General features: G+C 39.2%; 2 protein-coding genes across 5 annotated transcripts in view; both read left to right on the top strand.

Annotated features, from left to right (window-relative positions):
- osgn1 (oxidative stress induced growth inhibitor 1) overlaps nucleotides 1-12,165 on the top strand; it is a 13,089-nt gene extending 924 nt beyond the window's left edge. For 2 of the 3 annotated variants that reach the window (XM_026917461.3, XM_026917446.3), the window contains exons 2-6: nucleotides 2,888-2,954; nucleotides 3,166-3,302; nucleotides 5,150-5,341; nucleotides 5,858-5,949; nucleotides 8,189-12,165. In XM_026917461.3, coding sequence (XP_026773262.1) covers nucleotides 2,903-2,954; nucleotides 3,166-3,302; nucleotides 5,150-5,341; nucleotides 5,858-5,949; nucleotides 8,189-9,191 — 1,476 coding nt within the window. In that variant the 5' untranslated portion in view covers nucleotides 2,888-2,902 and the 3' untranslated portion in view covers nucleotides 9,192-12,165. Of the gene's footprint in view, nucleotides 2,730-2,887; nucleotides 2,955-3,165; nucleotides 3,303-5,149; nucleotides 5,342-5,857; nucleotides 5,950-8,188 lie in introns of all 3 variants that reach the window. The other variant, XM_026917453.3, reaches the window with a different exon arrangement.
- A 6,736-nt stretch (nucleotides 12,166-18,901) lies between these two features.
- mtss1 (MTSS I-BAR domain containing 1) lies at nucleotides 18,902-58,322 on the top strand. 2 transcript variants are annotated; one of them, XM_026924211.3, is made up of 15 exons: nucleotides 18,902-19,713; nucleotides 28,718-28,779; nucleotides 32,120-32,193; nucleotides 34,510-34,594; nucleotides 36,239-36,330; nucleotides 38,241-38,315; nucleotides 42,838-42,995; nucleotides 43,357-43,464; nucleotides 43,607-43,704; nucleotides 43,845-43,935; nucleotides 52,004-52,114; nucleotides 52,296-52,452; nucleotides 52,773-52,799; nucleotides 53,352-53,632; nucleotides 53,855-58,322. In XM_026924211.3, the coding sequence occupies exons 1-15, from the start codon at nucleotides 19,642-19,644 to the stop codon at nucleotides 54,590-54,592; spliced, it is 2,229 nt and encodes a 742-aa protein (XP_026780012.1). In that variant the 5' UTR covers nucleotides 18,902-19,641; the 3' UTR covers nucleotides 54,593-58,322. The 2 variants fall into 2 exon arrangements, with proteins under 2 accessions (XP_026780012.1, XP_026780020.1); XM_026924219.3 differs by lacking the exon at nucleotides 52,773-52,799 and having other exon boundaries at nucleotides 18,904-19,713.
- The last annotated feature ends 13,767 nt before the right edge of the window (nucleotides 58,323-72,089 follow it).

Raw genomic sequence — 72,089 nt, 5'->3', positions numbered from 1 at the left:
GAGGAAACTCCCCGCTAGCGCACAGTGTCCGCACCGAGCGCGAGGCGCAGAGCAGCTGCCGGTGTCGCGCGGATGGGTGTGAGAGCTGCCGCGTGACTCACTGGTCACGTGCTCAACCGGGAACAGTAGCGTCCGCTGAGCTGCTGTATCCTGTACAATAACTCTATAAACTTATCCTCAAATAACTACATTTCCCAGTAGTTCCGTGGGGTGAATCACTTACCTGGTAGTTACTTCAAATATTTTCTGGACCGCTGGTGGAAAACCGCTGAGTCATTTTCTGACCATGTACAGAGAGCACCCTGACTGCTGGGGCTTCCGGGGTGCTATTATTTATGAGCAGCAGAGGGAAATCAGTCATACATGCAGTTCAGTGTAGACAGTGTAGCTTAAAGCTCAGTACCGGGATTTTATTTGTAATCCCCGATACACTAGTGTGCAGTGATGTAGCTGCAGTGGCAGCTCTCTCCTGAGGAAAGAAGCGAAGTCATGGGTGAGATCTGATAAGCGCATGATCATGGACAAGACAGCAGTATGCAAGTCAGGCTGTGACGTCATCCAGCTACCTGTTGAGTCGTGTGTGCTAATTTGCATATCGCTATCTTCACCATGATCATGCAGCACTGAAAAGGAAAATGTTTCCCTTAGAAGATAATAGAGTAGAGTTTTATCAGAATAGAAAATAAATAATAGATTAGAATTTATTTCTTACAGAAGGAAGTCATCTTTGGTCATGTTACCACAAACTAAACTTTTACACATTTAGAAAATAGAACACTATCAAGAACACAGACGAAAAGAAGCAGTGAGAGTGAGTAGTCGTGAAAAATGAGTCGTCCTCAGGAAGAGCGTTTAAAATGAAGAATGGATCAGTGTGCGGCTGGGACGAGCAGAGGTGATTATTGATCAGTGAGAAACGTTGTTAATCAGTGACTGGTCACAAGCCCAGCACAGGCAGGCGTTTCACACTGATGGTGAGCGGAGTGAACCTGCTCTCTCATCTCACATATCAGCAACTGTAATGTGAGCCGTAGAGCCGTATCGAGTTCACGACAGTTACTAACATCTGCTCAGAAAGTCACTAGATTTGCCACTTGGCTCTTTTTTAAATTATCGCTAATGGATCTAAAAATTCACCAAATCTAGTTGGCACCAGCTCGTCGCTAGACGTCACTAGGCAAAAAAGGCACAGAATAGAATAGATTTTTAGAAAATAACATTGAATTAGGTCAGCAATTATAGCAAATAATAGATTAACTTGTATCTTTTAGAAAGAAGTCATCTTTTGTCATGGCACCACAAACTCAACCTCTTTAGTATTTAGCTCTTTAAATATTACTATAATTACCTATAATTTCCATCAAGAACACAGACAGAAAGAAACTGTGGAGGTAAGTTGGGAAATGGACATGAAGGAAATGCTTATGGATGAATTATATTTACAGTTAATAAAAGAAAGTTATCACCAAGAAGAGAAGTTTGAAGAAATAGGGAAAGCCAAGACTCCAGTCTGTGAGTATTACAGGAAGGCATGCTGAGCAGACTGTCAGCTGCTCACAGACTCGCTGAAAACACTGATTAATTGTTCTTAACCACAAACTGATTTCAGTGTTAAAACAACAGCTTGTTTTCAATCCGTCTATTCTCAACCAAACCGGATAGAAATCTAACGCTGATTCAACAGAGTAATTGCAGAGATGACTGAAACTGACCATAAATGAATGTGGATTTAATGTGAACTTACTATCAGGGGCAGTACATGGTCAGTACATGGTCAGTAGATAGTCAGTAAATAGTGAATCTCTTTGGGTTCACTGTGAGAGCTCATTTTACTTCTTTGTTGGGAAGAGAGGGGCTTACCTCGTCGGCTGGATTTAGACGTATGATGTTGAGAAAATGCAGCTGTTTAAAAATTTTGAGGTTGAAGAACATGAGGAAGGAAGTGGTCTCTTGAAACCTTGTGACCAAAAATGTGTAGCTGTTATTATTGCATAAGTTTAGGACCTGGATGAATGGAGTAGACTTTTGTTGCTCAGCTAGCCATAGAATTCATTTCTGATATTGAATTGCTAATGAATCAGAAATCCAAACAGTTTTTAGGAAAAGAATGAGAGTGGCTTTACAATCAAATACCAATATTTATAGTTTTTAAAACTTATTCTTCCTTAGTCAGTAGTACCTGCTCACAATCTCCTGCAGTGGGGTTCCGTTACAGAGTGCAGAACAGTGTCAGATGGTGAAATTATAAAATGACCATTGGCTCACTGTTCCTATACACAAAAGAGTAAAAACTGCTGCTGCAATCTGGCACACAAACAGACAGGCACAATAAAACACACACCCTATTCTCTTTTACACAAACAAGTATGCAATTATAACATTACTAGTTATCAGTACAGCTGATTCCCACTGTTAAAGTTTAGTTTGGGTTCAGAAAGGCTTATTAATGGACCTGGGGATTTTTCTGCGAGCAAACAGATCTTTGTTAGTGGGTTTAAAAAAGGCTCTAGAGGATTGTTTAAGTGCAATGTAAGATCTGAAGCAGCATGTTGGATAGTAGTGCTGTCCCTTTAAACTTTCTGCAAAGTCACGCTTACTGTATAATCAGTTATGCAACACCCCTTTCATGTGGGAGGATATAGGCACCAGCAGAGTGCTCTGTTTCTTCACCTCAGCTAGACTCGCTTCTCATTTTGTTCTGTGTGCACATCCCAGTGATTCTGGACATTGTAAGATTTCTGTCTGATCACTATATTTACAGAAGAAAAGCTTTGCTTTTGCAGCACTCTTCTTTCTTAAATGCAAAGTGTGACTTGTAAATGGAATAAAAAGTAACTTTAAAAGATGTTGTCTGTGACTAACTTTGCATTTCTCTGGGCTTACGCAGCTGAGTGTTTCTGCCATGGATCTGTATAATAAAGACTCAGGCGATGTCCTACCTGTGGTCATTATCGGTAAGTGTGTAATGCCTTATTTTTAAAAAGCCGAATTGTAACTCTATGGTGTTATGAAGAGTAATGTAGGTTGTAGGAGAGGAATGAAGGGAGGATTTATTTGTGACTTTTTATTTTTTCAAATTTCTCTCTTTATTGTTTTACTTAAAAAAAAAAAATTAAAGCTTGATTAACATGAAGCAAGAATAAAGAAAGTGTGTTTTTTCGACAGGCAATGGCCCTTCAGGAATTTGCCTCTCATACTTGCTATCAGGATATACACCCTACTTCTTCCCTGAGGCCTTTCACCCTAATCCAATCCTGCACAGAAAACTTAAAGAGAACTCTCATCTGTCTTTGTTTGAACAGGTAATGGAAACCTATCTTTTGGTTTTGTTAATCGTGTTTATGATTTTATTTTTTGCTTCCTTTTGGCCACCTAATTATGGTTATTTAATTAAATTATATATATTAGCGTGTATTGCATGTTCTTAATTTTTAAGGACCATTTGGTTGCTGTTTGTCTAGGTGCTTGTGAGCTTTGTGTTCTGTTTGCTTGCTGTAACAAGGTGTGATCCTTACAGGATAATAATAAAACCATTTATATTATTTATATACACGCAGCTCAAGAATTATTGGTATGCTTGGTAAATGTGGGTAAAGATATTTTTGTGGTTAATTATTATTAGTATTTAATATTAATGAAATCTAACCTTTAATAGAAGTAAATCTATTCTTAAAAGCCTCATGGAAAAATATTTTTAACAAATCCATGTCACAGATGTTATCACTCCTGCATTTAGTGCTTTGAGTAACCTCCCGTTGCCAACATAGCATCATGGAGCCTTTTATAATGCTTGATGAGTTTTAAGAATACAGAGCAAGGAATCTGAGATGACTCTTTAACACAGACTCTCTCCAGATCCTCCAGGCTCTTTGGTCCTCTCTTGTGGACTCTGCTCTTCAGCTCGGGGTTAAGCACAGGGGACACTGGTCATTTAGCCATTTCTGTGTGGATTTGGATATGCGTTTTGGTGTAATATGATCAGATCTACATGCTGCCAAAAAAAGGGAGGTTGGCCAAGGGAGGTTACTCAAAGCACTAAATGCAGGAGTGATAACATCTGTGACATGGATTTGTTAAAAATATTTTTCCATGAGGCTTTTAAGAATAGATTTACTTCCATTAAAGGTTAGATTTCATTAATATTAAATTGGCAGGATCTCAGTGAGGGGAAAATTAAATCTGTTACCTTTATGTAAAGAGTTGGAATGTGATTTTGTACACTATATGGCCAAATGTTTGTGGACACCACGCCCAACATCACACCCATATGTGGGCTTTCCCCAAACTGCTGCTGTAAAGTTAGATGCACACAATTGTATGAAATGTCTTTGTATGTTGTATACAGTTTCCCTCCACTGAAACTAAAGGGGCGTAACCCAAACATGTTCCAGCATGACAATGTCCCTGTGTTCAAAACGAGCTGTATGTTTCGTCATTTACACTGTTAGCAGTGAGCCATCTCGTCCACAGACATACGCTAGGGTTTTTTTTGTTTTTTTGTTCAATATTTGTGAGGGCTGTCAGGAATATGTGATTATAATCGTGTCCCTTTACTTTGTTACAGCAAGTTTAATGCATGCAGGCATGTAGAGGATGGAAGATAACAAAGGATGAATAAAACAAAATGGAAATATGATTGTTTTAGATTAAATGATCATTTAAGCACTAATTATGTTTAGTTAACCAGCGTGATACTACTTCTATCTGACTAAAGTCTGAATCCGACACCCTGCTCTATGATAACACTACACGCTGTAGGCGTGTCACAGCAAGTAGAAGCTTTCACTCAGGAGTTACGGCTGATGATTTAATAAAGTTATTTTAAACTGAGATTAAGAATTTGCTATTTTTAATTTCTCATCCTCGGCTCCCTTACAGTAAGAAACAGTAACGCTAAAGATACAGATGTATTTTTGTTCAGGAAAGCCATGCATAATTAAAAAAAAAAATGTTAATTAATAAAAAAAATACAGTAATTGTTGAATTAATTTTTCATTAAAATTCAGAATTTTAGGATAAAACAAAGTATATTTATATAGCACTTATGTGGCCTTTATCTAGGGGGAAAAAAACAAATGTTAACGTTTGTCTGTACAAGTAGGTTTTAGGGCACCATATATCAACTACTCGATTAATCCAATGTGCTTAGGATCTGGAGTACCTGTGTGAAGGCCTGGAAGGCAGATCATCAAATCCTTTAGCTGTACTCTTTGATTCATTGCTCCTACCGGACAGTGACTTCGGATTGGACTGTGCCTCGCCGTTGGTATGGCGGTATGAGCCGGAGAGAGCCATGACCCATCTTGTGCTTGGAAAAGGACCACCTGGAGGAGCGTGGCATGTAAGTGACTACAGGAAAAGTGGAGGCTAGTTTAACTTCTTTGCATTGTTTAAGAGGGGAGACAGACTGCAGGTGTTGCTGGCATCTTACGGGTGGATGCACCTAGGAGCTGGAAACAATAGTTAGCCTGCATCACTTCAAACCAGAACGAACACAATGCAATAATGGTTAATATTTAATTTTAATTTTGTTTATATGGCAATCTTTTATTTCTAATTTCATTTTCTTCTTAAATTTTTCAAATTTAACATTAAATTGAATTTCACAGGGAGTTTTGGGTTTTCTCATGAAACTTCCCCCAGGATCTGAGCCAGTCATTTCAGGCATATGGAAATTGCCAGTTAAGGATTTAGAAGCTTCATTGAAAGATTTGGTTCTTTTGGATTCCTTCAGTCTTTAATCCCAACAAATCTCTGCCACACTTATTAAATTAAAACAACTGCACAAAAAAGCTGATCAAGGTTTTTATGGCCAGCAATTTCCACTCTTAAAGAAATGCTTCTCTTGTTCCTACAGGCCATGGAGGGATCCATGTTAACACTTAGCCTTGCCAATTGGATGGAGCTTCCTGGCCTCAAACTGAAGGACTGGATGAGAGAGAAACGCAGGTATGAAGGTGTTTTCGGGATCTGTACAAATAGGAAAGGATCTTTGATCAGTACTTGGAGAGAACTTTCAGCTTTCAGTACGTTGGTTCGTTTGTATAAAGTGAGGATTAGGAGTTATGCTGCCTTCAACTTAACTCAAAAATGGGAATTTGGAGCTTGGAATTACGTCATTTTCAACTTCCGTGCATTTGAGCTACAACGTGGGGAAAAACATGGACGTCTTTTGTTAGCAACAAGCTAGCGAGCCAAATGTGAGGAAATTGTATAGTCAAAATGTATAGTCAGTGTTAAAGATTTAACAAGCTAATATGTCTGTATCTAAAGTCAACTGATCTAAAGTCTGGCCCACGGCTTCTCTATTAGAATGTATGATAAGTGTAAGACAACACGTTGCAATTTTTCGTGAGCAGGAAACCAATAAGCTAGGAAAACCTTTCATAAATTCTTGAAAGAGTCCTTAACTAAAACAGTGTCCTTAACTACAACAATGTATTCAAAATGACAATTTAATTTATGATTGTTAGTTTGTCCGATTACTTATGGTCCCTGAAATGGGGGAATTTATTAGGAACACCTTTATTAATGCAATTATCTAATCTAATAATTATCTAATCTTGTGGCAGCAGTGCAATGCATAAAATCATGCAGTTACGGAATGGGGAAAAGAATGGGGAAAAAATGTGATCTCATGATTTTGACCATGACATGAATGTTGGTGCCAGATGGTCTGAGTATTTGTACAACTGCTGATCTGGGATTTTCATGCACAACAGATTCTAGAGTGTACTAGGTAGATTAAAGAAAAAACACCCAGCGAGCAGCAGTTCTGTGGGTGGAAATGGCTTGTTGATGAGAGAGCGCTCAGGAGAATGGCCAGTCTGGTTCGAGCTGACAGAAAGGCTACAGTAACTCAGATAACCAGTCTGTACAACTGTGGAAAAGCATCTCAGAATGCACAACATGTCAAACCTTCAGGCAGATGGGCTACAAAAGCAGAAGAACACTTGGGGTTCCACTTCTGTCAGCCAAGAACAGAAAGCTGAGGCTGCAGTGGACACAGGCTCAGCAAAACTGGACAGTTGAAGACTGGAAAAATGCAGCCTGGTCCGATGAATCTCGATTTCTGCTGAGCCACACAGGTGGTTGGTTCAGCCTTGTGTTAACAGTAGTGTGGGGAATGTTTTCCTGGCACACTTTGGGCCTGTTAATACCAATCAATCATCGCTTGAATGCCACAGCCTATTTGAGTATTGTTGCTGACCATGTGCATCCCTTCATGACCACAATTTACCCGTCTTGTTATAGCTACTTCCAACATGATAATGCACCATGTCACAAAGCAAAAGTCATCTTAAACTGGTTTCATGAACATGACAATGAGCTCAATGTTCTTCAGTGGCCTTCCCACTCAGCGGATCTGGGATGTGGTAGAATGGGAGATTCGCAGCATGAAAACACCTGAAAAAATGTCAACATGGACCACATGTTTCCAACATCTTGTGGAATCCATGCCACAGAGAATTGAGGCCCTACCCAGTATCAGTATAATGTTTCTGATAAAGTGCTCAGTGAGTGAGTCAATGACCTTGAGTATTTTGATGAGGTCTAATCTGGCCCCTTTTTTAAAAAAGCTTGGACACGCTTGATCTAAAGCAAATACTTGTATATACAAAATAGCTCATTTTAAAGATAAGAAGTGTTACTTTGTTTAATTGTTCATGCTCTGAGCAGACATGATCACTTGATGTCACTTGCTGAGCTCTGAGTTGAGGAGACCATCCCCAGTTTCTGCGTAGGAATTCCGAGTAGAGGGGGCATCTTTCTTTGGGTTTTCCTAGTTGGAGGTCAGAAATTACGAGTTACGAACTTTAGTCAAATGCAGCATTAATCCTAGGAGTAAATCTTAAGCATCAAGTACAACAGTTGCCTTGTCATAAATCGATTAACCACACCCCATTTTGATGATATGAGCCAAAGGAAGTGCACAAGAAATAGGGTAAGCACAATACCAGGATACACAAAGTAAACAGGTCTTAAAACTGGAGCTATTAGCCAGGATTTCAGGATTTAATTTGTTGTTGTACTTTTTTAAATATTGTTTTTTATTATATTGTTTATGAGCATGCTACATTTGATATGCTGAGACTAAATCATTTATCACCTCTTGTATTGTGTGTATGTGCGTGTGGGGGTATGGTTTTATTTATTTACTTATTTATTTATTTATTCATTTTGTTAGGAGTGTTCGCAATGACCGTGCCACACCAGCAGATATCGCCTCCTACTACCAGCACTATGTGAACAAAATGGGCCTGAGTAACAACTTTGCCCATGGTACCACAGTCACCTCAGTGCAGCGCGTCCCTCTGGGCCCAGGTCACTCTGTCTGGCACATCCAGGGCACACAGAGGTTAGACAGTGGAGATGAGATGCCCTTCTCGGTGCAGGCAGAGAATGTAGTGCTGGCCACAGGCACCAATGATGCCCCAGCCCGCCTTGGAGTTGAAGGAGAGTCACTACCCTTTGTGTGCCACAGCTTTGGTGAGTTTGAGATGGTCATCTCAAGTGGACGCCTGTGCAAATCATCAGAACCTGTGCTGGTGGTTGGAGCAGGCCTGACTGCAGCTGACGCCGTTCTATGCACCCACCACCTCAACGTGCCTGTATATCACGCATTCCGCCGAGGTGTCTTGGACCCAGCACTCATTTTCAACCAGCTGCCCCGTGTCCTCTACCCCGAGTACCACAAAGTGCACCAGATGATGAGCCAGCAGCAGTACCAGCCAAGCCATTCGGTACCCAGTTTACTTTCCCAGCAAGTGGCATCACCAGACAATGACTACACTCAGTCGTCCTGCTCCTACCCTGGGTATATGAGCTTCCCGAAACACCGTGTCGTGTCTTTTAAACCCAATGGCAAGTGCGTCCTGGAGGTAGAGGGCGGGCAGCATGTGGTGCTGCAGGTATCCTTGGCACTGGTTTTGATTGGCTCGCAACCAAGTCTTTCATTTTTGCCTGAGGAGGGACGGCAACTGGGGTTGGAGCCGGGACAACCAATCAGCTGTCGGCGAAACCCAATTAAGGTGGAGCCGTATACCTATGAAAGTGTGCAGGAAGCGGGACTGTATGCCCTGGGTCCTCTGGTAGGCGAGAACTTTGTGCGCTTCCTCAAGGGTGGTGCACTGGGCACTGCATGCCATCTAATGCAAAAAAGGAAGCAAGAGGAGGGCAAAAGGCAATGACTGTCCTATAATAGCCAAGATGTAGAGGAGAGGGAAAAAAATGAGAAAAGTTGGTATAGGTTGGATAGGTGGTTATCTTGTACCCACTCAGTTCTACAGACAGTCCAGCGGATATTTCAGTCTTTACCTGCTCACAAAAAGGAAGTGAATTAGTAAACACTGTTGAGGGGTCTTTTCTTGTTAATGAACAATGGGCCTCATTTACCAACCTTTTAGTAAAGTTGTGTGGAAATGTTTGCATAAGCCAAACCAAACAAATAATTTCCACCGGCTTTAAAAAATATTCAAAAACATGAGTTTACTTTGTACCTGCGTGTATGTTGATCAATACCAATCACTCATAAATTACCAGGCATGTACACAGCACAGTTGATTTGCATATAGTGACGCCCACAAATCTCCATAAAAGGCAAAGTGCGTAGTGCTAAAATTACGAGTGAGCACCAAAGTCACGTGTGTCACGTCTATGCACCGTAAAAGTCTGGAGCCACATTACAAAAAAGGTGAATTTGATGTGAATTAATTGAGGTGAAAAGAAAAGGATTTGGCATGAAATCAGAGAAATTGTATATTTAATGTAGCCAGGTGATCATGGACACCAAGCACACTACACAGGCAAACTGCAATAAATGATTATTATTATAATCATTTTTTTAATTAAAGCATCTTGTCTACTGTTAGCCAGAAATCCCTCACACCAGTGTGCTCTCCCAAATGCAGAGGAAGTCTGATGCTGGCATGCAGCATTCCAAGACATATCAGATCGCTCACTCCTCAGTCACTTAGTGCTGGTGGCAAACGGCCCTGAGCTGCGGGCTGAGCCACTACAGCCCACCCTCCTTTTACTCAGCAGCATCTCTTCTTCATTGAATGACTAGTCTAATTTGGTTTAATGGTCTAAATTTATAGGTATATCTTGGCTTGCTTTCAAAATTTCAGATTTTTTTATATTGTAATATTTATTTAATTACCCTGACTAATATTTATGATTTATTAATAAATCCATCTGTATACAGTATGATAAATGAGGCCCAATGAGCGGCTAGACCAAATGTCACTAAAATTGCTGAAAAATGTGGTTCATTTAAAGCAGAAAGGGTGCAGGAATGTAAAAAAGGAAGCAGGCAGCAGTTAATTTTGAGTTTCATTATGTGCACTTAACCCTGCAAACCTAGAGCCATCAGAAAACTAAAAAAAAAAAAAAAAATCGCCTTTAAGGAACTGGTCGTTATTAAGTAGCTCTCACACAAACTGTTTTCTGTCTCGGCCCCGCAGTCCTCGTTTCTGATTGTGCTCACACGAGAGTAGAAACTTCCCATGTGGGCAGCTTTTTATGTTTTTTATGTTTCGAGTTCGGCCAGTCCTGAGCTGGTCCTATCTAAACAGTTGAGGATGATCTGGAATGTATCTGATGATATTCTGATGATATCCTTTCTCTAACCAGCTTCACAGTCTACTCTGAGCATGACCCATAGCAAGAGAAAGCGCAAAAGAACTGGGAGAAGGAAAAGTATGAGAAATAAGAATGGAAGGCATGTTAAACATGTTGACAAGAAAGAATGAACTGCATTCATAAAGAAATGATGAGTGTCATGAAGAGGAATGGAAAGCATATTATGTATGTTTGGACTTGGAATGTGGAACATGTTTCGAAGTAAATGCAGCCCAAGATACAGCAGTTAGTTTCTTGATTGCTGTGTGAACTCACTGAGACAGATGTGCTAGATTGTGTGACACAGCATCTGTCAATGGTTTGAGCTGCTGTACTCCAAGAAATCAGGGATTTAATTTATTTTCTTTTAACAAATCTGCTAATGAAATTGTTTGGGAACATGTAATTTCCTATATATGTTTGTACTTATGATGGATTTTCCAAGGAAAATGTATATCCTTGCTATGGAACTGAAGTTATTTTAAAGACTCCATTTCTAAAGTAGTAATGATAGACAACAATAATTCTTCACATGAAGAAAATTGAAATTTGCCAAGCAAATTAGGTTTTGTATCAGTCTTGGTACTTTTTTCATTTATTGGTTAAAAGTATGAAATGTATTAAGTATGTCTAGAGAGAGTCTAGCCTGAAACACCATGCAGTCTCAAAAGTATGTTTGTCATATGCGTGACTAATGCTACATGGTTTTCTAATTAATGAGAAGTAAAATATCCAGTAAATAACCAGTATTTACAGTTGGCTAGAATTTGACCTGCAGTCTAGCCAATTATGTTTGCTACTGGAATCAGTGCTAGTCTAACTTGGCACTAGCAAAGAAAACAGACTAACTTCGTTAAATATAGCCAGTTAGAATTAGCAGATTAGCTAAAATAATCTCACCAAGCTTCTTCAAATGAAAAGGCGTTCATGCCTTCCTAGAAGGCTAGTCTTTTCTTACTTCAGCAAATTGAAACATTTTATTGTTTCAGTCTAAGCCCAGGGGTTTCAACGCTGCAGTGTGTGGTGTTTAATACGTCTTCAGACACACACTGCTAGTTGTAGCGTTCACTATATTGTGTAGCATGTAGAAGGTCACAGCAGATGACGAATGGGCACAAGAGTATTTTCTACTGAAGTTGTACTTGATTGGATGCTTTAAACTGAAATGTGAATAAAATCTGCAGGAACCCATTCTACTGGCAGTCTACTAGCAGTCATCGGCTGGATGAGAGAAGAGACCTTTGAGATTTGTACAAGTACTTTGAAGGTCTAAATAAAAATGTAAGGAGTAAAAAGTAATTTTTTTTCCTGTGAAAACATAAAAAGTAAGAATTTCAATAACATTCAAGTAAAGAATAAAGATCCCAAAATAATGCTTAAATATAGAAACAAAATACTCAAATATTTTTCCACTCCTGTTTGTTTTCTACTTTTCATGAAAGCTGTGAAGTGCCATTGATCAGGCTGTGTTTACAAGTAGAATATCTACTGTGTATCTATAGTCAGTAACGCATGTAAAATATAATGATGTATTTGTATTAATTTACACTAATTGCAGTGTATTACTTTATAGTACATGCCCTTTGAGAGTGTACATCTAGTAGGCTTCCAGATTACAAAAAATGCATTTGGGCCAATTTTGCTAATTTGATATTACACATTCTTTAGAAAACTCATTTTTGGACTTGATTGTGAAAATGATAGTGTCCAGTTTTAAGACAAACAAGATAAAGCACTACTTACCACTTGAGACACATAGTTAAGTAGTTACTTTACTAATAACACAAATATGAACATTAACATGAGCCTGTACTACTTCCTAAGCACAACTGGACCTGTTACGTTAATGTCGCCTGGTCTAACTACTGTGTACATCCAGTTTATGTAATATATTTCACCCAAAAAAGCACACATCAGTTGTGTGTGATTAAATAATACATTTAAGATTGGACAATTTTCAGCTTGCCATTGATATTGTGGACGCCTTATGCAATAAGCAAATGCAATATGTAAATGCCTTCTTCTGAATGAAGGGAGAGGATCAGGACATTCTTTATGTGGAAATTCATTTTCACTTTAAACAAAGTTGCATTCATAAATAAAACTCAACCTTTTAAAATCTTTGTTTAAAACAGTAATTTATAAAGGGCACAACATTTAATTAAAACATTCCAAATGAGATACACTTCTTGAGATTGTGCACTTACTGAGATACAGTGTCCTTATGTTTGGATAAATGACGATACAGTACTTATTGTTGGTCACAACATATTTCTGGCATTTCTTGGTTTAATGTTCATTATGTAAAGGGTGTGTAGGTGATGAAAAGTTGAGATGAACAACTTCTTATTATAAAATGCAAATTAATTTATATAAATGATAAATAGATGACTGCATGTTTTTACTCGAATATCATGGTTGGGTCTTCCATATACACATTTTATGTTTCAGTTGTTAAATATTGTAGCCTTAGAAGCAAACTTGCCAAACACTTTCATCACATTTATGTGCTTTGATCGTTTAACTTTGTAAAATATAAATTGAAAAAAGAAAGTCTCATGTGTCTATATTTTGTGTTTCAGTCTCCAAATATGTGATACTGTTTGTTAGAAGGTACCTTGAAGGGCTCTTTCATATTACAGTGTATGTCAAATGCATATAGTGACACTCAATAACATTTTATACTGTATACTGGAACCAGGTGATCACTGTAGACTGACTGTCTAGACAGATGATCCAAAACATTCTGTTATAATGAATATTTCAGTGAGTCACAAGTTTCTGTAGCTCACTGTAGCTTATGTTCTAATACAAGTTCAAGTTTCAAGTGGAGTTTATTGTCATTTTAGCCATATACAAGTACATAGTGAAACGAAACAACGTTTCTCCAGGACCAAGGTGCTACATAAACAACACAGAACTACAAGGGACTACATAATTTATACATACAAAACTATTTAGTCATATATAGTGCCTTTTTTTCCCCAAAAAACACTTGGCTTGTTATGCCCACACTTATTGGCCAGCTGACAGGGGTGCAAACAAAAGTACAATTAGCTTGAAGTGCATTTTCAGATCCATTGGTTATTAAACAGTACAAATACATACAGTCATGGGGGAAAAAGAAAGTACACCCTCCTTCAGTTCTGTGTTTTTATTTAGCAGGGCCTAAATAACATTTGTGTAGTCCTCACCAAATAAACAAATAACCTCAGATGAAGAAATAACTTCAAATAAACAAATAACCTCAGATGACAACAAAAAACACAAAAGGTTTCAACATATAGTCTTTTTTCCACAAAAAAATATTCCAATATTCAGAAACCAGGTGGGGAAAAAATAAGTACACCCGATAATTCAGTAACATGTAGAACCACCTTTAGCAACAATACCTTAAAGTAAACATTTTCTGTAGGAGTTTATCAGTCTCTCACGTTGTTTTGGAGAAATTTTGACACACTATTCTTTACAACATTGCTTCAGTTCATTGGTGTTTGAGGGCATTTTTTATACACAGCTCTCTTAAGATCATGCCACAGCATCTCAATGGGGTTGAGGTCTGGACTTTCAACTTGGCCATTCCAACACCTTCATTTATTTATTTATTTATTTTTTATTTTTAGCCATATAGATGTTGATTTGCTAGCATGCTTAGGATCATTGTCCTGTTGACCCAATTTCAGCCCAGCTTCATCAGCTGGACAGATGGCCTCACATTTGTCTCAAGAATATTCTGGTATAAAGTGGAGTTCATTGTTGTCTCAATGATTGCAAGTCTCCCAGGTCCTGTGGCTGCAAAACAAGCCCAAATGATCCCCCCTCCACCACCATGCTTCATGGTTGGTATGAGGTGTTTGTAGCTATACACTGTTTAATTTTCACCAAACATCTCCACCTTGGTCTCCAAAAGGATATTGTTCCAGACCTTTTGCGGTTTGTTCAGATGCAATTTTGCAACCCTAAGTCATGCTGCCATTTTCTGCCAGGGTGTTTTTCCTAGCCAACCTTCCATGAAAGCCATACTTGTTCAGCCTTTTTCTGATGTGAAAATGTGCTGTCATGAACATTAACAATTTACAAAGGCCTGTAGGTCACATGAGGTACATCTTAGGTTTTTCTTATATCTCTAAGCATTAAACTCTCTGACTTTGGACTGAATTTGCTGGGATACTGACTCCTGGGAAGTTTGGCAACTTTCTTGAAGGCTCTCCATTTGTAAACATTCATTCTTTCTGTAGAATGGTGAATTTCAAATTGGTTGGAGATGGCCTTATAACCCTTCCGAAATTAATGAGCAGCAACAACTCCTTCTCTGAGGTCATGGCTGTCACTTCTTTTTGGCATGATGTAGACACACCTGATTGCTCAAGAACACCAAATGCCAAACATATTTTTGCTATTTATAGAGGTAGACACACATCTTGATGAATAATTAACTAATCTTGTGCATTAGTAACACCTGGCTGCTAATTACTCTCTTAATGAATGTGGAAGTAGGAAGGGTGTACTTATTTTTTCCCACCTGGTTTCTGAATGTTGGTTTTCATTTTGGGGAAAAAATGACTGGATGTTGAAATCTGTTGTGTTCTTGTGGTTGTTGTTGTCATTTGTTTATAGAAGTTGGTGAGGACCACACAACTGTTGTTTAGGTCCTGATAAATAAAAACCTAGAATTGAAGGAGGCTGTACTTTCTTTTTCCCATAAATAGCATAACTTTTTCAAACTCACCTGAACATTTTTAGGTGTGTCTCTGCTGTGACTGCTAGACAGTGTAAAAAATGTTCAGTAGTAGTGTACTACTGTCTGTTTCAATATTATTATTTTTTTAAGTTGACACAGGCCAAATGAAACAAGGCAGTGCACGTATTTGGTATGGGGCATTGAGTTTGACACAGGTGCTTTAGAGCATCTTGCCATTAGATGCTCTTCTTCCTGGCCTTACAATTGATAATCCGTATCTCTAACCATGACATATTCCTGGGACATTCACTGTCCAACAGCAGATTGCAAGCAAAATTTTGGTTCACATTTTGGTTCACATGGTTCACTGTTTGTATTCCCACTTCGGCACACTATAATTTGGTTTATATTTGTCAATCATGAATCTGACACGAACGATAACCAACCAGGGGCCCCCTCCGAGCTTGGCCCTAGGGCTTCAGCCCCACCTAACACCATTATAATCCAGGTCTGTGCATGTCCTTTTCTTTTGCACCTGCTACTCGTGCCACACTGTGATACAATTACATAATAGCCCTAAACTTTTGTCAGGGGCATAGCTATTATCGGAGAAGTGAACATTCTGGAAGCATAACTTTCCAGAAGGTGGTGTTGTCCACCTTCCGTAAAGGAATGTACTTCTTGTACTTGTACCGTAAAGGAATGTAGTTTCCTGTAGGCTAAAACGTCTTCATTCCTACTGCATTAAATCCTTAAGCATCAGTCGTTTCAGAATTGCTAATAATAATACAGAGTATATAGCTCTAGCTGCATAAGAATTAGTAGCTACTAAAAACTTACTTACAGTTCACAGCAGGCCATAGGAGTATATACACCGATAAGTCATAACATTAAAACCCCCTTGTGCCTACACAAAACAGCTCTGACCCATCAAGGCATGGACTCCACAAGACCTCTGAAGGTGTGCTGATGTATTTGGCACCAAGATGTTAGCAGCAGATCTTTTAAGTCCTGTAAGTTACGAGGTGGGGCCTCTATGGATGGAACTTGTTTGTCCAGCACATCTCACAGATGCTCAATCGGACTGAGATCTGGGGAATTTGGAGGCCCAGTCAACACCTTGAACTCTTTGTCATGTTCCTTAAACCATTCCTGAACAATTTTTGCAGTGTGGCAGGGTGTATTATCCTGCTGAAAGAGGCCACTGCCATTAGGGAATACTGTTGCCATGAAGGGGTGTACCCTGCAACAATGTTTAGGAAGGTGGTACATGTCAAAGTAACATCCACATGAATGCCAGGACCCAAGGTTTCCAAGCAGAACATTGCCCATTGCATCACACTGCGTCTGCTGGCTTGCCTTCCTCCCATAGTGCATCCTGGTGCCATCTCTTCCCCAGGTAAGTGATGCTCATGCACCCAGCCATCCACATGATGTAAAAGAAAATATGATTCATCAGACCAGGCCACCTTCTTCCATTGCTCCACGGTCCAGTTCTTATGCTCACTTTACCAGTGTAGGCACTTTCGGTGGTGGACAGAGGTCAGCATGGGCACTCTGACTGGTCAGCGGCTACGCAGCCCCATACGCAGCAAGCTGCCATGCACTGTGTGTTCTGACACCTTTTTATCATAGCCAGCATTAACTTTTTCAGCAATTTGTGCTACAGTAGTTCTTCTGTGGGATCGGACCAGACCGGCTAGCCTTCGCTCCCCACACGCATCAATGAGCCTTGGGCACCCATTACCCCGTTGCTGGTTCACTGGTTGTCCTTCCTTGGAACACTTTTGGTAGGCACTAACCACCGCACACTGGGAACACCCCACAAGACCTGCCGTTTTGGAGATGCTCTGACCCAGTTGTCTAGCCATCACAATTTGGCCCTTGTTAAAGTCGCTCAGATCCTTACACTTGCCCACTTTTCCTGTTTCCAACACATCAACTTCAAGAACTGACTATTCACTTGTTGCCTAATATATCCCACCCCTTGACAGGTGCCATTGTAAAGAGATAATCAATGTTATTCACGTCACCTGTCAGTGGTTTTAAAGTTATGGTTGATCGATATATATATATATATATATATATATATATATATATGTATATATATGAGTGAACCAGTGAAAGAGTAGGTATGAGACCAGATCCTTAAGTGGGCAAATATATATATATATATATATATATATGCCCACTTAAGGATCTGGTCTCATATCTACTCTTTCACTGGTTCACTCATATCTACTCGTTCACAAGCCCTTTCTGTTGCTAATAAACACGTGTAGCTCTTCAAAATAAATGCGAACAACATTGGAGTTTCCATTACAAGGACCAAATTGTGATGGCTAGAGAGCTGGCTCTGAGCATCTCCAAAATGGCAGGTCTCGTGCGGTGTTCCTGGTATGCAGTGGTTAGTACCTACCAAAAGTGGTCCTAGGAAGGACAACCAGTGAACCAGCAATGGGGTCATGGGCGCCCAAGGCTCACTGATGCGCGTGGGGAGCGAAGGCTAGCCCGTCTGGTCCGATCCCACAGAAAAGCTACCATAGCACAAATTGCTGAAAATGTTAATGCTGGCTGTGATAGAAAGGTGTCAGAACACACAGTGCATCGCAGTTTGCTGTGTATGGGGCTGCGTAGCCGCAGACCAGTCAGAGTGCCCATGCTGACCCCTGTCCTCCACCGAAAGCACCTACAATGATATAGCTATGTGTGGTAGACAGCTAACGTTGCCAAGATTAATGTTAGTAGTACCACCAAAGGTGAAATAATGAGGAATATCTAAGATTAATCTAGGATATACTTAACATTAAAGTATTTTAACCAGCGAATACCTAGCTGGGTAACCTAGCAGAATATTTTCAAATCATCAGAATTTTTTCCCTCCACTAACCTGAACTATTCGGAGAATCTTCTTCAACAGCCTCAGGCTCCCTTTCAGTCTACTTTTGGAAGAAAGCACATGTATATCTCATAGTTGTGTCCTGCTTCTACACCCCTTCTCAAGTGGATGTTTTGTTTTCGGGAAGGCTGATAAAATTACATGAAACATATTCCATATTCATGCTCTTGCAGTTATTTACACTGAAATAAGTTCAAATTTTTATTTGAATACAAAGTTGGGGAGCAAAACTGGATGTTTGCTCCCCCTCTAATAATCAAAGTGTGGGTGCAGGTGCTCTGCTTCTTCCACTGCTCAGGCACCTATGCTTCTGACACGTGTTTAATCCTTTAAAGCAATAAGCTGCAGATGTTCTCACTGTAGAGACAACACCACTAACTGAGCAAGGTCTTGCTTTCCTGTGTGGCCAGTTGGCCTCGTGCCACACATGCAAAACAACACCACCTGTATACAGCATTTCACGTCTCTCCCCCTTCCCTGTGTGATTAGTTTACTTTTCTATCTAGCACGAAATCTTTTCCATAGTACTTGTGATTTTACATTGTTTATTTATTTATTTAGTTATTTATTTTACGAGTTTAACGTTTAAAGAACTAACATTTCGCTACGGAAAAATCCGAAAGGAGCCGATAGGATGTGGCCACGCCCCAAACCTGGATCGTAACCCAGGGCTGGATCACAAATGACTGCCAGTGCACTCCAGAGGGTGGTATAAGCCAGCGCGGCGCTTCCTGAGTGCTCCTCTTTAGGGAAGAGGGAGCCGATTGGGATACAACCCGGGAGCCGCTTACACGCACGCAGGCAGCGGAGAGGGACAGAGTGCGTGGAGCGGAGTGGAAAGAATTGTGTCAGTGTTTCTGTGGAACACAGCCGCATTATTCGCTTAAACAGGAGTCTGAAACGGCTGAAAATCACTTCAGATCACCGAAGAAATTCGACGCCACCTGGATAAAGTGGACGAGAAAACAGGATGAATCTGAAACGAACTGGCTGAAGTCATTATTGATCGATTGGTCTCCTGGTTGTGAAGGTTAGGAAGTGGCCAGGCGGCTTCCCCGCGCCTTCAGCGCTTCAGCAGAGTCTCCTGCGGTTAGGACGCGACTTCGCGGGTTAAATGCGACTTGCGGACCGCTCGCGGCTCTTTTAAGGCGGTTGTAGACTTTTTATGGCCAGCAAACGCGATGAATTTACCGCGGTTTACATTTCATCAAGCTAGTAGTAGAAGCTAGTTAGCCGGCTAGCAACCCAGTGCTAACTGTGCTATCCGAGATATACGCAGTTTCCCACTTTATTTTGCTCCTTTATTGTAACATTCCCCGTTTCCCGGGCAGTCAGCTAACGTTATAGACAGTGTCTTTTAAAATAATAATTTCAGTGAAAAAGCTTTTGTTCACAAGAAGACAGCTGCGTTTTGGGAGCTTTTTTCGCTCGTGGAAAAATGGATGCGGTCATGGAGAAGGAGTGCAGCGCTTTGGGAGGGCTCTTCCAGTCCATCATGAACGACATGAAGGTAAAATTACAACACCAGGGACCTCTGAGCACAACACACGCCATTTTTCTGTGCACTTGCTGTGACTGCCTCAGTGCTGCGGCCGGCGGGGTCCCCGGTCCCCGGTCCCCGGTGCAGGAGCTCGGGAGCGCAGCCGCTCCAGCGCCGCTAGCAACAGCTCTGTGGTTGGTCCAGTCCGAGCTGAGGAGCACCAGTCAGAGGTGCTGGTCCTAATTCACTGGAAATGATGCATCCAAAATGTTTTTTTTTTAAATGTATTAATAGCTAGAATCCACATATTTATGTAATTCAGGCGCTTTATAACAAATAGGGTCAGTTTTTATTGGATTAGGGTTTTTTGACTGAAACCTGCAGCTGTGTAAACCTGAGAAAAGCTGAAAAGCTGGCTGTGAAAGCTAGATTTCAGGATGTGACAGGCCAGGATTACTGTATAATCTAATGCAAGAGCCTGTCAGGCTCCTCATGCAGATGAGAGGAAGTGTATGAAACCTTTCCACAGTAAGTAGCTGTGCTTGTGGAGGGGACAGTGTGTGCCAGAGGAGCCAGTGCTACAGCACAAACAGGCTGATTTTACTCAGACTTCTAGCTTATTTATCAAGCTGGATACACACACATTTATTCCTAACTAGTTCATAGGAACCCTCACACATGAAATGTAACATTCATGAAAATCCTGTTTGGAAAAATGTTCGTATCCCATGATAAGTTGGTGTAAATTTCTGTAAAAGAAGGCTCACTAGTGGAGACCTCCATCAGCTTCAGATCACATAACTGGTGTTGTGTTACTGCATGATGATTTTTTTCAGAAACCCGGTTGTTTCGTATTAGTGGCATTAATTAAAGGAATATTAAATATGGGGGAAAAAAATGAGTAATTAAGTAAGACAGTGCTGCTGTATAAAGGACGCTACACTGTGGCTCCAGTGGGATCCATTAATGCTCAAACCAACAGGTGATCAAACTGGTAGATCTCAGTCTGCATTGAGCCTTATAGTTCATAGTGTGCTGCATGCCGTCACCAGGCGTCTCAATATATCCGGTTTCTTTGACACATACCTTCGTACTTTTTTAGAATGGCATTGGGGGTTCTGTTGGGGTGTATCGGCGCGACGTGTGCAAGAGGGCATAAGCGTTCTGACTGACTTCTGGTTAATCGTCACTGAGACACAAGACAAAATAATGAAACAGCTGTTTCCCTGTGTGATGTGCTTGGTGTCTGTGATTACCTGGGTATAGTGTAAATGTCCTCTGTTTTCTCTGGTTTCATCTCAAACCATTTTCACCTCACTCAATTCACACCTGCAGCATAAACATTAAACTCAGCTTGGCATTGAACCAGGGACCCTGGAGCTGTGATGCGGCAACATCGCCCACTGTGCCAGCGTGCCACCCCGTGCTTTTATGCTGCTAAATAAGATATTTTTATTGGTTTAGACTTGAGTCAAAATACCTTCTGCCTCTGTCGTTTGTCCTCCTTTCTCCATTTTCAGATATCTATGAGCTTTGCCTTTTAGAGAGTTTTATGGCATCACTAACAATAAGCTGTGGTGTGCACACACTTTGCACCTGACAGGTGATTGGCATTAATCAGTGCACACACGTGAGTACCAAAAATCAGCGTTAATGAAAATTTCATAAATCTGGCAGAAATATTTAGTCTGGTTTGGCCTACAAAAACATTTACTCACAACTTTAATAAAAATTTGATAGATGAGGCTCTGCTCTATGGTCTGGATATTACAGTTTACACAAATGAAGTTTTTAATTTACTGTCTTTCTGTTTATCCAAAAAAAAAAAAAAAAAATACATATGGGATAGTTTGTCCGTAAGACACAACAAATTTGACGGTGACACTGCCGAACAGGAAGTGAGGGCATAACCTGGCACTGGTGTGACTTCTTCAGAACGAACTGTATAGATCACTGATGGACCTCAACCTAAGGAAATACAACAAGTTTTGCCTCTAGGTGGCGCTATAATTCACAAATGTGTAAAACTGCTTAGAACTGTTGAACTACTCGATATCAAAATAAGATTCTTCTGTCTCTGGATTCCCTGAAATGTGCAAGTGACTGATGATGGGGTCGTGTTTTGAATTTGAGAAACCACTTTTTCTCACCACTTCTCAAATCTGTACAAATTTTGTCTGATAACCATGGAAGACGTCCAGGCCAAACAAAACTGAGATTTTTGATACGATGAATAGTTCATCCATAAAGCACAAACAATTTTGAAAGTGAATTTGCCAAACAGGAAGTTAAGTCATCTCTCAGCAACAGTGTTACATTTTTAGCCCAAACTTTGTAGGTGTGTAAAGGACCTTGTCGTAAAGGGCTCAGAGTTTTGCCTGAATCCCCTCTACAGGGCACTATAATTCACATCTTAGTAAAACTGCTCATAATGTCTGAATTCTGTGACGTTAAATCATGATTCTTCTTTCTCTTGATTTCCTGGATATTGTTTATTTATTTTTATTTTTTAATTTTATTATTTTTTTAATTTTTATTTTCATGTAAAGAATTTGTAATTTGCTAGACAGGCCATTTTGAAATTTAACAGTTTTTTTGCTTCTTCTATAAATTGTTTAATTAATCACAAAATTTGGAACACGGCTTCATGAGACCAATCCAAACAAAACTTGTTTGTCAGATTTTTCATTGATAACCTCCAAACGAATTTGATGGCTAAGCCGCCAAACAGGAATTAAGGGCTTATCTCAGCAATGCTTTTACGTTTCGATACCAAACCTGTCACATGTGTTTAGCAATGTGACCTGAAGTTGGTACTTTATTGTTTCTTTGGCGTCTTTATAAATCCAAAAAATGATTTTTTTTTTTTTTCTAGAACAGGAAAAGGGACACATAGCTCTTTGGAATGCAAGTATGTTTTTGAATCTTATATTCTTCACTTTCTGAATACTGATCTTCCACATAGCCATGATGATTTCTTTAACTCAGGCTGAATCAGCTGGGAAATGCTGTCCTAAAGCAGAGTGTGTGTGCATGCATTATTAGCGCAGGCTAGTATGCTAGCATATCAGCTTCTGAAAAGTAGTGTGCTTAGGAGAACATTTTCTTTCTTTCTTTCTTTCTTTCTTTCTTTCTTTGTAGCCTGTCCTTATTTGAGATCAAGTGGAAGCTGCTTTTTCAAAGGAGAGAGTGTGGGCTTGATTAATTTAAAATATTTATTAGAAATGTTAACGCTGAGCCTGGTATCATACAGTACTCTGTGGTGTATAGACAGTATCTACGTGTGTACTTCGCTGTATTAGGTACATGGTTCTAAAGGGTAGGATGTGGTGTATTATGAAATAGCCATTATAAGATTCTAAGTTAGGTTGTGGCTGTAAAGGGATGCATGTGGTCAGCAGCAACGCTCAGATGGCTGTGGCATTCAAACGATTGGTATTTATTGGCATTTATTGGTATTAAGGGGCCCAGTGTGTGCCAAGAAAATATTCCCCACACCATTACACCATCACCTCCAGCCTGAACTGTTGACATAAGGCAGGTTGGGTCCATGGATTTATGCTGCTGATGCCAAATTCTGACCCTACCATCTTTTTTTAAAAAATCTTCACCTGTCCAGTTTTGGTGAGCATGTACCCACTTATCTCATCAGCAAGGCATTTCCACCCTCAGAACTATCACTCTCTGGATGTTTTTGTTTTTTGCACCATTCTGTGACAAGCTGTGGGGATCAGCAGTTTCTGAAATACTTGAACCAGCTCATCTGGCACCAACAAGCATGCTATGGTCAAAGTCACTGAGATCACATTTTCCCCTGTTCTGATGTTTGATGTGAACATTAACTGAAACTCTTGACTGGTATCTGATGTAATGCATTGCGCTGCTGCCACATGATCGGCTGACTGAAATAACTGAATGAATGTACAGGTGTTCCTAGTAAAGTGGCCAGTGTATGTTTTTCATTTTGCATACGGTTCTAGTCTGGTTAACCTGTGAAGTGAAAATGGAGAAAATCTGAAAAATCGTACTGGAAGATGTTTACTAGTCACCGCTGTGAGGAGCTATCGACTTGTCAGATGGTGGGAAAAACAGTGAGAAAGACAAAGAAATGCAGGTGGACACTAAAGAAAGCTGGTTAAATGTGCTTTGTTAGTCAGCAAATATCAGTATTTCATTTAAATAAAATCCTTGCACTCAACCATAGTGAATTTGGTCTTGACCAGCTCTGTGTGAAAGAGTGTATTTGGTACAGTGGGTTGCACGTCACTGTCCAATCCCACTCTGCCCACTTTTGACAGAGGCTGATCCAGACTAGTTTTAGGACTCTACTGAGACTGAAGTTGAAAATGTTGGTTCATCAGCCTTGAAGAACCTTTTAGATGTAGGCATGGCATCCTTCATTCAGGGTTAGCTGGTTGTTGCTGTAAGCAGTGCTCAGTTGGACGGACGCAGCGCAGTCCCAGTTCCACAATCAGTGCTTTCAGCTGTGCAGACACTTCATCCACACGAGTCCGTTTTCAGAATTGGTCCATCCTCAGAGAGTGTAAAATGATACACATTTTTGTTATATTGTGCATTTATTGCACTGATTTATTTATTTGTTGTTTAATGTAGTCTTAAAAATCATTGAAGCTGGAAATTTGTAGCCTGCATATGACTTAATTGAAGTGTGGTTTGACACATCATGCTGTTGTTTATCAGCATTCAGTTTATTTCTTTTACACCTGCCCTATACATGTAATAGTATATGACATTGTTCATACCATTTTCTAACCAAGAATCAGGGTCATATATAAAATCAGCGAGCACACTTTGGAAAAGCCAGTCAAGAAAAGCAAGTATGGTTTGTCTGGTTTAAAGCAAGTCTGGTTTATTATTCTGAATTACAGACAAAAAAACATACTCATGCCAACTTCCAATAATTGACCCAAGTCTTGTTCGAGTATAGCTGGTAAGAATTTCATATGTTCTAGAAATTCTATCTGTAAAATATTTTTATTAAAATTTTTTTTATGTTTTTTTGTACACCAATGTTTCTTTTTTTTTTTGTTTTTTTTTTTTTGTAGCCAGCATGTCTACCTACTGAACTTGCCTAAATTTAATCAAGCTAAACTGTCATCAGGATTATGTTATACACATGCCAGTGTTTCAGGCTTGTTTAAACCCTGTGCACTTCACTGGTCTATCCTTTACCATCTCTTAAATTACTGTTATTAAGTAGTGATCAAGTCAGAGAGAGATCATTGTGTTTTATGAATAAAAGCTGATGTTCTGTTCTCTGCTTCATGGCTTCAGATAAGAATATGGATGAAAACATCAGTCCTGAATAAATATGCATTTCAATGACTGCTTGCAGCTCATTACATGTTGCTGTTTTGTTATTCAGTAGAGTGAACCAACAGGTTCTTTCCTTTTATTTTTGTTCAAATTGTTTCACTTCAGCTTTGCTGCTGCAAGAGGGAGAGACAAGATACAGTACTGTAGAACTGGAAGAGAAGCCACCAACTGAAAGGTTTATTTTTTGCAGTTAAATGCAAAACCTGAAGGAGTGGGCATGTGGGAGATGTTTTCTTTTGGTGAAGGAATAAGCTGTAAAGAAACTGGAACTAGAGTGGAACATGGAGGCATTGGCATGCGTTTGTTTAAAACCTTTCTTTTCTGAAGCTTTTGAGTGATCCACCCACTGGTTATTTCTAGAAGATAACACACTTCTTGTGACAACCCTGTGATTAAAGTGTTGGAGGGGAGGTCTCAAACAAGCAAAAAAACACAAAAAAACCAAAACACAAGAACCACAAAGTAGCAAGAAAATGGTGGTTATTCTAAGTGACTGTTGTTCTTTGAACCTCGGCGAACAAACAGGAGGCGTGAAACATGTAGGTACCTTGTGTGCATGCAGATCTTCCAACAAAGTCACATAGTTATGTGTGACACATTATTTGCATTCAATACCTCTATCATGCAGTCGTCTTTCCCTGGAACATTCTCACCGAGCCAGTGCTGGTTCTGCATGACATGGAAACATGGTGGTTATCTAGGGTTAATAGAACCACAATTAGGTCACTCGGTCTAGCAGCCGATGGGGTGATGTGAAACACCTGGATAATGTCTGCCAACAGTGTCCTCATTAAGAGGACTTCCTCAGGATCAGCCTGAAAAGTACTCAGATGATTGCATTCCAACCACTGGGAGGGAAGACTATGGAAGTATTTTCTGGACAAATTTGCAGTTGCGTTGTCTATTTGTGGATGCATAAATTGCGACATAATTCAAATGAAAATGCAAATCATGCATTACCGTTGGCATTTTTGTTTGCATGAACGTACAATGTCTGCCAAATTTCAGATGGAAAAGCAAAGTCCATTTGCAGTTGCATTTCCCATGTATTACGAGTTATGTAATTGTCACTGTCATTGAAGTAGCAATAGCTGTTACCCCGTTGGCTATTTCATTTCTTCGCTATCGCGTATGAAGCCTGCCAAAATTCAAATGGAACAGCAATTCCCTTTGCACTTGCATTTCCGATGCCTTGCACAGAAACCTGTCAGTCAGTGCTGTGGTGGGAGTAATACTATGGGGCGTGTCTATATCTGGAAATGACGTCAGTCCCAATCAACGACCGTTGCTGAACAGATGATTGTGCCGATGCGTGGATAAAAGTTCAAGGCTTTACAGCAGTCCATAGTCTTTTTCGCCTTGTTGTTCCTTACACCCTCCAATGCTTTAACATACTGATAGAGCTCAGACTTAAAGTTTGGCTCCTTTTCTGACCAACATTTATGAATGATATTCATGTCATTAACCTTGTACAATATTGAGAAAGTGCATGATGACACCCTGGAGTAGGCCTAATGACTGTCACCACAATGTGTTTTTACAGAGAGATCACAGGTATTGTACTAAACACATTTTATCAGTTGTGTTCTAAACACTCCTAAGTTGTTTTGTAAACAAGACTTTATTTGTTCATCCAGCTTCTGTTCTCCCTGACAGACAACTAAGCAAAACCTTACTCTTCCTCCTCGATTTGTTCAGCAACGTAGTAGCATGGACTGACAAAATGGAGGAGCTGGAGCAAATATTTTTCTAACACCACTCGTCCTCAGCTGTAAAAAGACTGCCCGGAGAAGTGCAGTAAAAACCAAACCGTGAAACAAGTCAGCTAAAGTATTCAGTATTAAACATATTTAAATACTCACTCTCCTGTCCATCACCTTTCCACTTACTTCACTTTTAAATACTGAAGACAGTAGTAAAGGTGATTATACATTTTATTTACACAAAATTAAATATGCTTTCCATTCTTGATTATTTTTATTTAAGAAATAATTTCTTACATTTTTTTGGAAGTACACTTTATTAAAATTTGTCTAAAAAAGGGTTAGGAGTGACACTCCTCTAAAAAAGGCATATTTGAGGCAAGGCAACAACCTGTCTCTAGGCTAAGGTGATGAAATATTGATTTTGAAATACTTATTTCAAACAATACTACTATAGAAAGCTTAACTAGGCTTAATTAAATAACAGGTCACTAACTACAATACGTTACTGACAATATTTATCAGACATTTAGCGCACATTGGTCACTTTCTTCAGATCAGTCACTCTAACAGTATTGTCATTTTTTTTTTATGCACAAAGTGTTATTCAGTGTGACCATTGGTCTCAATTGCTAGAGGTAGTGCTGAGTCTCAGTTGCTGAAACACAAGGAATTTGTTTAAGCACCCGGAAAGCCAGATAACACTGGGAGTGAACGCAAGTGTAACAGCATTGTAGCCAGAAACAGGGCCAAAGTAAACAAATACATTAGAAAAAAGCACTGCTTATGAGAAAATAAATAAGCCCTGGAAAGACATCACTGATGCCATGACATTCATGACATTCGCAAGAGCACAGTGGGCTCCATAATTCTTAAATAGAAGAAGTTTGGAACAGTCAGGACTCCTCCTAGAGCTGGCAGCCCAGCCAAACTGAGCAGTTGGGGAGAAGGGCCTTGGTAAGAGAAGTGACCAAGAACCCGATGGTCACTCTGGTTGAGCTCCAGAGATCATGTGGAGATGGGAGAAACTTGCAGAAGGTCAACCATCACTGCAACACTCCACTGGGCTTTATGGCAGAGTGGCAGACAGAAGCCTCTCCTCCTTGCAAGACACATGAAAGCATGAAATTTTACATTTCCAGGCAGGTTTTCATGTGTCTTGCACTGAGGACCACTGGCCACTCTGCCATAAAGCCCAAATCGGTGGAGTGTATCAACCTTGGGAACCTTCAGTGCAGCAGAATTTTGTTTGTAGCCTTCCTCAGATCTGTGCCTCGATACAATCCTGTCTCTGAGCTCTGCAGGCAGTTCCTTTGACCTCATGGCTTGGTTTTTGCTCTGATATGCATTTTCAGCTTTTAGACCTTATATACACAGGTGTGTGCCTTTCCAGATCTTATCCAATCAATTGCACTCCAGTCCAAGTGCAGAAACATCTCAAAGATGATCCAGAGAAATGGGATGCACCTGAGCTAAATTTCCAGTGTCATAGCAAAGGGACTGAATATCTGTGATATTTCAGCTTTTTCTTTTTAATAAATTTGCAACGTTATCACAAATGTGTTTTTTGCTTTGTCTTTATGGGGCATGGAGTTACATCGTTTACAACGTTTACAGCAAAATTTACAACGTTTTAGAGTAAGGCTGCAACATAATAAAATGTGAAAAAAAGGAAAGGGTCTGAATACTTTCTGAATGCACTGTAACTGCAGTGGTTTCAGTGTGAATTTGCAGCGACAGACCAGCACAAAGATATGTGAAATTTTCTTTCTTTCTTTTTTGGAAAATCCTCCAACGGAATGTTATATAACTGTTATAATGTTATGTAATAGAATAATAATAATAATAATAATATTATTAATCTATCATTATTCAAGCTGGTGTTATAAGTTGGAGGATAACTGAGACTAGACCTGACTCAGTCTAGTGATTCACCTCTGTTTATGACTAACCTTACTCTTTTCCCTGTTCTCTGTTTGTGTGTGTGCCTTTAGGCCAGTTACCCTGCCTGGGAGGACTTTGTTACGAAAGGGGCCAAGTTACAGTCTCAGCTAAGGTAAGAGCTACCTGCTTGTCTACACACAAATTTCATCCATTTTAATATGTGATTCTTGTTCAGATACAAAAGCATATTGTGACTGTGTGACTATAATGAGAAAGGTTGGGATTCATGTGCTGTTACATAACTAATTTTATTTTAATCATGCTGCCCTACACTTGATATTAATTTGGAAGGAATTGGAGGCAGAGGTCTGTTCACCCTAATGATAAATATGAGGCACTTATTTAGGAAGGTTACATTTGCACAAAAGGATGGAGTTAGGATTGTAATATGAAACATAATTCATGTTTGCAGCTGTAAAGCTTGTGTGCACATGCAAGAGCACGGTGTAAAAGTGCAGACTAGACCTATGGGATGTTCATTATTCTGTTTCAGTTTTTTTCCAGAATGACAAAGTGAAGAGGTAGGGTGTGACCCTCTGGCACAGCTATAAATATTATATATTTTCTTTTTGGTGTCTCAGCAGTGAGCAATCACAACAAATAACAGTGAGCAATCACAACAGTGAGCAATCACAACAAATAAATAAATGTGTGAATTACATTTTTGTTACGTAAAAGTAGGGCTGAACTATACTGAGTAAAAGTTACATTGTGATATTTGAAAAACAATAAAGGCATATATTTACCCAAAAAAGCTATTCACACATAGAGATAACTTTAGTAAAAGAATGGTTGCTTTTAGATAGGTTATTAAGTCTGTAACTTAAATTTGTGTTTAATTTAGAGATTATCTTAAAACACAAATTAAACATAGTTATTAACAGTTGATGAGATGTTATCATCGAGTATCATTAATGTGCTTTGATTAAACAGATTATTTAACAAAATTTAACTTATTTGATCCACCTGCCTTTATTCTGCTTCTTGTTTTATCACTTATAAAGACTACACAAGAAGCTGAAACACCTGTTATCCCCTTGGCAATGTTTTCACTGTCTGTGAACGGTGACATTTAAGAAGAAAATCCCGCAGAATCAAATTTAATATCATTATTATAAATTTACTTCTGTTCACTTGGTAAATATCAATATACCAAGCAGAATTTTAAATGTAATTTACACACAAGCTTGAAGATGTGTGCAGTGTGTAGCTTGTATCCTGTTCATGTGTGTTTAAAGCCTTTTGGTAGCAGGGTTGGTGCAGTCTTTTTCTCTGTAGGCTTTTGAAACATGGTGATCCTTGCATGTCATTTCTAGCATAATGAATGAATGAATGAATTAAAATATATTTAAAACGATTTATATTAATATCTACTTGTATTATGTATCCTTGTGATAAATGCAAAAACTAACAGTGTGTGTCCTAAAAGTGACATGAATGTAGTCATTTTTTGAGAGCTTCACTGTCTTTGTGGCTGAATCTCAATCCCACTGTTTGAAGTAAATAAAGGAGATGGCAGAGTAACTTCTCATCCATAAGAAATATTACAGTGAGTAAATATATAACAAGAGATTAAAAAAATTAAAAATTAAAATTTATGCAAAATCATATTGCCTTGTAATTTTATTTGCAGTTAGCACAAATGAGTGGTAATTTGGCTGTTTGCTATGAAAAGCATTTGGACTTAATGCATAGGAATAAAAATGAAATTGAAATAATTTATTTCTATAGGATTTATTAGTGAATTAATGGTTATTAATGGATTTCTGTGGGATGTTTAAAGTTTGGAGTACTCTGAACCTGACTGATACTTTTCCAGACCTTTATCCTGCACTTGTTTTGATGGTTCCTTGGTCTACGTGATGCTGTTTGTTGGGGTATTTGCTGTAATAAACTGTGTGGTCTTCCAGGAACAGCTGTATTTATTTAGGAGTATATAGATTTAAATTTATATTCAGTTTCTACATGGTGATGCCTTGATACAATACACTTTCAGTACAGCAAAAAAAAGCATTGCCTGAATATGTTCCTTAAATAGTGTTTGTGTGATCCATTCAGACTTATCAGCATATAACGAAACAAAAGCTGTGCTTTAGAATGTAATAAAATTCCCTGCATGACTCTGATGACAGACACTGGCTATTTACAGAACATGCATTACTCCTGATCTAAATTAACTTAAGGTTATTAACCCAATGAAACACATAGTGTGTATTATCACAGTGAAGCTGCTCCCATGTCCATCTGGTCTGAGAGGCTGCACTGATCAACATATAAGTAGGTGGCAGTTGTGGGTGATCTGGCAAAAATATCACGTCAGATGATTGTTTTATGCTGGATCCCGAGCAACATGATTATTTTTCATGTCGGTTTTTCGCCTCGAGGTGCAGAGAGATGGGATTGGAGAGATGGGATTTGTACTACTATGTAAGCATTAATTTTTTCCAACTGGTGGTCGGAGAGGGGCGGCCTGAATTTTTTTTATTTTTTTATTTTTTTTTATTTATTTTTTTTTTGGATTAGCAAAAGCAGGGCTTGCCTGAAAAAGTTTGAGTACCAGTGATATAACCAATGTTGGATTTTTTTAGACCCCAGCTTCCCCATGTTGTCAGCCATGCTACTGTGTTCCCAAATTAACAGAGGAAGAAATGTAAGCTAAGAAACTACCAACTCTTGGCTATTACTGGTCTGTTTGTGTGTTTGTCAGTGAGCACAAGGTAGACTAGCCAAGACAGTAAAGTCTGGTTCATAAAACACCTTGGGAAGCCATGGGAAAGTGTTTTCAGCAACTGACAATGTGTTTAGTGTCACAATAAAAACAGATTGTGGAGCCATGTTAATCATTCATGATCTACATAGTCATATCGCTCACCTCTAGTTAGCGACACTGTCTGCTTCAGTGTTTTGTTTTTTTTTGTTTGTTTGTTTGTTTTTTTTCCCCTCTACTACTAGTACACCTTGCCTTTGCCTCATGTTTAAACACCAAGAAAATTGAAAACAAAGAACAGACAACACTGCTAAAGGCCAAGGGTTTGCTGCCACTTATTTTTGTTAAGAGCAAGTACACAATGTTCTTGGGTTTTATTTTTGTTTTTTGTTTTTTTTTTCTCCCCTTCCTAGAATCTATACTGGAATGAAAGCATAGTCTTGCAAACACCATTTACCTTGAATTCAAGTCTTGTATACAGATCAAGTGAGCACCAGCATCTGGCTTCAAAACACTACAATATTAACAAGCAAGCTACTTTAGTACTAAAAAGGGGGGCACTCACTTTTGAGTCATGTCATCAACCTGTTTACATTTCTACCTTTAACATTATAGATATTACAGTGAAAAGGGCAGGGCTCTCGTTTGTATTTCTACATTGTCAGTTAAAAATAAACAGCCGCTTCTGCCTTGTACAATTCAAATGTGTGTTTTTTATTTGCTTATTTTTGTCTCTGCTTATTAGGACAACCATCATTGTTATTGGCTCATTTCTGGATGCTTTCCAGAAGGTTGCTGATATTGCAACTGGAACACGAGGTGAGCAGTCGTTCATTCTCACTTTCCGTGCATGCGCGCGCGTCGTGCGTGCACGTGTGTGTGTGTGTGTGTGTATACATGTATATATTTATATTTTCATATATATGTCTGTGTGTCTGTGTGTATATGTATGTATATGCACTCAGTAGGCACTTTAATAGGCTCACCTATACATCCACTCATTCATGTAGTTAGCCATATGGCAGCAGTGCACTGAATATAACCATACAGACCAAGTGCAGTTTAATATTCACATAAAACATCATAATTGGGGTCTCGGAGACTTTGAGATCTTGGTGACCTTGACCATGGTATGGTTGGTGCTGCTGATCTCCTGAGATTTTCAAGTACAAAGGTCTCTATAGTTTGCACAAAGTGATGCAAAAAGCAAAAAAAATCCAGTAAGCAGAAGTTCTGCAGATGGAAAGACCTTGTTGTTGAGAGAGGTCAGAGCAGAATGTCCAGACTTTCAAGCTGACAGGAAGGCTATGGTAACTCAGATAGCTACTCTTTACAACCAAAGTGAGCATAAAAGCATCTCAGGACACACATGTTGAACCTTTAGACAGGTGGGCAACAACAGAAGACCACATCGGGTTCCACTCCTCAGCCGTGAGCAGGTGTCTGAGGCTATAGTAGACATAGGCCCACCGAAACTGGAAAGTTGAAGATTGGAAAAACATTGCCTGTTTTTTCAATCTTCATCTGTCTAGTTTTTGCCTCTGATTAGCCATTTAGCCTCTGCCCACTGCTGTGTGTGAAAATCCAAGGAAATAAGAGGTTTCAAACCAGTCTGTTTGGCACCAGCAACTATGCCATGGTCAAAGCCACTGAGATCATGTTTTCACCTTCCTTTGGTTTAGCTTTATCTGAAGCTCTTGACCTGTATCTTTGCGATTTTATGTATTGCAGTACTGCCACAGGTTGTTTTGCAAATTTATTAGAATACAGAAACTAAAATATCTCATTTAGGTAAGTATTCAGACCCTTGGCTAAGACACTCCAAATTGAGCTCAGGATCATCTTGTTTGCTTTGATTATCTTGAGATGCCTCTAGAACTTGACTGGTGTCCACCTGCGGTAAATTCAGTTGATTGGACATGATTTAGAAAGTCCAGGTGAACTCCATGAAGTTCAAGGAACTCTCTATAGACTTCGGCGGTCAAACTGTGTCGAGACATAGATCTGGGCAAGGGTATAAAAACAAGAACCCTCCAGATCTGCACCTTTAACTTAGACAAAAAGAGAAAAGCTATTAACAAAAGACTAAACAAATAGGTTTTCCACCTTGACTTAGATTGATACTGTGTCTGAATCCCAGACACTAACTGGAAGGCTGTTCTGTAACTATGGGGCTTTGTAAGAAACAGCTCTGCCCCTTGTTGTACTTTTCATTATTTTAGGTACTAATAAAGAGCCTACACCTTTTGATCAAAGCAGGCGTCAGATACCGCATGGTGTAACTGAAAGGCCATCCAGGGTTACTACATAACCAGAAAGCTTACTTCTAGCTGCTTGTGGTCCTAGTAGAAGTACTTCTGACTTGTAATAATTGAGTTGGAGGAAGTTAATCAGCATCCAGTGTCTAATATCCTTTACACATTCCTCAACTTTTTTAAGCTGGTGTCTCTAATCTGGCTTTGCTAAAACGTATGGCTGTGTGTTGTCAGCCAGTTAGCTCTCCCCTAGCATAAGACAGCTGCCAGCCGGGAAGGGTAAAGGCTATCCCGTGCTTCTCACGTGCTTCCAGCCAGTCGCATCTTTCCAAACTGCTGCTCATGCTGTGTCATGGTGCAGCGTAACACACTCAGAGAAAAGCGCAATCTTCCCCCTGCTGCAGGCAATAGCTCACAAACACCCATGACTGGCTAGTGATTGACAGGGGAGAGAGTATATACACCCCTCCCACCCAGAGAGCACTGCCAGGTTTGCTCTCATGGACTTCCAGCCACAGATGGCTGTGGCATAGTTGGGATTTGAACTCGCAATCTTGATAGCGCAAACGCTGCTCTTGAGCCACTCAGGAGCCCCTGGCAAGCGATTTGAAAACAGAAACCCCTATCACGGGAACCCTGTTTCCCTGTAAAACAGGCTCTGGGGGGAGGGGCAGCTGAAATATGACTTCATATTATTGGTTAATGTTGTTTTCTTTGTCTGCCTGTGCACTGTTAGATAATCAAAAATCAAAAGATGTTCTGACAGGCACATAAACGAACAAGGTAACTAGGTAACTGTGATTAACAAGGTAGCAAACTAATGTCTGTTTTGTCTTTATCACTCTTTTTTCTTATTTATTTATTGATTTATTTATGACAGGGGCAACAAAGGAAATCGGCTCAGCATTGACCAGAATGTGCATGAGACATAGAAGTATTGAGAACAAACTCAAACTCTTCACTACGTAAGGATGTCCTTTATCTCTATTTTCCTTTAGCTGTCTATTTTCATTTTTTTTCCAACAGAAAAATTATTTATGAATTTCTTTTTTAAGCCCTCCTAGAAAGTCCAGTCCTCTAAGATGTTTGTTGTAATAATAGGAGATTAAAGCTGAGAATCTGTGATGAAAATGTCAATGACATTATGTTTATTTTAATAATATATTTTTAACAAGTAAAAAATAATTAATTAAACCCATTAATACTGTAGCATTTTAGTGTAAACTCTTAAGTAAAAAGTGCTAGAGGTTCACAGACTTGTGCATGGGTCATGTCATGAGATAATAGTTCACAGCATGTGAGAGTTAAACATTTAGTTCAAATTAATGTTAGCTAGACAGATCATTTTTTTGTGGCTAAAAGCATCTTCATCGTTGGAACTCCTTAAAATGGACTGACACATTGTCGTTAAAAGAAAATGAAGAGGGGGAACGTGTAAGCACAAGTCAGACAACAAGAGCTCAAAAGTGCAAAAAGTCCTGTAAGTACAGAGAGGACGATTTAAAATTTGCATTTAGGTGCATGGACGTTGACAAGGCCAACCCCTTTTGTAAAAGCGTGTGCTGGGTTTGAAAGTATGAAGCCAGCTTTCTTAAAGACTTTTGGAAACAAAACATAAAACCATTATTTGATTGATTTAAGTACGGCTACATAGATGAAAACTGCAAAGTTGTAAATGAGCAAAACAAACTTTTTCAAAAAGCAGAAGTTTGACTTAATGTCAGCTTGCTTAACATCTCTGGGGATATCATGAGGAAAGGGAATTGTCTAGAAATACTGACATAACATCAATCAAGTAAAATCTCGGTCGCCTCTGGGTCTTCCAGTAGTTCAGTGATCCTAAGCATACCTCCAAAGTTGTAACAAGGCTTAAATGGCTTAAAGACAGCAAAGTGAAAGTATTGAGATGGCCATCACAAAGCCCTGACCTGAAGCCCACAGAAAATTTGAACTTAAAAAAGCATGTATGAGCAAGGTAGCCCAAAAACCTGCTTTAGTTACACCTGTTTTGTCAGGAGGAATGAGCAAAAGTTCAAGCAAGTAAACGATAATGCCACAAATTGTATGTAAAATTCTGACCCACTGAAAATCTGCTAGAGTAAATAAAAGCTGAAATAAATCTGTCTGTCAGGTTTCATTTTTGAAATGAACTTTCATGGAAATACAGTACATACCCTGATTAACTTCAAACAGGAAATGTATAGTAACATGAAATGTGTGGAATTGTGGAAAAAATGAGTTTGAATGTCTTTATCCTAGGTGTATGTAAACATCTGGCCTCAATTGCAGGTTTCTGGATGAACAAAAATGGGACTGGGCAACACATTGTAGCTTTTACTTGCCTAGCAGGCTAGTTAATAAATTTATGATTTATAAGGACATATTCAAAATATTGTCATGCTTTAAAGCTAGAATCAAGCATTATCTGACATTATGCCAGGGCGTGTTTCTCTGGACTGTGACGACTCATTCCTGTGTGATCATCTTTGTTATCATATTCTATTTCTTTTATCATTTTGCACTATTTCCTCTGTGTTTGTGTGTGTGTGTGTGTGTGTGTGTGTGTGTGTGTGTGTGTGTGTGTGTGTGTGTGCACGCACGTGTGGCAGCGCTTTCATGGATAACCTGATCAGTCCGCTGGAGCTGACGTTGGAGGAGTGGAAAAAAGTGGCCAGTCAGCTTGATAAGGATCATGCTAAAGGTTAAATCCTCTACAGCCCAGCACCTCTTTATTTATCAGACAGGACATGCAGCTCTTTTGGCACTGTTCAGTAGTGTAGTAATCACCATGCTGAGTTCTCTCTGTGTGGAGAAACATGCTAGAAGGTCTTTCGCTCTCATTAACAGGAGTAGCATCAGCATCCTAAGAAAACAATTATAATTATGTATTTCCTTGAAAACAGCATAATGTGTAGTAAGACAGACTGCTGTTTTAAAAAGGGTTTTGTTTGAGCATACAATCCAAAATTATTGGCACTCTTCAAAAAAAAAAAAAAAAAAAAAAAATGGGTGCACTCATTATATAAAATAAACATGATACACAGTGATTCAAAATGTGCACTCAAACAACTGAATAAACTACGTTTCACTAAAAAAAAAATTCACTGAAGAGTTTTTTAAATAATATATTTAAAAATGAGAACATGTGAACAAATGTGGCCAAAGTATTGGAACCTGATGAATGCAAAAGAAATGGTCATCCTTGGATTTTTTTTTTGCTTTCCTTGGGTACAAATGTAACACAGACACCTGAGAAAGGAGACTCGATGTAGCGACTTGCACTTGAGTAACACCTCAGTGGTCAGTAATTTGATGCAGGAGGTAACTCACATTCAGTATAATGTGTGCATGATCTTGCTGCAGAATGTCAGGGAAATATCAACAAGCAGTCATACTCTATTTTTCTCGCTCTCTGTTGAATAATGACATTCGGATGACTTTATGCTGGGAAGAGAAATTATTTAAAACTGATTAAAAAGTGAGGAGTCTTTGTAGTTACGCTACCATTGAGAGTAACGTCATGTTCCTCGCGTGCGTAGATTACATGTTCGTACAACATGCTTACAAATGAAGACTGTCTACTGACTGATCAATGGACATACAGTCAGCTTCGGAATTATTGGCACCCTTAGTAAAGATGGGTTAAAAAAAGTAATTAGATTAACGTGACACTTTATGGGGTGGGTCGGAAATGAGGAGATGGGAGGCAGGCTTGGGACAACACAAAAAAGGGGCTCTTTATTTTGCTTTTCAGTGATTTTATTTCGTTAAGCCCACACAGACGAGCACACACACAGCTCTGTGCTGCTCAGCTCTCTCTCTCTCTCTCTCGTGGCTCTCGTCTTGTCGTTAAGCTAATTAACCACAAATACTACCTTCTATCAAATAACCAGCTTTACCAAGGTTGCCAAAAATTCTAGAGCCGAAGGAAAGTCAGCAGAGCAGACATGCTCAGTTTTAGGATGTATATAAAGAATTCATTTGTAGTCTGCATTTGGAATTAATCTATTGGGATTGTCTAAAATTTTTTCATGCTAACCTAGGCCGTGTTTAACAGTGGCCATCTCAGTCTCTGAGCCCAACTGCAAAGCTGTGGTCTTAAGCCATGTACAAACCTAAGAATACAAAAGAAGCTTAAAATGGTCTGCATTCAGGAATGATCCAAGATCTCTCTGCAAGTGTTTTACAGGAATAGTCTCAGTGGTCTTGTTCTCTCCAGGATGGCGTACATCAAATATTAATTTGAAACCAATGTGTTGTATAAAAAATACACAGCTTGAAAATATTAAGGTCTAAATCTCAGTAATTGCATGTGTTATTAGTTTTTTTCTTAAAAAAAAATTCTTGCTCTTTTTTGTGACCAGTGACAATAATTCTGGAGTACACTGTATGTTCATATTTTATTCAGCTATTATAACAACTCGGGGAAATTTTTATTCCCAAACAGAAGTAACACACACAAATTTAAGTACAGATATTTAACAGATTTATATGAATAGGCAGGTATGAATAGGCAGGTGTTTTATTGGCATTGTATAAATCATTTTTGCTATTTAAACTTGCATTTCATTCATTAAGCTTTTAGAAATGTTTGTATATTTGTCTCTTTAGAATATAAGAAGGCACGAGCAGACATCAGGAAGAAATCATCTGATACAATCAAACTGCAGAAGAAAGTAAAAAAAGGTAAGAATTCAGAGTGTGACATAGTGGAGCAAAAAGTATAAATGCCTAAATATAATTTCAATTCAATTTTATTTATATAGCGCTTTTTAAAAGGGACATGATCGAAAAGCAGCTGTAAGAAATCTGGATATATAATTTAAATGTATCCTTAATGAGCAAGCCAGAGGCAAAGGTGGCAAGGAAAAACTAGGGCATTTTTTTTTAAGGTTTGCTCTTGTCCTGTAATGGTTTAAGAAGCTGTGCATGTACGCAAAGTGTAAGCAGGGACCTCCTGGCAAAACTGGCTATGACAGCGTAACTGAGAGGGAGGGGGGGGGGGGGGGGGGGGGGGGGTTTGGGTTTGGCTGGAGGCTGACTAAACAAATATGTTTTCAGCCTAGATTTAAAGACTGAGTCAGTGTCTGAGTCCCAAGCACTAATTGGCAGGCCGTGCTTTAACTGGAGGCTTTGTAAGAGGAAGCTCTGCCTCCTGCTGTAGACTTCATTATTCAAAGTACAAACAAAGAGCCTACAGCTTTTGATTGATGCAGGCTTGGCAGATCATAAAAGACCAAATGTTCCCTCAGGTACTGCAGCACAAGACCATTCAGTGCTTTAAACTTCATTAGTAGTATTTTATAATCAGTGCGAATTGTTACTGGGAGCCAGTGCAGTGTAGATAAGAGAGGGGTGATTTGGTCACGTCATCTGGTTCTAGTAAGGACTCTGGCTACTGCATTCTGGACTAACTGGAGCTTGTATCTGTTGGAACATCCAGACAGCAAGGCATTACAGTAGTCCCACCTAGATGTAACAAAAGCATGAACTAGTATTTCTACATCATGTAGTGACATTATATTTATTTTCTTAGCAATATTTCTGAGATGAAGGCCATCCTAGTAATATTATCTTCATGAGCTTCAAATGAGAGACTGGAGTCAATAATCACATCGAGGTCTTTTACTGCTGCACATGATGTAATTGAAAGGCCATCCAGAAAGCTTGTTTCTAGCTATCTGTGGTCGTAGTAGAAGTATTTCTGTCTTGTTACATTTGAGTAGGACGAAGTTACTCAGCATCCAGTGTCTATAGTCCTTTACACATTCCTAAACTTAATTAAGCTGGTGTCATCAGCTTAACAGTGGAAACTAATGCCATGTTTACAATATAATTTTAGGTAGCACATATAGAGGAAAAAGCAGGGGGCCTAAAACAGAACCTTGTGGTACACATAGTGAAGTCACCATTTACATCTACACACTGATAACAATCAGTCAAATACAGTCAGGACCATGAGTATTTGGACAGTGACACAATCTTCGTAATTTTGCCTCTGTACACCACCACAATGGATTTGAAATGAAGCAATCAAGATGCGATCGAAATGTAGACTTTCAGCTTTATTTCAAGGGGTTTAACAAAAATATATATTCAATCGTTTAGGAATTCCAGCCATTTTTTACATAGTACCTCCAGTTTCACAGGCTCAAAAGTAATTGGACGATTGACTGATAAGCAGTTTAATGACCAGATGTGGCCTGTTTTCTCATTATTTCATGGCAAATTAAGGAGATAAAAGATCTGGAGTTGAATTTGCACTTGGTGGTTGTTCATGGGAACACTCACTATGTGGTCCAAAGAGGTGTGGAGCGCAAGTGAAGGAGGCCATCATTAGGCTGAAAAAACAGACCTATCAGAGAGATAGCAGAAACTTTAGGAGTGGCCAAATCAACAATTTGGTACATTCTTAAAAAGAAGGAACTGGCAAGCTCAGCAACACCAAAAGGCTTGGAAGACCACGGAAGACAACTAAAGTGGATGAATCACAGAATTCTTTCTTTGGTGAAGAAAAACCCCTTCACAATATCTAACCAAGTCAAGAACACTCTGGAGGAGGTAGGCGTATCATTGTCAAAGTCTACAATCAAGATACGCCTTTATGAATGTAAATACAGACGGTTTACTTCAAGATGCAAACCACTGGTAATGCTCAAGAACAGAAAGGGCAGATTAGACTTTACTTAAAAAAGCTCTAAAAAAAAAAAAATTTCTGACCAGTTCTGATGCAAGATTAACTTTGTACCAGAATGATGGGAAAGGAAGAGAAGAGCATGGCGAAGGAAAGGAAGGGTTCATGGTCCAAAGCATACCACATCATCTGTCAAACATGTGGAGGCAGTGTCATGGCATGGGCATGTATGGCTGCCAGTGGAACTGGGCACTGGTGTTTATTGATGGTGTGACTACTGATAGACGTAGCAGGATGAATTTTGAAGTGTATTGGGCTATACTTTCTGCTCAGATTCAGTCAAATGCTGCAAAACTGATAAGACAGTGCTTCATAGTACAGATGGATAATGACCGGAAACAGAATGTTCTTAAATGGCCGAGTCTGTCACCTGACCCTATTGAGCATGCAGAAAGACCCTCAAACAAGCAGCACTTGATGCTCGCCATGCTGGCAAAGCATCTCACGAGAAGAAACTCAGCGTTTGGTGATGTTTATGGGTTCCAGGCTTCAGACAGTCTGCAAAGGATTTCCATCCAAGTATTAAAAATAAACCTAATATTTATGGTTGTTCGTTTGTCCAATTACTTTTTTGAGCCTGTGACTGTGTGAAAAATGGCTGTAATTTTCTAAACGGTTAATGCAATATTTTTCTTAAACCCCTTAAATTAAAGCTGAAAGTCTACAGTTTTAATCACATCTTGATTGCTTCATTTCAAATCCATTGTGGTGGTGTATGGAGGGAAAATTACAAACTTTTGTCATTGTCCAAATACTTATTGACCTGACTGTAAGACCTAAGCCAGGTGGGGGCCGTTCCCTTGACTCCAGCAACATTTTCTAGTCTGTCAAAGACAGTAATATAGTGAGTGGTATCAAAAGCTGCACTAAGGTCAAGCAACAACAAAGAGACACAACCGTGGTCAGAGGCCAGTTTTACCATTTCATTTACCACTTTAACCAGTGCTGTCTCAGTACTGTGATGAAGTCTAAATTCATGGTGATAGATTTCATGAATGTTATTCCTATGCAAGTATGAGCATAACTGCTGAGTTACACCCATTTCTAGGATCTTGCACATAAAGCAGTGGTTTGATATTGGCCAGTAGGTGGCTCTTTTAATCAGGGGTTTGATAACTGCTAGTTTAAAGGATTTAGGTACATAGCCAGTGCTAAGAGAAGAATTTATTAATTTTTAATGGAGGTCCAATAGATACTGTTAGTATCTGAAGAAATGTGTAGGTAAGTGATATAATATACCAGTTGATGACTTTGATGAGGAAATGAGTGAAATTAGTCACTAGAAGGGGAGTAATGGTTATATTGTCAACATGGTCAAGCCATCGTTAGTACATACTGATAGTGTGTAAGCTACTGTGGTGGTCTTATTTCTAGTTAACATTGCTATAATATTAAATAATAAGAGTGTAACGCTATACACTCATTATGATTCAATTTGATTCATGATACTGGCGTCGCGATTCGATTTTCAGAATATTTTTGAACAAAATTTGAAGGAAGAAAAATGATGACTGACAAGATTCCTTTTTTATTTTTGAATCATAAACAATGCAACACATTGTGCATTTTTGTCTGTATAAAAATAAAAATAAATTAAAAAATTGCTAAGAACAGTGGTTTAATATTGTAAACAAAATGGACTACACATTCACCTGAACGTAATAATAAATAAATGACTATGAATTCTCCCAAAAACTTGATGCAAATAAACAGGGAAAATGATCAGTTGAAACAACTAGCATCTGAAGCATCATGTTAAATTGGAAATAGAACTCAAAAGTCTGCTAAATTGCCTGAGTTCCACGACCTCTTTCCTGGGCACCGTAGATTACAGCGCCGTGGGTTGGTGTCATTTGAAAACTACTGAAGAGCTCTTTTTAACTGTTATAATGTGGTTATGTAATTGTATAAAATTTAATTCTTGTCACTCGTTGTGTTCTGGAGCTGTCAGGCCCAGTGCCCGCTTTATATACACCAGTAGATGAAAGAAAAAAGGACAAGTAGTGCATTAGAAACACTGAAACAGAGGAGGTAATTGTGAAATGTAAGAATACTGGAAGGGAAGGAACATAATGGATAGATAGAGGGAGGACCTAATCATGTGATATGCAAGGCCTTCTCACATGGTGTGTACTTGCATGTGTAAGTGTAAATCTCTTTGTAAGTGGTAGCGAATGATGTCTTTGGGAATAAAATCCTCAAAAAACAATTGTTTCCTCATGAAACAGTATAACTATTCATATGTATTAAATATATTAAATGTATGTTTGAGCTTTTAATAATTTAATAATCAGTCTTTTGAGGTTGGGATATTCTAGTAGTAAGTTAAGGAGACATGTTGTAATTGAGGGCCTCCATCAGTTCATCAGCCTTATTACTTCTCACTACCAAACAGTCACATGACCTGGATGAGTAAATAAGTTTTTACAGACCTTTTTAGCAATGTTATGTTATGTTTTGTGTTATGTTATGCAATGTTAGTAGTTTAAGAATGTTGTGTGTGCATGTGCATAGGTAAGGATGAGGTGCGGATGCAGTTGGACAGTGCATTGCACGATGTAAACACTCGCTATACTGAGTTAGAAGAGACAGAGAAGAGAGCTGTGTGCAGAGCGCTCATTGAGGAAAGAGGACGCTTCTGCTCCTTTGTTACAATGCTAAAACCTGTTCTTGTAAGTTCTCTCTCACACACACACACACACACACACACACACAGAGCTACAACTCAACACACTTCAGCAAAGCTGTCAAAAACACCTTGTAGCATGATGTGTAGTACTCATCAGGAGGTATTTAGTCTTTTTGGACAGAGAGAGAGAGAGAGAGAGAGAGAGGCATATGAACAGCCTAGTGGCATTTACAAGCTGTTTATGAAGTTGTCTTTTCAGAGTAACATAAGGGTCCATTTTAGGCTTTTGTTGTGCTTCTCTGTCAAAAAAAATTAAAAATCACAGAATTAATTGGTCCTCGACTATATGTTGCATTATGATGCTTGTGATTTGTTCTTTATTTGTTGTGGTTATATTTTTTTAGGATGAGGAGATAAGTATGCTTGGTGAAGTAACACATCTGCAGTCAATTTTTGAAGACCTTTGTAACCTGACAGTAGATCCCAGTGCTTTACCACCTGCTAGTGAACAGGTAACACCTCAACTTTCACACAGGCTACACCAACTGCAGTGTACAGATACTGTAACTCTCGCTCTTTCTCTCTCTCTCTCTCTCTCTCTCTCTCTCTCCCTCCCTCTCCCTCCTCCTCCCCTCCTCCTCCTCCTCTCTGCAGGTTATCCTTGACCTGAAAGGTTCTGAATACACCTACGCATTCCAGACTCCACCTGCATCTCCTAGCAACACACTGTCACGCAAAAGCAGCATTAGCAGGTGTCTGTGTGTTTGTGTTTTCTTTTCGTTGTTTGGGGAACACTTTTATTTGGTGTTAATGGAAATAATGTATATTTGGAGACAATGAATGCTAACAGTTATTGTCTTTGCCCTTCCTCTGAATGTGTGCTTCTTTCTAGTAACTATGCCTCAGTGCGTCACGTGCCCTCTTTGGACTCTATCTCCAGTGTTATGGATGGCCTGCATTTGCAAGTCCAAGAAGTAGGACAGGTAGTGGGCGTGCACACACATACAGACAGATACAGTTGCATAACTTTGCATAGGTGATTGTTACTCTCAGATGGTATCAAAAGTCAGTTTTATTTCAATAGCAAAGTATCTGTTGGACCAAATATCTGTTTGTTGTAGTAATCTAGGTAAGGAGCACTGCTACACTTTTACCTGATGGATTTTTTTTTCTCCCTTTCATTTTCTTTTCTTCTCTCTTGCTTTTGCTCTCTATCATTTGCACTTTCTCCCTCTATTACTCGTGCTCTCTCTCACCGCTAAGGCCACTTTTGTGCAATGCCTTGTTACAAGAATAATGTAAACACCAAATTAGTGTAATGAAGAATATGTATGGATGCACGCTCTCATTTGTATATGGAAATGGCTTTATCTGTCTTTATAGAGTACTTTGTACTCACGGCTGTTGATACCGTGCTTCACTCATGCTTCATGATTTAGTTCAATGCTACGGTGTATAGTTGGATTCATTATAACTATAACTTGCTCCGGCATTGTCTCGTTTTTCAAGAGAACATTCATCCTCTTGCAGCTGTCTCCGAATAGTAGCCTTTTCAAGAAAAAACAAACAGCTCTATTGCTAGCACTGGCCTTAGCAAAGCACTTTGGCGACATCTACATTCTTTCATAAACCCATCACACATGCAATTTCTGCAGGCAGGGTTTGACCAAAACCTAATCCTGCATGTATCCCTAAATTTTTTAATACAGTATTGATGTGTCAGCTGATTGACTTATTTGCCTTCCATCCTACATTCTTCTCAGAATAGCAGGGGCTGTAGCACTAAAATATAAAATGATATTATCTTAGTTGCTGCTCTCCTGTGACCAAGAACGGAAATAGGTTCAGCCGAAGGTTAAACGCATGTTGTATCTTTGACTTAAATATCTGACTCCAAACATTTAATTAAATGTCTGACTCCAGTTTATTGTAATTGTTAACTTAATTGTCTGACTCCAGTTTACTAGGTTAACAGAATGGAACTGATTCCAAAGAATAATCTTTTGGTTAGTGCTAGAAGTGTAATATCTCAGTGTTCAAATTACAATTAATCTAAAACAGATTCATACTAAGCTTTCATTAGAAAGTGACATTCCTACGCCAGAAGATTTTATATAGCTTATTTATTAAACAGTTATTCCGTTAGCTCAGAGGTTCTATTGCTGTGCAAGCCTAGGCCTATCCTATTTACTTGGCAGAAGTATTAGACTTTTATGTTAGCTTGTCACTTTCAAACGTGTCTGAGGTACTAAAACTTTAGTAACCAAATCATACAGATCATGCACTCTTAATGCACCATACTTTCTTGCAGAAGAACTACTAAGTATTTAGGGATAAAGTAATCAAAGGGTTTATTATACAAATCACAAATACATGATACACAGAAAGTAGAAATAGAAACTTGCAAAGTCAGTTGACAGAGTCATGCGGATGGTATTACATCTCAGCCATCGTATAATGCATACTTTTTATACCCCTGAGCCTCTTTTAAATGTTCAATGCCCAGAGTACCAAATGGGAGAGACACAATGTATTTTATGGTAGGATGGACCCCCAGGCAGGTAGCTCACCCTAAGGTGTTGTATGTAATTCAGTTCCTGAGAATGAGTCTGTGGAACAATGGCAGAATGTCTAGACCAGATGCAGACCAGGTGGTCCCAGTATTTTAATGTGTGTGTGGGTGTGTGTGTGGGTGTAGGGGTGTGTATGTGGGAAGAACAGTTACATATTGCGAAATATAAAACTGTATACTGAAAAATGTTATTTTGTAAAGTTGTATGATACTGATGTCACCACATTGCTCACCATGAAATATGGATTAAATTGCTAGCAAACATGCCCTGAGGAATATTTTAGTTAAACGTAGTTTAGATGAACAGATTTACTCCACGTGGTCTCACTGACCCACATTCCTGATCATTTTAATCTGACCGGTCCAGATTCATCTTAACTGCCACAATTTATAAATCTACTACAGGGTGAATGGACACACTACCTGATCACAAAACAATGTATTGCGCACTAGATCATGAAAGTTATTATCGTGGCTTATTTTCACAAGGTTTTACAGCCCGCTGCAGGCTTGCATGCCCATTCCACATTGGGAATGGCCACATCCTGGCCCTTGTTTCAGGGAATACTGATAGAGAACAGTTGCACAGTTTTATGGACTTGAAATGACTAAGCCTATAATGTCACACTCTGTCTTTAGTGTGAGATCACAGTCGCGTCAGTCTGATTGGCTTCATTTGGCGTTAGCTTTTGAGATAAGCTTCTCTGGCAATTCAAGAGCTGTGATATCCCATAGTGTGATATCGAAACAAACAAACTCTAAGTTTCCTCTGTAACCATGGTTCTTAGAAAGAATGAGTGAAGTATCGCACTTGCGTAGAGTGAGGAAAAGGTGTGCTTATCTGACTGTGCTGCATCGTGGACTATTGGGCAGGAGGAAGTTCTGTGATACAGAAGTCGTGTCTGTCAGCCAATTCTGGCTGCCGTAATTGAATATTGCTTCTAGGGACAGCGCAAGGAGGCGCAAGATACTTCAGTCATGCTGTCAGAGAAGCAGGGTTATGGTCATAACTTAAAGATTTGTAATCTACCTATTTTGCAAACAATCTTCAATGATATTCTGATACTCCAGGATGAGTATCCATTTTTTAAATTATTTTGAAATATGGTTTGGTGATCAACAGGATGAAGTCATGTAGCTTCCATGGCTTCCTGAATTACACGATGTAAACATCACTGAACCCTTATGTCAAGCAGAGGGTGGCCGTAGTCCTTTTAGGTTGACAGTAATATATTGTTACAGATTTACATTATTTTGTCCACCCTAGACTTGTGCGACATTACAGTATCACCCCTACATAATATTACGTTACCACAACATCCAGTGACCTTTATCTCCAATTACCAGACTTGCTAACTGTATGCATTTTGTGTACGTCTGCAAAAACATCAGAATACACTTGCCCAAGTTATCACTTAAAAATACTCCAAAAGAGCAATCGTGGTTTTTTTTTTTTTTTTTTCTCCTTCCCCCCAATAAAACACTAGATAATCCAACCAACATGTCAATCTGGAATGATCTGTGCAGGTGTTGTGAATTCCAGTATAACACAGTTTTCCTGGAAGCCACCTAATGGGCCTTTCCGTCATGGTAAATGGAGAATATTTTGAGTTCAGTAATACGAAACAAAATCTATCAATGTATGTTCAACATAGCTAACATTAGATAAGTATATATTTAAGATTAGTTAACTATATTTATTAGAGATGCCATTGAAAAATTGAAGCTGGAAAAGGAACAATGAAGATTTTCACCCAAAAAAATTAAACAGGCCTACAGTTAAGTGTCTAACACACTACAAATAATGCTAATAGTGATGATAATTAAAAGTGATTCAATAAGCTGTTTTTAATTAATTGATTTTTTGGGACCGGCTAACACCTGCGTAGGCTTGGGACGATGACGGTAGTATCTGGAATCGGCAATAGATTCCAGCCATGGCGATGGCTATCACGTTTGACAATTTCAATTTTTTTCGGAAAACAAGGTGTCTGCAGCTTTAAGATCAACAAAAATAAATTGTGTCGTATCTCATAATATCGCTTTGCTTTTCGTGCTTTCATCTTAGTACCCTATCCTTTGGAGAAGAGCAACAAAACATCTTTCTCTGATGCATGTTAACTTTCCATGTTTGTCAAACAGATAAAGCTGTGAATGTCTTCACTCTCAAAACATGAACAGGGGTTAAATTAAGAAAGTGTGTTGTTTATCAGGGCTACTTCACTATACAAGAATTCAATAATTATCTCCGCTGCTGTTCAGCACAGAGCACATGCACACGCAGATTGTATAATTTACTTCAATTTTATCATAGGCATACAGCTTACAACTCTTTAGGTTTATTTACGGTCCCAACATCAGTTTTGCAAGCATTCCTGACATTGTTAAAGAATCATTAATAAATAAAAAGGACTAAATTCTAATGCTAGCTACAGCTGACTCGTAAACCCCTTTCTGTATTTTTTTCTTGCTGTAATGTAACATACATGTCATGCATTACATTTAAATTTATTCATTTAGCAGATGCTTTTATCCAAAGCGACTTACAAATGAGGAAATGCAAGTAAAGTGATATAACAAGCAGAGAACAATGCAAGTAGTGCTACCATACAAGATTTTTAATGTAGTGCCAGTGGAGCAAAGTGCACAGAACAGAGGAGTAAGAGCAACTGTAAGTACAGAATTTTATTTATTTATTTATTTATTTATTGGGGACAAGTTAGGGTTAGTTAAGTGTTCACGGAAGAGGTGGGTCTTTAGGCGTGTGTTTTTTTGTTTGTTTGTTTGTTTGTTTTTTTTTGGTTTTTTTTTTTTTTTTTTTTTTTTTTTAACATAGTGACCTCAAGGAGAATGTTGAGGTGGTTGGGGGGGTTGCTGTTCCAGACAAGGTCTTGTGCATGAGCATCAAGGCCTTGGATTTGATGCAGGCGGCTACAGGAAGCCAGTGGAGGGAGACGAAGAGGGGTGTGACGTGGGTCCTTTTGGACTGGGGAAAACAAGGCATGCTGCTGCATTCTGAATCATCTGAAGGGGTTTGATGGAGCTGGCTGGGAGGCCTGGGTGTGTTGCAGTAGTCCAGTTTTGAGATAACAAGAGCCTGGACTAGTAGCTGTGTGGCATGATCAGTGAGAGAGGGTCTGATGTTCTTGATGTTACATATGACATTATATACGTCTGGCCACACAGCTTCTTTTCCCTCCTCAGCATTGCACACACACTGGAGAAGCGATAGAGCACATGATAGGATGATGGCATATTGCATGCAATCTCACTAGCCTACTACTGCGCTTTCCTGTGAGCGGCACCAACGGAAAATGTCAGACATGTGACCAATAGACAACCAATTTCTAAAAGGATTATATAAAAATGTGTTATGTTTTTTTTTTTTTTTTTTTTTTTTTTTTTTTAAACTGTCTTCTGCAGAATCACTTAAAAATCTACCGTCCAGTTGTGTTTGCCTTCTCGAGCTCTCCTTAAAACTGAAATGGTGGAAATGCTTGTTTTCCTATCTTATTTAGTCTAATGGTTCTGGACGATGAAATCATTTATCACGATATTTTAAAATGGAAAATCGTGATCAGGGAAAATCAGTATCACACAAGCCTAGTCCAACCCGTTATGTGCCACTAGCATGGTTGAGCCTTTCTCCTCCACTGAGCTTGACTTGTAAAGTTACCTTGCCTCCATTTCCCCCATATGTCCACCAGCTAGGACCTCCCCTCAACACTTTGGCTCAGTTCCACACCTAACTATCTAGACAACCTATTGGCCTGTGGTTAAGTGCTGCTAGTGTGTGCTGTTCATAGTTAGCGATTGCTAACAACACACAGATGTGAAGTAGATTTTCCTCCGCTAACACTCTTTCTCTCCAACAGGCAATTTTTTTTGTTTTTCAGCAGTTCATTCCTTCTACATATTTACATTCATTCTACATCCAGCTTCTACATTCCCTGCTGTGTGCTAGCGTATTCAGGTGTTTTTTTCTGCCACATGTGCTCCCCATGGTTAGCTACCTATTTAGCTGGCTTCCTATATACACAGCTTCAGCTCCAAGTGACTAAAGAGCCATGCTGTGGGATTGGCACTCATGCAGTCTGTGTGCGAGCTCTCTGGAAGCTGGCTACAAACACCGACTATGTGTCCGCTGCCTTGGCATTGCCCATCGTTGAGAAACAGTCTCTGATTCAGAAGACATCAGTGATGTCAATGCCAACACAGCATTCTGGCTTGCTGATTTAGATCTTGATTCAGAGTTGAGTTCTGCAGGTTGTTTAGGTTGTTGGCAGGTAGTTTATTCCACATGTTGTTGCAGCCTTAACAATCATGCTAATCATAAATGTTCATACTGAGAAAACCATCCAAATCTGTTTCTAGGCATGTATGCAGCCTAGTGTCACACAATTGTTCATCCTAGAACTGAAGCTGCGTGCAGTGGAAACAGAGTTTCAGCAGGGTCCTCCTTAGCCAGAGATCTGATTCTCTTTGCATGGATGCTATGTCTGTAGCTGTGCCTGGGAGACATTTCCAGTCTGACAAAGAACCTTAACATCTGGAAATGAATCTGATTTAGCCTCCAGCAGCTTGCATGCAGGCCAGGACAACCAACCTCAAAGTGGCAGCAGCTCAGATTGGTTTGGATGCTGATGTGCATCTCATACCAACAAAAATGCTCTTCTGTGGGCACACAACATGAAGGATTTCACTGTGCCACAGTGTAAAGGCTATATTTAAAGTGTTAAAGAAGCTTTTAGCCAGGCTACTTATTAGATCATAAGCAGGTTGGCCTAGGCACTTGGATTGCATCACTAGTGGTTTTCCTGGTCAAAGTGCTACATTGATAGATGTATGCTGCTCAAGCACTGAATGCTGATACACTGATGACATGCAGTTTGTTATCCATTTTGCTGCTTTTGTTAGAAATGCTGCTCCAATCTGCAGCTTTTGTCCTCTCTGTGACAGAGTTGCTCGAAGCCTCACGCCTCACAACTATGCCAGGACTCATGGTAGACTTCACCAGTCTGCATCCAGAATTAGTGTCCCAGATCTGGAGGATACGCTCATAGAGTGCCATGTCACAATGGTGGACTCTAGTGAGTCTAATGAGTGAGTCAATTTGGTATCAGCGCAGAGGTTCCCATGTGCCATGGCACTCTACGAGCATAATCCTCCTCAAGGGAATTAGAGGCATACCATTCTAGAAAGTCTGCAGTGCTGCTCCCTGGATGTCACACTGTACCTTTTCCAGGTTCTACAAGTTTACCATCGCCTCTCCCAGTATGGCGGTCATCTCCAAGTACCACTTGGGTTAGTCCTAAGGTGGGTCGGTTCCTCATTACATTGTGGCATAGACTATCCAAGTGATTATCGCCACCTTTTGCACTTGTAAGGGTTGAAATAGAATGCTAGTTATATATGTAATTGTTGTTCTGTGAACACCAGAGCACTGCCAGGGATCCCAGTCATTTGACCCAGAGCAAACTTTGCAAGAAGTTTCCAGGGAACGGTGGCCATGTGACAACTGTGTTCATCTTGTTGAAGAACTCTGCATGTTTGTGCACATGCACACAAAGGTATCCAGGTAGTTATTACTGACAGTAAGAATCACCTGGATACATTATTTAAAGTTAGGGGTGTGCATTGGTATTTGAATTAACCGTTCAAATTAACCGTTTTTAACCGTTTGAGGCGCAAGTGTGTGAATACTGAAATTACTATTTGGATATTCATTGTAGCCTACATCCACATTAGGTGCACGAATGGCACGTCGCACTCGTTTCCCAATGCATTACATGGGGGGCACTGATTTCTGTTCTGATTCCTGGTTAGGTAAATATAGCATACAAATATTTGTACTGACTAGCAGAGTATTATAAACATGCATTGCCACTGTGATGAAATTTTGAATTTCAACCAGCATCGGAGTGCATGCTGCTACAGTAATGCTACAGACTGGACTATTGAGCTAACTTTCAGTAAAGCTTTTGCTGTGTGTTTAATGTGCCTCCACAGAAAGAAGGAACCTTTAACTGCTGTCACAGTTGCAATGCAGCATATTGAATACATTTTTCCCCTGTCTTAGTGGTTAAGCAAATATCTGTTCAATATCTCTTACTAGTAACTGAATATTAAAATTGGGAAAAATGTACATTCTTTGTTGCGGTATAATTTTTTTTATTTGTATTTTTTTATTTTTTTATTTTTTTTTTTTAAATATAGACTTTGTGCACTAGGTGGCTGTTCAGTGTCTGTGTTCATAGCAGTATATGACCAGTATATGTTTATATGTTAATATGTTAATAATATTGTCGAATGTCTTCAAGATGCAATGGCAACATGTGTGTAGTGTAGTAGTGTAGTGGGGGTAGTGTAACACAATGCAGTATGACTCTGCAACACACGCAGAGAGTAGCTACCATCTTATGAACATGGGTGTTTCCTGTCCCCAATGTGGACCTTGTTGTCTTTTGTCTGTGTTACAGGAGCAGAGTCACAATGTCCCTGGCAAAGAGAATGGCTCCTCTGTGCCTCTTCCACACCAAGTTTACAGCAGTTATGGGGAAAGAGCTAGAGCCCAGTCCACATCAGGAAAGGTACACATGTAGGCAGGCGATTAACCAGCTAGTTTTAAATCAGCACAAGGTTTGAATGTAGTAGCTGAAAAGCTGGACATCATTTTCTATGTTTTGGAATAGGACTGATAGCTTTGTATTAGTTATATATCAGTGATGAATCAATTGCTGCTTTATGAGTGGCCATGTCTCCTGTATATAGCCGAAGACAGCCAGAGAGCAACTAGCTCTGACCTTAGCGGGTGCACTCAACTCAGAGACTCCTCACACTAGTCGTGACTCACTGCACTGCTCCAGTGGATACAGTACCCAGACAACAACACCATCCTGTTCTGAAGATACAATACCCTCACAGCATGGTGAGAACACACAGCCTCACAAAAGCACAGTATTATGTGATTATTTGCAGTCTGTTGCCAAGGACAGGTTTATGTTATATGGGTGTTCATGGTTTTATAACATATGCTTATCTAGATTTTATGATATCTTACCCAATATCCTGTCTAATAATTGAACAGTGACAGCACTTTTACTGTGGAGAGCAATCTGAATTGTGAAATTATGGTCTAATCTATGGCAAAGATAAATAGCAGCTCATACACATTTTCAAACTGCTGCCTGTATGCCAACCAGGAGTCTTTTGTATACAAGTTAAAAGCACTGTACTATTCTTTTACAGCAATAAAGAAAGAGCCTCCTCTATATGGTAGGTTTCTGACTAATATTGTATAGACATTTATTAGAATTTATTTCATTTTGGTCATCAGCTTATTTAATCGATATTTCAGGAACGAGATGCTTCTGTTCAGGGAAACAGTGCCATCCTTTATATACACACCGCAAAATGTGTCTGTGTGTGTTTGTTTCTATGTTTGTGTTTGCAAGCATGTATGTGTTTCTTATTCATCAGTCAACCAGTACAATTAATGGCACACTAAAAGATGTCATAAGATGTGTCTCATCCCATATTCAGACTTGAACATTTTATATCTGATTGAGGTTCTTAGTGAATACATATCAGTTCTCAGGAAGCTTGTACTATTGTTTTTAGACTAATTCCATTGAACATCTCAGAAAACGTCACTGTTACAAAGAAGCCTTCACCAGGTCACATTAAACAGTGTCAATATAATTTTCCACAAAAATCAGACCATAATAATAGTAATGTCCTTTCCTGATGTTTTCTTTTTGCCCTCCATTTCTTAACTATTCTGTTCTCCTTTTCTTTTTTGCGTTTGTCTTTCTACTTCATTCTCAGACTATGATTATATCTCCCTCCACGGAGGCGACGATACCCCCCGTCCATCTGATTTTGACAAATCCTGCACGATTCCACGTAACAGCGAGCTGAGCCTAAACTACCGTAAACTGTTGCAGAGCAAGAGACCAGCGTCCACCGTGAGCCTGCTGACTGAGCCTGAGGCCCTACTGCTGCATCAGCCCCACACAGCCACCATCCGGCGTAAACCATCCAGCAAAGCCAACCTTCGTCGTGGCACCATCAGTGGAGGAGTGCCCATCCCCATCTCCACACCACAGGTAATCCCTAAGTGCTAACAGTTTAATATTCTAACAAGACGTGCTTGCTGAACCTTAGTTCACAAGTTCGTTGATGGTATGCTATTCTGTTTATGTAGCTGTTTAGTCTGTCTTAGTAGTTTTATGTATATTCTTATACTTGTATAATGATTAAATATTTCTGAAAATATTGACTACCATATGAGAATTCGTATGTCAATGGACATGGCCCTCTCTTCATAGGTGCCACTGAAGCCATCTACATCCCCAGCAGGCTGGGCTCCAGGCCGTAGTGGCAGTGAGGAGGCAGTGTGCCCACAAGTGCCCCCTCAAACTGCTCGACACCCCAGCTCGGATTTGGCACAAGCTAAACACACACTCTGCACCTCTACCCAAAATATGAGTACATTGCCAACCCCATACTATGCGATGTTCCCTGGGCAACCACCAGTAGGCATCACAGAGCAAATCTACCAAACTAGCAAGCAACAGCAAAGACAGTTCCAATACCACAATGACAATCATCAACAGTACAACCAGAAACAACGGCAGTATCACCAAGAGTACAACAAACAGGAGCACCCTGTACAATATCAGCAACAGTACAATCAAGCACAACAGGAGCCACAATATCATCAACAGTACATCCAAGCACAACACCAGCACCCGCATGAACATCACTACAAGCAACAGTATCAGCAACAGGCACAGCATGTACCAGCTCAGCATCCAGTCCAGCAGCAACAGCCAAATCAACAAAAACAACAGCAGTGCCGACTACCTCAACAGAATGCTGCACTACAGTGCTGGGCATCTGCTCCAGCTCCAGACACTGCAAATCTTTCAGATGACCCTAATGATTCCAATCAGATGCCAAGTGGCAGTGATATGCTAAGCATGATCCGCAGAGGGGTGAAACTCCGACGCACACTCACTAACGATCGCTCAGCACCTCTCATCACTACCAACTATCTCAACTGAAGATTATTTTCCGTGCTTTAGGAAATTACCTTTTTTTTTTTTATTTTTATTTTTTTTTTTTAAATTTTACTTTTTTCTCCATTTTTATAAGCTTCCCATTAGGGTTAGACAGTCTGCTTTTCTACAAAAATGACTTTATTCAGTTACTTAATTATGACTTTGTGGCACTGGTGTGTCCATATGAATGTCAGCTTTCGTATGCTCAATTTTATTATATTCTTATTGTTAGATATGAAAAAATGACAATTTAGAGAAAATGATGTTTTAGGTTGGATTTGTTTGATTTGATTAATTTGTGTACTTTTGTAGAGATTTAACTGAAGACTGACAGCTCCATTGCCTTTACTGCCTGAAGTCTGGTTTATTTAAGTGAATGAGTGGAGTGCAGATATGTTGATAAAGTACCGTGTGGAGAATGTGGCCATTCTTTCATTGCTTGTAATTAATCGCTGTGGCTATATATTCAATCTGCTAGATTTTGCAATCAACTGTATGACTTCTGTTCACCAAAGTTTTGAAAAGTTAGGCTGTTCTAAAACACAATGTGGCAACAAACATTACTGAAATTTTAATAATTTACTTTATTGTTAGGTGATCAGACTAAGAATAGATACTGAATTCTGGATTTTTTCCTCAACATTTTTATTTAAATAATTGTTCATTATTTTTTCTGTAATTTATCTGAAATGCTTTCTTTCACTTTTTCTTTATTTTTTTTAAACACCATTCAGGATAAGTGTTACAGAATTTTTGACACTATAAACTGTACACTGCCAACTGTTAGAGGTGATTTTGTCTTTGAGCAATATACTGTACATGTCTACATATTCTAAAAACAGTCACTATTAGTAATTGTGTAGCTTTTTTAAATGGTCACTGTTGAAATGCCTTGTTTTTCCACTTGGTGAAATTTGCATCTTCTATACTTCTGAAATGAAAAAAGAAATGAGTGTAAGAGAAGCTTGCAGTTTTGAGTAGCTCAAGCCACTCGCTTCCCCTTATGGCACACATGTTGGAATCCTAATCTGCCTTATAGGAGAACAAACTGAGAGTTTGCATTGTTGCAGTTTCCAAAAACATTTGATAGGTTTAGACATGCTATATTATGCTGAATGGATCTTTATCTTAAATAGTATACCTATATAGTTCTGTATTTTTCCTTAATTTGTCCTTGGCATTTGAGATGAAAGCTGTGCCATTTATTGTAAAGAAATTTTTTATGTAGTTTGAACTTTTATCATTTAAAGTGACTGCTCTTTTTATCTCTATCTCGATACTTTTCTCTAAGAAATAGGTTAAAGAAAGAATTGTTTTTGTGTCTTCCTGATTGGACTGGTTGCATAGTGTTTACACCGATCGACCATAACATTATGTGCTCTGCTGTCTGGCACCAAGCCGGTAGTATTAGATCCTTTAAGCCCTGTATGTTGCGAGGTGGGGCCTCCATGGATCGGACTTGTTTGTCCTGCACATCCACAGATGCTCGATCAGATTGAGAGCTGGGGAATTTGGAGTCCAAGCCAACACCTTGAACTCTGTCATGTTCCTCATACCATTCCTGAAGAATTTTTGCAGTGTGGCAGTGCATTATCCTGCTGAAAGAGGCAACTGCCATTAGGGAATACCGTTGCCATGAAGGGGTGTACTTGGTCTGCAGCTATGTTTGGGTTGGTGGTACGTGTCAAAGTAACATCCACATGAATGCCAGGATCCAAGGTTTCCAAGCAGAACATTGCTCAGAGCATCACACTGCCTCTGCCGACTTTCCTTCTTCCCATAGTGCATCCCGGTGCCATCTCTTCCCCAGGTGTCCACACTTGCCCGTCCACATGATGTAAAAGAAAACGTGATTCATCAGACCACGCCAGCTTCTTCGCATGCCCAATTTAGGCGTTTTCGGTGGTGGACAGGGGACAGCACGGGCACTCTGACCAGTCTGCGGCTACCCAGACCCATGCGCAGCAAGCCGCGATGCACTGTGTGTTCTGATACCTTTCTATCATAGCCAGCATTAACTTTTTCTTCATTTTGTGCTATAGCAGTTCTGTGGGATCGAACCAGATGGGCTACCCTTCACGCTCCATGCGCATCAACAAGCCTTGAGCGCCCATAACCCTGTCACCGTTTTACCAGTTATCCTTCCTTTGGACCACTTCTGGTAGGTACTAACTACCGCATACCATGAACAGCCTACAAGACCTGCCATTTTGGAGATGCTTGGAGCCAGCTGTCTAGCCATCACAATTTGGCTCTTGTCAGAGTCGCTCAGAACCTTACACTTGCCCATTTTTCCTGCTTCCCACACATCAACTGACTGTTCACTTGCTGCCTAATATATCCCACCCCTTGACAGGTGCCATTGTAATGAGCTAATGTTATTCATGTCACCTGTCAGTGGTTTTAATGTTATGGCTGATCGGTATATACTTCTACTTGTTTAGCTGTCTTGTGTAATAGAGAAAGCTAATGCTGGTCATGGGCTTTTGGACAGCAAGCATATGGCCTTTGTTCTAGCCTTAAATCATCAACCAACTTTTTGTTAAACTAAGAATTTCATTAATAGGAACGTCTTTGCGTAGCGCTAAAGCTGAGGAAGAATCCTATCCAAAGAGCAGCTACCTAGAGGCCTCAGCCTAATTTGAATTCACTAATACAGCACACCTTAAACAGTACATCTATGCTTTGGAGAAACTGTATAGTTTTTCTTGATACTATATACAAACACAGAACGGAATTATTGTAATAAACGACACATATGCCTATTTTGTCTAATCCCTAATCCCTACTTTAGTATGGTGGACTTTTTTTTGTGTGAGACACAAAAGTTCATATTCTTATGTTACAACTACCTAGGGGTTCTTATTTCAATTTAGTTTTCTTTGCCCAAACAAGGAAGGTAAATTATTTAAATGATTAAGTTTGAAAGTGGACATGTAACATGTTCTTTATAAGTTCAAGTAATTCATATTCATCAAAGTTCTATCTGAGCTTTGATATGGGTTGACAAGTTTAATGGCCCTCATACATTTTTTGTTTGTGCATTAACCTTGTTCTACAGAACTTATATAAATAATGATGGTGATACCTTGAGAAGTTTAATTCTTGGTATCTCTTTGACCCCTGCAACTTTCTTCTTGCTAATTACATAACTGAAAACCACACTTGTCTGTCACAGTTTAGATTGGATCCATCTGAGCAGGAGAACTCATTCTCTGTAAATGATTAATAAGCATCCCAGTGTGTGTTTCATAGTGCAGATATTTTTGTTGTAGTATATGAAAAGATCTGTGGTTAGACTTCCCTGAATGCAAATCGTAATTATTGGAAACTAGATATCAGGTCTTAAATCAGATGGCTCAAAACTTTGTTGTCTTGGACAATATGCCCCAACTGTGCACAAAGGTCCAAATTTGTCTTAAACTGGCTACAAATGATGCTCTAATGGTGGCTGTTATTTACCTCTGATCTAGGCAGAGTCATAGTCTTAAAAAGTAGGTTGTGTCATGCATTTCAGGCTAGCATGACCATCTTATTAGTAACACTGTATAGTTACTTAATAAAATAGTAAGTGAATAAAGAAAGTAACATGGAAGATGTGGTCAACCTCGGATCTTCATATGTCTGGTAGATTTTTTTGGCACCTAGTCATTTCAAGATTAGTATAGACTTTGTCAAAGTAATGCAGTTAATAGACCTCTGTTCTTTTAATAAAACAGGGTGCTCACTCACACCTGATTGTCATCTCATTGATTGAAAACACCGCATTGAGAGGTTACGTTCTAATTATCATACCACCACTACCATCTGAAAAAAATCAAACCAGTTTCAATTCTTGCAGTTGTGTTAGTTTTGTTCAATTAAATCCTCCAATTCTTCCCTCTGTGACATTCACTGTAGTAAAACTTCAAAATGGCATATAGCAACTGTGCTAGTTGGTGAAAATATATAGAGTGCTTATGCAGTTTGAAACATTCTGCCAGTTTTATATTAGTAGCACACACTTTGGACAGCCATTCACTCTGATTCTCCAGCTGTCTATCAAATAAAACATTGGCTCATTCCAGAAGCCCAATGTGGCCCTATGTGCCTCTGTGCAGTAATTTATAGCGAGAAAAAAAATAAACGTGAGGCACCAAAATAAAAATATGGTCTACTCTGTCTGTGAGCGAGCATGTGACTTGAACGCAAAAGAGGTGTGAGTCAGTCTGGAGCACAGTGACCCAGGATCTGTGTGTGTCAGTATGTTTTTATACTGTGTCAGTGTCTCTTTCTGAATATGCTTACTGTACTCTATTTGTCTTGCTGCATTGCATATCTAATTAAGATATTGCTAGTGCAGTACTGTTGGCCTTGTTTCTTTCTCTGTGGTTACTTGATAGGGAACACTCACTGACTCACTTTCAGTAACTCCTTTATCCTGGTCAGATCATGGCCATTGTCACCTCTGGCTTGTTTATTAGGGCTCTAAATATACAGTCCCCTCCGAAAGTATTGGAACAGCAAGACCAATTCTTTTGTTTTGCTATACACTGAAGACATTTGAGTCAAAAAGATCAAAAGATTAATATGAGATAATAGATCTGAATTTCTGCTTTCATTTCCTGATATTTACATCTAAATGTGTTAAACAACTTAGAACCTTTTGGTGGCAGACGACCCAATTTTTAGGTAAAAAGTAAAAAAATACTTAATATGTGGTTGCATATCCCTTGCTTCTAATAACTGCATCAAGCTGGCTGACATCACCAAACTGTTGCATTCTTCTTTTATGATGCTTTTCCAGGCTTGTACCACAGCTTCTTTCAATTGTTGTTTGTTTTGGGGGTTTCCTCCCTTCAGTCTCCTCAACTGGGTTAAGGTCTGGTGATTGACTTGACCAGTCTAAAACCTTCCACTTTTTTCCCCAGATGAAGTCCTTTGTTGTGTTGGCAGTGTGTTTCGGGTCATCGTCTTGCTGCATGATAAAGTTCCTCCGAATTAGATTGGATGCATTTCCCTGTAAATTGTCAGACAGAATGTTTCTGTAGACTTCTGAATTCATTCTGCTGCTATCATTAGAGTTACATCAGTAAAGATTAGTGAACTCATTCTAGAAGCAGCCATGCAAGCCCAAGTTATGACACTGCCTCCACCGTGCTTGACCGATGAGCTTGTATGTTTTGGATCATGAGCAGATCCTTTCTTTTTCCTCACTTTGGCCTTTTCATCACTTTGGTAGAATCTTGGTTCTAGATCTTTTGTGGCTCATCTCTGTACTTCTATGCGAATTCCAATCTGGTCTTCCAGTTATTAATGCTGATGTGGTTTGCATCTTGTGGTATGGCCTCTATATTTCTGCTCTCTCTGAGTCTTCATTGAACAGTGGTGTAATAACTTAACCCCTGCCATGTGGAGGTTGTTGGTGATGTCACTGACTTGTTTTTGGGTTTTTCTTCACAGCTCTCACAATGCTAGCATCATGTTTTCCTTAGCTGACCTGTTCAGTGTCTAGTTGTTAGTACACCACTGGTTTCTTTCTTTTCCAAGTTGTTGTATTGGCTATGCCCAATGCATGTCCAATGGCTTTGATAGATTTTTCCCATAGACAGCTCTCTGGTCTTCATGTTGGTTATCCGTTTTAACAACAAATGCAGGGAAAACCCAGAGCTCAAACCAAGAGTAGACATTCAGAGTTATTAACCAGTGTATTACCACATTATAGAAGAAGAAGTAAAGAAAGGCACCTACAAAACTCCCCATCCCCTGTGCCCTCCACCCTCTGCCCTGGTCTATCCTATCATGTAGGGCTCCAGAGGGAGTGGACACACCCAAAAAAAAAAAAAAAAAGGGTAGGGTCTCTCTTTAGTCGAAAGATCACTAAGCGTCACTGTCCTGTTCAGTTAGGACAATGTTGACTTTGCTAAATTCAGTGATGGGGGTCCAGGTCTTATGAAAGGATTTTCAGACAGAGTGAAAGGATTTCAACCTTAATACATGCTAAAATTTCCTGGATCTATCCATTATGCATTGGAGGGGAGGCGTGCTTCCATTTAAGGTGAATGGCACATCTTGCCAGTAGGGTGTAAAGGCAGTATTAGTCATAGATGTCGTGCAAGATTTCAAAGGGATTCCATACAAGACTGTTAAAGGATTAGTGTCTTGATCACAATTAAGGGCTTGCTTAAGAGAATCAAATGTATCAGACCAAAAATCTGTTATCGGGGGTAAGTCCAGAACATGTGGAAGTGGTCGGCAGGAGGTTTATACCTTTCACAGGCATCATTTCTGCTCAGGAATATTTTTGTCAGCTTGGCAATGGTGAAGTAAGCTTTGTGAAGTACTTTGCATTGCATTAGGCTGTGTTTTGGCACAAATAGATGAAGAATGGTCCCTGCCTAAAGTAAAACTCCATTGCTCTTCTGAAATGGTAACACCTAAGTCATGTTCTCCAGACTCTTTGAGGTATATGTTGGGTTTTGGGTGTATAGAATTAATTAGCTCATAGATAATTGATATAAGCTGCTTTTTAGTAGGGTTCGGAGTGAGAAACTACTCAATGTGAGATTCAGAGGGGAGGTTTGGGACTTGAGGGAAAAGTTTTTGGACAAAGTGCTTGATCAAAAAGAAGTGAAAAAGGTGGCTTGAAAAAGTGAAAAAGTCTGAGAAAGATAAAAAGACACTAGCCTTATACAAATCATTAATTGTAGTAATTCCACTGCATGACCAAGTATGAAATGTAGGATCTGAAAACAAAAAAAGCACTCCTAGATATCTAAATACCTCTGATATCTTAAAAGCAAACAGTGACTTCATAAGTGCTCTTGCAGGTGAGTTAAAACATAATTGGCTTTTTTCTAATTTAATTAAAAAAAACTGTAACAGTTTGTTCAACTTTGTCCTGAAATTTGAACAAACTGTTCCAGAATTTCCAATATAGGGGAGAGAAGTGCTGGGATTAAAAATACTGTATACAAAAGATCATCTGTGTATAATGAGAGTTTATGCACAGGCCACAACACCTTTCATAGGAGGGAAAAAAGATTAATAGAGGAAACAAATGTATTTATTCACTGTGAGAGAGGTTTCCAGCAGTTGGCCCTGTCTACTGTGGACATGGTAGCTGTGGAAACCACAACAGTACAACACATGAGTTTGAAGGTCCTTTTACGTGTGTGTGTCCTGAAGGCAGAGAGGGACAGATTTTTGTGTATGTAATCACAATAAAGTTTCATGTGACAGGGGGGTGTTACAATTTTGTGCCCAAATTCTATATCCAAAATTAATCTAAATTCATCATACTTGTAGGCATTAATGTACAGTGGACGTGTGTTCTCATAGCCTTTCTTTGCCACTAGGTGCCTCTGTAATATTAGGTCAGAAATACATTTCATTCAGTACATGTGGGACAGTGTGTAACACATATTCCAGTAATTTTACAGTGCTACCTGGAAAATTCACTGTAAGTGACATGTAATAATTGAGGTACGTCCGTGGGTTGTTGAGAACACATGCTTCTGTCATAAAATAGTCAGTCTAGCCACATAATTTGCCTCGGTTGACCAAGTTCAGAACCGTTCATGTATTTATGTATAAAAATTAGCATTTTATTATGTGATTCAGTTATTCACTGTAGACCTATCAAACTCTCTGGGGTATAAAGTGCTAGGCAGCAGAAGGTTGCCAGTTCAAATCTCTGGATCACTGGCAAAGCATTATGACCCGTGATCAAGTTTTTTAACCCTCAACATTTTATCTATATTGATAAAGAATACAACTATATATTTATCTATATAGTTGTATTCTGTCAACCTTTGAGTTACTTTGGGTACATGCCTGTAAATTTAGATGGAGTAGTGTAAATCTCTGGCTGTTATTCTAAATTTGTATGGTTAAAAACCCAATCCAGAGTCAGAGCCCATACTCTGGGAGGATGCATTTGAGTCCAGCGACACTGCCTCTACCATCTCTCCCTCCCCCCCGACTTTCCAGCAGACTGGTATTACCTTTCAGAGAGAAGGAGGGACTTAGTGAGCTTGTGTTTGTGTGAAAAAAGAGAGCAACAGAGTGCACGTGTGTGTGTATGTGTGTGTGAGTGTGAGACTGTGTGTATCTGTGTGTGTCCACAACAGCACCTCACCGTTGACCTTTTGTTCTGTACTTGGGTCAACTGTGTGAGGGGAGTGAAAGCGCGCGAAGCCACCAGCCAATGGCAGAGAATTCTGTAATGGGGTGTGCTTCTGACAAAGGGAGGGCCTGTTCCTGACAGAACTGGAATGGTGCCAGTTGTGCATTCTTCAGAGAATCTCCTTCAAAGGAAAAAAGTGAGAGGGAATTTAGAAATTCTTTTTTTTTGTTGTTGTTGTTTGGGGTTTTTTTTTTTGTTTTTTTTTTTTTATGATGATGTGTATCATGATAGATGGACAGATGTAGTCGGGTCCATAAGTATTCGGACAATGACACAATAACGCAGCACTAATTTTGCCTCTGTACACCACCACAATGGATTTGAAATGAAGCAATCAAGATGTGATTAAAAGTGTAGACTTTCAGCTTGAATTCAAGGTTTTTAACAAAGAATATTGCATTAACCATTAAGGAACTGTAGCCATTTTCACAGGCTCAAAATTAATTGGACAAACATAATTATAAATGTTAGGATTATTTTAATACTTGGATGCAAATCCTTTTGTAGTCAATGACTGCCTGAAGTCTGGAACCCATGGACATCACCAAATGCTGAGTTTCTCCCTTGAGATGCTTTGCCAATTCTTTACTGTAGCCACCTTCAGTTGCTGATTGTTTGTGGGTCTTTCTGCCTTCAGTTTGTTTTCAGTAAGTGAAAAGCATGCTCCATTGGGTTGAGGTCAGGTGACTGACTCAGCCATTTAAGAAAATTCCACTTCTTTGCCTTAAAAAGCTCTTGGGTTGCTTTTGCGGTATGTTTAGGGTCATTATCCATCTGTACTATGAAGTGCCGTCCTATCACTTTCGCAGCATTTGCCTGAATGTGAGCAGAAAGTAGAGCTCAGAATTCATCCTGCTACTTCTATCAGCAGTCACATCATCAGTAAACACCAGTGACACAGTTCCATTGGCAGTGATACATGCCAAATTACTTTTGAGCCTGTGAAAATAGAGGGACTATACACAAAATGGCTGTAATTCCCAAACAGTTAATGCAATATTTTTTGTTAAACCCCCTGAATTAATGCTGAAAGTCTACACCTCAGTGACATTTTGATTCCTTCATTTCAAATCCATTGTGGTAGTTTACAGAAGCAAAATTACATGAATTATGTCACTGTCCAAATACTTATGGACCCAACTGTATATCCACTTCATATTTACACATATAATGTCATAAACAAAAAGTACATTATGTGGTCAAAAGCATGTGGACACCTGACAATCACTCCCATATGTGGGCCTTGCCCAAACTGTTCCCACAAAGTTCGAGCACACAATTTTGTAGGATGACTTTGTATGCTGTAGTATTAGTATTAATTTCCTTTCACTGGAACTAAGGGGCCCAAACATGTTCCCATATGACAATGCCCCATGCACAAATTGCGGTTCGTGAAGACATGGTCTGCCAAGGTTGGACTCGTAGAACTTGAGTGGCCTGCACAGAGTCCTGACCTCAACCCCACTGAACACCTTTTGAAGAACTAGAATGCCAAATGCACTCCAGGCCTTCACACCCAACACCAGTGCCTGACCACATTAATGCAAATCTCCACAGACAAAATCTAGTGCAAAGCCTTCTCACAGGCAACATTATTAAACAACACTTTAATGGAAAATGCTATAGAGCCATAGCAAAGACCTTAAACATACCTGTCTGTACAGTTAGTTCAATAATATGCAGACTAATGATAAGGGAGGTAAGAGAAAACAGCAGTCACTTGAAAAGAGTTGCAAAATGTCCTGAAAACAGCAGTTACACAGAGAACAATAAGCAACAAACTGCACTGCAATCATCTCTGTTCCTTCACCCCATGCAAAACTTCTCTGCTAAAAAAGAAGCACTTACACTCACATCCATTTTATTAGGAACACCTGTACACACACATGCAATGGTCACAAACACTGAGTGAGCGAAAGTTCTGTGGGTGGAAAAGCCTTGTTTATAAGAGAGATCAGAGGAAAATGGCCAAAATGTCCATCAGCGGATTGGCTCGAGCTGGCAGGAAGGATATAGTAACTCGTATAATCACTATGTACAACCATTGTGAGCAGAAAAGCGTCTCAGCATGCACAAAACATCAAACCAGTTTGCGTGAGCTTGTGCTAATGATAGCCTCAGATTCCTGTTCTTGGCGGACAGGAGTCTGGGGCTATCATTAGCACAAGCTCACCCAAACTGGACAGTCGAAAATTAGAAGAAAAAAAAATCACATTTTTTTTTTTAACTGATCCTTAATGCTGTGTATAAAAATGATCAAGCCTTGCCAGTGAGAGCATGTTGTCTCTCGAGTGAGCCCACCTGTATTGTCTCTGACCTTCATGAAAATTTCTTCAGATACAACACAAATCGTGTTTTTCTATTATCTCACTCAGAGACTTTTGGGAAGCAGCACAAGGTTCTATATGATTTCTAGCCTTGCTGTCAATAGCACAGTTAAAATCTCCACCCAAAATGCAAAATTTATTGCAGGTACCAATGACAGTGTGTAAGTGTTTAAAAAGAGGATTTTCTGCACCCTTACGATTGGAGCACATATAAATTAAAACTCCTTTCTCAAAGCAGGCTCTCACTTTGAAAATCTTTAAAAGTCTTCACTTTTTAACACTTCTTTCACATCATAGGATTGTAAAATAAAACACTGGGAAAAAAGAAGAGAAACTTTGCCACTCAGTAAAGTGTTGTGACTTAAAATGACAAGCCCCTTCCACTCACTAGCCCAATCAGACAAGTTATTTGTGTACTCCTTGCAAAAAATTACATAAAACCTTTTCTCTGTAGTCCCCATTTATATTTAGTGTTGCTGCAATTAACTCCACTCAAGGTTAGAAAATAATGGGTGAGAGTCGTTCTTGTTAGAAAAGTGCAAAACCATTTTATTTTTGGCATCATTAACATATGTTGGTGGGCTTACTTAATTTTCAGTAAGCAGTAAATCTTAAAAACCTTTAAAAAGCTTTGCATACATGCATGAAGCCGACACTACACTGATGGGAAACCCAGCACTGGGTTGTCTTAATCCAGTGAGATTAGGTTCTGACCCAATATGCAACTTATTGGTAAAAATGACAACACTGCTGGGCTGTAGACATTAGTGCTATCCAATAATTCAAGATAAAGTTACAGAGGACATGTTTAACTAGCTAGAATTAATGTTAATAGTTACAGTATATACAGTCAGGTCCATAAATATTTGGACAGTGAAGTAATGGTCCCACTTCACTAATAAACACCGGTGACCCAGTTCCACTTGCATCCATACACGCCAATGCCATAACACCGCCTCCACCATGTTTAACAGATGATGAGGTATGCTTTGGATCATGAGACCGACCTTTCCTTCTCCATACTTTTCTCTTCTCATCATTCTGGCACAAGTTAATCTTGGTTTCATCTGTCCAAAGAATCTTGTCCAGAACTGGGCAGGCTTTTTTAGATGTTTTCTAGCAAAGTCTAATCTGGCCTTTGTGTTCTTGAGTGTTATCAGTGGTTTGCATCTTGAGGTAAACCCTCTGTATTTACATTCATTAAGGCATCTCTTGATTGTAGACTTTAACAATGATAGGCCTACCTCTGCGAGAGTGTTCTTGACTTGGCTAGATGTTGTGAAGGGGTTTTTCTTCACCAAGGAAAGAATTCTGTGATCCTCCACTTTAGTTGCCTTCTGTAGTCTTCCAGGCCTTTTGGTGTTGCTGAGCTCACCAGTGCATCCCTTCTCTTTGAGAATGTACCAAATTATGATTTGGCCAATCCTAAAGTTTCTGCTATCTCTCTGATAGGTCTGTTTTGTTTTTTTCAGCCTAATGATGGCCTCTTTCACTTGCACTCGACACCTCTTTGGACTGCATATTCCTATGAACAGTTACAAAATGTAAATTTTACTCTTGGATTCAACTCCAGACCTTTTATCTTCTTAATTTGTCATGAAATAATGAGGAAACAGGCCACACTTTGCCATGAAACTGCTTATCAATTGTCAAATTACTTTTGAGCCTGTGAAAATGGAGGGACTATATAAAAAAGGCTGTAATTCCTGAACACTTAATACAATATTTTTGTTAATTAATGAATTAATTTTGAATTAAATTTGAAAATCTACACTTCAATCACATCTTGATTGCTTCATTTCAAATCAAATGTGGTGGTGTACAAAGGCAAAGTTTTGAAACTTGTGTCACTGTCCAAATACTTATGGACCTGACTGGAGTTCCCCAAAATTAGGAAGCTTAATGTTAAGTGTAACTATAATTGTGTAAGAATTTAATCTAAACTTTTAAATGTTAAAAATGTTAAAAAAAAAAAAAAAATACTAATTTGTCATATTTATTACAAGGAACATTAGCTAGCATACTTTCTTGTCAGCAAGCTAACATAGGCTGTCAAACCAAACACTTCTTGGTTTAGTTTGGTTTCAGGATTCAAACCTAAAATCTCTGGATGTTAGAATGAATGTGTTTCTGTTGCGCTACTCAGGAGCCTGCAAAAACCTACAGCTGAATCAGACCTTTTCTGTTTGCAGCTATGTCTTGACTGGCACAGTGGAACATTTCAGAAAATTAATCTTGCCACATGCCTGTTTCCTTTTAAGTCTGCATCCCTAACCCAGCATACAGGGTTACCCATTATCAACCCAATCTGGAACACATCGACCCATTCACCTGACCTAACAAGCTAAACTTAGCAATTGAGTTGTAAAAATAACTCAGCATTTTTTTGTGTATCTTATTGTGTCCTACTACATTTCCTACTGCCAAGCAACACTCTTTAGTACACTGACTTTAGATTAACACTGCAGTGGCATGTCGACTTTTGAAGTAAGTGTGCTAATTCAACAAATTCAAAGATGTTACACAAAAAAACATATGACAATTAAAAAAGAGAAGATTAGATTAAAAAAAAATAGATTTAATGTGTTTCAAAATATAAATATTCAACATTTATATATAAATATAGTCAGTTTTTGCCACATTAACTTTGCCAGATTCATTCATTTTTTCAGTTTTCTGTCATTACAATTTCTGAAATAATGAGACCTGTTGAATGAATTGGACCTGTTGCATTGGCTAGTCAGTTAGCTTTAATGAACCAAAGCATGTGCTAAGTGTGTTTACACTGAAGAACACATAAGACTGTGCTTGCAGTTTCTTAAAAAAGCCAAGGGTAGTTGACTGTCACCACCTTATGTGGGTGACACACACTCGTGCCACTTCTTGTTCCCTCCCTCTGTTGTTGAGTGGTCTGACAACACAACCACCCCTTTCATGTGAAGGATTACATTTAAGACAGGCATTGAAGTTAGGAGTCTAATAGTTAGTGTGCTATTTCTCTGTTCTTTCAGTTAAAGATTTTTTTAAAAATCACCTGGTCTTATTATTCAACCATCCAGTTTCAGTGAGTCTGTGCCCATGATAGCCTCAGATTTCTGTTCTTGGCTGACAGGACTGGAATCTGATGTGGTCTTCAGTTCAATTCAATTTAATTAAATTTTTATTTGTATATCGCTTTTAACAACAGATATTGTCAAAAGCAGCTTTACAGAAATCAATGCTTCTGCTGTTGTAGCCTGGAGATACCAAAAGCAAGAATCTCAAAAAATCCAAAATGGGGACAGGTCCAGTATTTGCCAAATCCGCCTGAAGGACTGAGTGCAGAGAACATGGAGGACAAGTGAAAGATAATAGTGATGGAAATGATGAAAAAGGAATCTGATTTCTGTCTTGTGGATGATTTAATGGCAACTACATTCTCTTAGCACTAAAAGGAAATTGTGGACAACAAACCACTCATATATGGACTTCTTGCCAGATGGACAGGGTATTATGATGTTGCTGAAAACTAGATATACTCTTAATTTGTATATGTTATTTCACAGTGTTGCCCCCTTTTTCCAGATCAGTGATGAATTCAGGAGGATTGTCAACACAGACCTTTTGGAGTCATTCCTAGAAGTACTTGACAGTCTGGTCCCAAGACTCCTGTAGTTGTATACGTAAAGCAGCAGTTCAATTCAATTCAATTCATTTTTATTTGTACAGCGCTTTTTTACAAAGGTCATTGTCTCAAAGCAGCTTTACACAAACAAAAGTAAAGTGAAGTGTGTGTGTGTGTGACGTCTCTGATGAGCAAGCAGGGCGACGGTGGCAAGGAAAAACTCCCTGAGATGGTGATAGGAAGAAACCTTGAGAGGAACCAGACTCAACAGAGAACCCATCCTCATATGGGTTTACACTGTAGTGCGTGTGTGTGTGTGTACAATGTGTGTTTGTGTAGTCCACAGAAAACAGCTGAAGCGTCTTCGTGGCAGTATGAAGCATTGCTGGTGGACAGGTGCGGGGGGGGGGGGGGGGGTTTCTGGATTACCAGCAGCTCAGGAGTGATGCTCGTCTGGTCCAGAGCGTAGGGGGGTCTGGATCACCGGCAGCTCAGGAGTGTAGCTCGGCAGAAAGAGAAGGAAAGTGGTTAGGTATACTCACAGTCACTGTGTGGAGATAAAAAGTTATATCAGGGAGGAGGCCAGAACTGAAAAGCATTTTACAGTGTCTTGAGAAAGATGTAGGTTACTATCCTGTAGTGAAAACACAATTGTAATCTGGCCTTTTGTTGTGCAAATCGCTACTGATAAAAGTTTCTCTGCAATTTTGTCCAACTCTGCAATTTTGGGACACCACCCAGAAGAGAAGAACTGCTGCTTTTCTTGGTCTGCCATACTACTGGTCTGAGGATCCATAAGGCACCATAAGGATGTGTGATGTAAGAAAAATATATTAACGTCTTTGAATATCTGTCTGTTTATCAGTCTGTCAGGTTACTTAGTGTGCCTTATGAAAAGAAAATGATGGTTCATGTAAAAGTATACTGTCCAGAAGAACATTTAAGAAGAAAAACCCTGTAACATCTGTGCTCTTTGCTTAAAGGCTTGAGCACTGCTGATGAATTTTTGTCCTAAACATGCTCAAACATTACTCAGGACTCCTGGAAAATCTCAAACATTGCACACACAGCCTGCCAGTCTGCGCTTCTAGCTGTCTATGTAGCTAGCTATCTGTCAATTGTCATTTTCTCCTCTGCCCATCTTTGCTTTAAAAACAACCCTGAAACATTACTGTCTCATTATGTGTTTAATTTTGAAGGCCCATGGTGAAAATCTGCATGATGTACTGAAGAGGTGCAGGTTGGTCTGCTGATTGGTTATGAGGGTGTTCTGCAGAATGCATTTCCACACAAGGTCTTCAATGTGGTAGTTGTGGTAGAGGAGGCTGTTGTCCTACACAATCTCCAGGATGTTACAAATGGTTTTGCTGTGTTAATGGGTGTCATCTACTGCCTGAATCTCGAGTATCCACCAAAGCTGAAGTATACATTAAAATTTTTCCAGAGAGTAGCCATGAACATTTAACCAGACCATGGTTCAGTATGGATATATATATATATATATAATATATATATATATATATATATATATATATATATATATATATATATATATATATATATATATATATATATATATATATATATTATTTCTGTTAGGATTTTTAGGGGTTCAAGCATGAAGTGATGACCTTATGGTATCTATTATTATTTTTACGGCATTAACCACAAAGTGCTAGAACCATATTGTTTCTGTTAGTATTTTAGGGCTTTAAGCACTTTAAGCTTTAAGCTGGAACGCTTTTTTTTTTTTTTTTTTTTTTTTAGGATTTTTAATGGTTCAAGCAGAAAATGCTGGAACCTTCTTGATTTGTTTGGATTTTTAGGGCTTCAAGCACAAAAATTAACAACAATTATTTTTACTTTTCTCAGCTAAAAGGAATCATGCAGCCTAAACAGTAAAAGCATATCAACATGAAACTTTTTAGGTAGCTCAATCTCAACCACTACTCAGAAAAATTAAATAACTAAATTCACACAAAAGTTGAAAGGCATCTTCAAGCCAATGTTATGAAGAGAACTTTGTTTCTCAGGAACTGAAGGTCCTAGTGAGCTGAAATTGGTGTACTTCATTTTTCTGCTTAATCTGTAATTCGATGTTAATTACCACTGGGTTACTTCAAAAATATGGCAGCCTTTACCTAATCACCTTTCATACAATTTAATATCTTCACCAAACTTGATTGAAATATGTTCATCTATAGACTCTTTATTGTTCTATGTAACTTGGCAAGAATTGGCCAAGGTGAAGGTGCTTGGACCCCAATGATTACCGCTTGTGGCTATATTTCTTATTCAACTTTGTAAGATTTTTTTTTTCATTTCACTTGTTCTAATATTTAATTACAAAATGTGTATATACAGTCGAGCCTGGAAGTATTTGGGCAATGACAGAGTTTTTGTGATTTTGCCTTTATACACCACCACAATGGATTTGAAATAAAACAATCAAGATGTGATTGAAGTGTAGACTTTCAGCTAAACAAAGATATGGCATTTACCATTTAGGAATTACAGCCATTTTCAACAAAGTACCTCCATTTTCAGTGACATAATTGTAAATATAACCATAATTTTAATACTTGGATGCTGTCAATGACTGCCTGAAGTCTCGAGCCCATGTTCTCAAAACTCAAATTCTGAGTTTCCTCCTTGGAGATGCTTTGCCAGGCCTTCACTGCAGCCACCTTCAGTTGCTGTGTGTTTGTGGGTCTTTCTGCCTTCAGTCTTGTCTTCAGTAAGTGAAAAGCAGCTCTATTGGGTTGAGATCAGGCGACTGACTTGGCCATTGAATAATATTCCATTTCTTTGCCTTCAAAAAGTCTTGAGTTGCTTTCACAGTATGTTTAGGGTCATTATCCACCTGCACTGTGAAACGACGTCCTATCAATTTTGTAGCATTTGGCTGAATGTGAGCAGAGAGTATAGCCCTATACACCTCAGAATTCATCTTGCTACTTCTGTCAGCAGTCACATCATCAGTAAACACCAGTGAGCGCGTTCCATTGGCAGCCATAACACTTCCTCCACCATGTTTGACACATGATGTGGTATACTTTGGATCATGAGCTGTTCCTTTCTTTTGCCATACTTTTCTCTTCCCATCATTCTGGTACAAGTTAATCTTGGTTTCATCAGTCCAAAGAATCTTATTCCAGAACATGGGAGGCTTTTTAGATGTTTTCTGGCAAAGTCTAATCAGGCTTTCCTGTTCTTGAATGTTCCCAGTGGTTTGCGCCTTGTTGTAAACCCTCTATATTTACATTCATTAAGGCGTCTCTTGATTGTAGATTTTGACAATGATACGCCTACCTTCTCCAGAGTATTCTTGACTTCTGTTGATGTTGTGAAGGGGTTTTTCTTCACCAAGGAAAGGATTCTGCGATCATCCACTTTAGTTGT

This window comes from Pangasianodon hypophthalmus, chromosome 2 (assembly GCF_027358585.1).
Source record: "Pangasianodon hypophthalmus isolate fPanHyp1 chromosome 2, fPanHyp1.pri, whole genome shotgun sequence".
Classification (NCBI taxonomy): Eukaryota; Metazoa; Chordata; class Actinopteri; order Siluriformes; family Pangasiidae; genus Pangasianodon; species Pangasianodon hypophthalmus.
The sequence above is the reverse complement of the archived record's forward strand: the minus strand, read 5'-3'. Positions and strand labels throughout refer to the sequence as shown.

Excerpts from the sequence above, each read along its gene's own strand:
- mtss1 (XM_026924211.3), top strand. The coding sequence starts at position 19,642 with ATGGATGCGGTCATGGAGAAGGAGTGCAGCGCTTTGGGAGGGCTCTTC. Across the intron at positions 43,936-52,003 it reads AAGTCCAAGAAGTAGGACAG|GAGCAGAGTCACAATGTCCC; the intron begins GTAGTGGGCGTG and ends TCTGTGTTACAG. Across the intron at positions 53,633-53,854 it reads TCCCCATCTCCACACCACAG|GTGCCACTGAAGCCATCTAC; the intron begins GTAATCCCTAAG and ends CTCTCTTCATAG.